This window comes from Neofelis nebulosa, chromosome X, assembly GCF_028018385.1.
Source record: "Neofelis nebulosa isolate mNeoNeb1 chromosome X, mNeoNeb1.pri, whole genome shotgun sequence".
NCBI lineage: Eukaryota > Metazoa > Chordata > Mammalia > Carnivora > Felidae > Neofelis > Neofelis nebulosa.
In genome coordinates, this window is record NC_080800.1 from 116,170,159 (window position 1) to 116,242,247 (window position 72,089).

General features: G+C 43.3%; 1 protein-coding gene and 1 pseudogene across 5 annotated transcripts; one reads left to right on the top strand and one right to left on the bottom strand.

The window, feature by feature from the left end:
* Positions 1–20,780: 20,780 nt before the first annotated feature.
* Positions 20,781–24,294, bottom strand: LOC131502680 (serine/arginine repetitive matrix protein 1-like; annotated as a pseudogene).
* Positions 24,295–62,545: 38,251 nt separating this feature from the next.
* Positions 62,546–68,219, top strand: LOC131502707 (melanoma-associated antigen 10-like). Of its 5 annotated transcripts, none has more exons than XM_058713617.1 (6): positions 62,546–62,688; positions 64,614–64,689; positions 65,027–65,103; positions 65,461–65,564; positions 66,784–66,872; positions 66,949–68,219. In XM_058713617.1, the coding sequence occupies exon 6, from the start codon at positions 67,016–67,018 to the stop codon at positions 68,054–68,056; it is 1,041 nt and encodes a 346-aa protein (XP_058569600.1). In that variant the 5' UTR covers positions 62,546–62,688; positions 64,614–64,689; positions 65,027–65,103; positions 65,461–65,564; positions 66,784–66,872; positions 66,949–67,015; the 3' UTR covers positions 68,057–68,219. The 5 variants fall into 5 exon arrangements, with proteins under 5 accessions (XP_058569600.1, XP_058569599.1, XP_058569601.1 ...); XM_058713616.1 differs by having other exon boundaries at positions 65,027–65,098; XM_058713618.1 differs by lacking the exon at positions 66,784–66,872 and having other exon boundaries at positions 65,027–65,098.
* Positions 68,220–72,089: the final 3,870 nt, after the last annotated feature.

Here is a 72,089-nt window from a genome sequence, read left to right on the forward strand (position 1 = left end):
CCCACTTATTTTATCATAGTCTTCTATTTCTAGCCTTTTCTGCTTTGCAAATTTGAAATTCTTTTTCAGTGCATTAAATTTCATGATTATCTTCATTGGATTGTGTTAGTTCACAACATAAAGGTACCTTCTTTGACCCATTTGATGCTTTTTGCCGTGATGTTTCTTTGCCACCTTTACTTGATTTTTGTTAGCACTTGTCCGGTGTAACTTTATCCATTTCAGTATCTGCAGTTTTTCTGCACTGTTTTGTTTTAGGTGTGTCTTTATCTTTTCCAAACGGTACATGATGATTTTTTCTTTTACTCCATCTGGAATGTTTGCCTTTTAATTCATAATTAAAATTTTCACATTTATTACAATGATGTAACCTTTATTTATAATTCTGTCATTATTTTAATTTGTTTCTCTTTTTGCTAAGCTTGTCAAGGCGCATATCCTCCTTTCCTATAGTGGCTTAGGAGTTAGAAATATCACTTCTAATAGTGGTTGCATATGTACATGTATGTGCGTATACGTATTCTTTTTACCTGGTGTACTTTTGTATCATTAAAACTTCTAAAGTGAGCACATAATACCTTTGTAATGAAAAAATAAAACAACACTGCTTTTAAGTGTGCCTAGAATATATTTGTTCATTCTTTACCAGTCTCCCGTCCCTTGCTCAGGCTGTCATCATCGAGATTATATATATCCTTCCACTGACCTCACGACCCCTCATTGCTCCTGTCCATCCTGTTAATTGCTGCCAGATTATTGACTTAAAATACCATTTCCTTCCTAGAACTCAATTCCTAATGAAAGCTGAACCTCTGCGCCATGACTCCCCCATGGAGCCATTCCCGTTCTCCACTTGCCCGTGGACCTACTACAGCCACACTGCTTCCCTCGCCCCCTCATTTGTCAGCACTGGTTCCTTCTTTTGCTTTTGGTTATTTTGTCCTCGACTTTCCCTCTATATTTTCAGAGTCCTGCCCAACCACAAAGAGTCTAGATAACCTGTCTCAGAAGATAGGTTATTCTTCTGTCCTAATAGTTTTCCATTATGGGAAGACATGCCTCTTCAGGGAGCAGGAATATTCTGGTCACAGAACTGTGGGAAAAGACTTCATTTTTGACCATGAAGCCTTAAAGCATTTGATGTTTATTGAAAAGGGACATTTGGACCATGTCCTAAAAAGACTTAACTTTGAGACTGATATTAACCCCTCACCCCAAACCAAAGGTTTCTTTACGCGGTTTCCTCAATGACGATGCCGGTTAACATCACCTCGATTCAAACCTTTCCCCGGTTTCTGAATCCTCTCTAGAAGAGGATAGTCAATCTTCTATTTCCTTGAGAATTGTTTGGGGCCTATCAGAATTTAGTCGGTGACTTGAGCTTCTCTGGAAGTTTCCACGAACTGCTCTGGGCCTGATGCCTCAGCAGAACCTGTGCTTGCATTTCAGTCAGTGCGGCCCTTCCTACCCTAGAGTGGAAGCTAAGAATGGGATGTAAGAACTCTAGGCACTGAGGAAGTATGTTTTCGCCTCAATGCCAAAAAAATAATCAGTTCTCTATTGCACTCCTACCCCAACAAGACAAGGTCATTAGCATACTTTTTACTTTTATTTCCCCTACCATTTCTTCCAGATAACTCTGCCCCCAGAGTGCCTAGAAGGGAGTACAGCTGCAAGCAATATTTGCCTCATGAGATAAAGAGTTCCGTTGGATCAACAAAGCTGAATTCTTGACGAACCACTGCCCCTTGTCTAGGCTTCAAAATATTTTTGGTTGCTTACACTATGCCTATATTTCTATTTTTAGGACATAAGCACGTTACCAGTAATTATGGAGACGATATGTTTTTCTGGTTTCACGGCACCAAGTCTTCTCCTTTCCTGTATGCATTTCTTATTTTTACTGAATAAAACATGTTTTCTCCCCCTAAAATGAGGAATAAAGTTCTTTTCCATATCTCAGCACAGCTTCTCTTGCATATGTAGGGTCCTTGGGAACACGTAACTGCAAAAATCCACTACAGGATGGGGTCCTGGCGCATCTGAACTCATGGTACCACCAGGAGTACCACGGCACCATATTTAGATATGGGTGTTGCGTCATTCCGGAGAGACTCACCAACACACGTGCCTCTCTTTTGAGCCAAACTCAGCCTCAAAACGCTCCTGTCCTCGTCAGCAAGGGTGAAACCAGATGCTCATGCAATATTTGCCCCCAAGTTCCTAGGTGGGAAAACTCACAGATCTAACACCCAGACTCAGGTGGTCCTGCTCCAGAGTTTGTCTCAGGATGGGAGTCACGCGTGCGTTTTACACAACTTGTATCTTGCTCACTTCGTGTTGTCCCTCGGAGCATCATCACAGACATTTGGCCTTTCATAGACTCTACCGGTTCTAGGGAACCATAATCACTTTTTTTGTTAACTTAAAATAGTTTTATTGAGGTAAAAGTGACACACAATTGCACATACTGAAGGTGTACAATTTTGATATGTTTTGATGTAATCACTTTTTTAATGTTCCAATTTTCACGGACCGTTAGGAATGATTTTATGCCAACTCTTACGTCACAACCCAGGCGGCTTCCTCCCAAAAACAGAAGGTTCCAGGCTGATTTTAAAGTATGCTACTCTGTAAGGACCCCAATTTCTTTTTGGTGAAAAGTTGAGAGAGCCATCCCAGGAAGCTGCAAGTGGAAATGATTTCACATGAGTGCTTGAGGTGAAGCAGGTTAACACGGTGGTTGCTATCCACTTTCATGAAGAATCAAAAGGATTCCTCTTTTCAAAACATACTGCAAGTTCACATTATTGCTTTTAAGTCACTGTCTCTTTTTACCTGGTTTAATGAGGGCTTTATTAAGCCAATTTTTCTTCTGTGTCTTTGTGCAGCCAATTTCTTCTCCTTTTCTAATGACTTTATTAAACCATGTTATGTGTTATGAAACCATATCCTAGTCTCCCAATTGAGCAGCCTTTGTTTTTCTATTAGCGTACATTTCTTAAAATGGCTGCAAATTGTATAGCTCCAATCTCCATCACTATTCCTCCAAGCCCGGCTATCTGCAAAGAAAACTCTCCATCCACGGAATTCAAAAGTGCAGGACATAAGTAGTTCGAATAGAATATTGGGAAGTTATCTCAAAATTACCATTAATGCTTTATTGTTATGGGAGCTAGTGTTTTTTTCCTACTGTTGAGGACAACTTTAATGTTGAATCCCAGTTTACTAAAGACCTTTACATAAATGTGGATATTTATTATCTTAGTACTATGCCAGTTTACCTTTGGAAATAGCAATTAAGAATATCAGAAAGTGTAGCCAGTGTCAAAAATCGTCAGACTTAAATTTTTATTCAGGAAGTTCAGTGGGTTTAGTTCTGTACACATGTATAATTAATATTTTGTTTACCATAGGCACCAACACAAAACACCAGAAAACTAAGGTAACAAACTTCAATTGCAATTTTATGTTCAAGTTACACTTATTTGCTGTTCTTTTTCTCACCCTCCTTCCTGTTCTCCCACTCTCATCCAGGGGCTGACATTATTCGCCTGTTTTCTTATTTAAGAAAGCCATTTAAAATTTTAAGTCAAAGATCAACATGGATTAAGATGTCCCATCTCTGGAAGACCAATTTTGAACTTCATGGTAATTTAACGCCTGCCCAGAAAAGATACACAAAAGTCACTTCCTTCCAGGTTACTTTGTTGATAGGGCCTGTGCTGCTTCCCTATTGTGCTATATCAAACTGCTTCAAAATTCACTGGTCTAAGTCAATAACCATTCATTTTTGTGAGCCTATGAGTTAGCTGCACATTTCTTCTCATTTTTTGCTAGACTCCCTTATGTGTCTATGGTCAGCGGTGGGTAAATTAGAAAGCTCTGTTGATCTTGGCAGGGCTCTCTCACATATTTGGGGGTTTGCTGGGATAAGCTGGCTCCCAATCACATGGCCTTTCATCTTCCATCAGACTAGCCCAGGCACGTTCTCACTGCATGGCAGAGTTCCGAGAGGGAGAGTAGAAGTGTGCAAAGCCACTCAAGGCCTATCGATGGTGGATTCAAGACGTGGGGGGGGGGGAACCCTTCATCTTTTAATGGGAAGAGCTACAAAGGTACATTGCACAGGTATGGAGATAGGGCATCCATTAATGGTGGCCATCAGTTGTGGGTCACGCACATAACTGTGCTGCTCTTGACTGTGATCTCTCACATATTTGGGGGACACTAGCACGATGCTGCCCTTGGACAGCCCCAGCTGGGACAAGTGGGGTCTGTTCCACATGTTCTCTTGCTTCCCAGCAGCCTTATTCTTCCCACACAGCAGGAATTGAAGAGAAGATTTAGAAAGGACCATGATCTTGCGGCCTAGAGACGGAGCTGGCACATCATCACTTCCGCCACATTCTGTTGGCCAAAGTTATAGCGTGTAAGGAATGAAACTTTCCCCCAAAAGTCCTATGTTGAAACCAGATCCCCAGTGTGAGGGTATTCGGAGGTGGGGCATTTAGGAAGTGATTAGGTCATGAGGGTGGAGCCCTCATGAATGACTGTTTCCATTCCTTCTATTTTCAATAGTCTCTGAGTTAAGGATAATTGTCTCTATTCTCACGTTATCAAGAAGGCAAACTAGGAAGTCCCAATGCTCATCTCTCCCACAAAACCAACAAAAACAATGAATAAACATCTATATGGCAATAAGACTAGCTCTAAGAGAGCTCCAGTGTACAATAGAGAAGTGCAATAAAGAAGCTGAAAAAGAGGAAGAAAACAACTACAAGACAAACAAAGCAGTGAACAAAATGGCAGCAGTAAATTCTCACTTCTCACGGATTACTTTGAATGTAAACACATTAAACTTACCAATTAAAAGGCATAGAATGGATAAATAAACATGCTCTAGTGATATGTTATCTGCAAGAGAGACTGTATTTCTTTTTATTTTTTATTTTTAGAGGGCTAGGGAGCGCGAGTGTGGGACAGGGTCAGAGGGAGAGAGAGACAGAGTCCCAAATAGGCTCCGTGCTCAGCACAGAGCCCGACATGGAGCTCGATCCCATGACTCTGGGACCATGACCTGAGCCCAAACCAAGAGTCAGATGCCCAAATGACTGAGCCACCCAGGTACCCCCGACAAATTTTTAAAATATCCATTTGGGGGCACCTGGGTGGCTCAGTCAGTTAAGCCTCTGACTTTGGCTCAGGTCATGATCTCATGGTTCATGAGTTTGAGCCCCGCATCGGACTCGGTGCTGACAGCTCAGAGCCTGGAGCCTGCTACGGATTCTGTGTCTCCCTCTCTCTCTGCTCTCTCTGCTCCTCCCCTCCTCGCACACACTCTCTCACTCTCTCTCAAAAATAAATAAACAATAAAAAAATAAATAAAATATCCATTTGAGTCTTTTAAAAAAGCAACAACATAAATATACACGTTTAAATACACATGTTTTCAAACTTTTTTTATAACTAGTAAGTATAAATTCCAAGACAAAAAAAATAGAGTGGCATTGTCTCACATTTTTGTGAACGTATTTGTAAAAAGTTTCAACTAAGAGAGACTCACTTTAGAATTAAACATACATAGGCTAAGGGAACAAGTCCTTTCATGCAAATGGTAACCATGAGAAAGCAGAGGTGGCTAGATTTATATTATACAAAATAGACTTTAAGTCCCAAACGGTCGGTCTCTAGAGACAAAGAAGGTCATTATATAATGATAAAAGTGTCAATTCAAAAGGAAGATGTAACAATTATAAATATATAAACACCCAACATCAGAGCACCTGAATTAATTAATTAGTTAATTATCCATATAAATATGCAAAACAGAGCTGAAGGCAGAAATTGACAGCAATAAATAATAGTAAAGGGCTTCAATACCCGCACTTAGAAAACCCAGACAGAAAGCCAATAGAGAAACAGCTGGCTTGGACAACACTGTATACCACACGGCGGGGGGGAGGGGGTGGCTAGGTGTTGTGTTGATGATGAGTGTGACGGGTCTCAATCCAGCAGAATAACCTGGACCTGCATGGCAGTCAGGGGTTTCAGGAATAGCAAGAGAGCAAGCCTTGATGTGCAAGTGCTTTTCAAGCCTCTGCTAATATTTGCTGACGTCCCATTGGTCAAAGCAAACAACATGGCCGACCCGGATGCAAGGAGTGGAAGGACAGAGTCCCCTTCTTGATGGGAGGGTCTGTGGTATCGCACTGCAAGAGCAAGCATGCAGAAAGGGAAATGAGATGTGGTCACATTTGTACAATCGCCACACTCCTCCTCTCATTTCATCCCCTATCCCTCTCCCTTCATCGCTTACTCTACTCCAGACAAACCAACCTCTTCCCCTTTCCTCAGAAATGGCAGACATGCTCTCACCTCAGGACCTTTGCATATGCTGATCTTACCCAAAATATCCTTCCATCAGATATCCATATAGCTAGTTCCTTTGGCTCCTTCAGGCTACTGGGTTGGCAATTTGGCCTGGACCCAGCCGGGCAATTTTTCTGTTCTTGGCTGAGATCCCTCATGTGTCTGTGATGATCTGGTAGGTCAGCAGGGTGCTAGGAAGGCTTCAGCTCTAATGGCCTGGGTCTGCTCTGCATTACTTCTCACCCACCAGCAAACAAGACTGGGCTTGTTCACATATTAATCATAGGGTTGGTCCCATGACAGTGTAGAAGCACCGTCAGGGCCTCTAGAGACTTAGCTTGGAACTAACACAATGTTACTTCCATCGCATTCTGTTGGCCAAAGCAAGTCAGAAGGCCGCATTATCAGACTCAAGAGGTGAGGAAATAGATTCCACTCCTTAACGGGAGGAGCTTCCAAGTCACATTGCAAAGGGGCAGGAATACAGGGAGGGGAATGAATGTAGCCATTCTGGCAAGCAATGCACCATAATGTGCCATTTTCTGTATTTTTCTTCAAAACAGTAGTCTCCAGCTTAAAGGAGTGTATCTTTCATTACTCCCGCAATTATGTTTGCCCGTGTCTCCTTTCTCTTCTCTGTCATTTGGAAGTTCTATCAGACAGACATTGACTCGCCTTTATGTGTTCTCCATACCTCACAACGTTTCTTTTGTAGCTTTGCTCTCTCTCCCAACACCCATCCCCAGTACGTTCTGAAAGTGTACTTTGTCATCTGCCAGACCTCTAATTTGCTTTCCTGCTGTGTTCCTTCTGCTACTTAGACTTTCGTTTGAGGGAATATTTTCTTTTTTAATCTGGCAATTATATTTATAATGTTCACAAACTGTTTCCTTTCCAATATACTTTTTTTTTTCATGGTCGCTTGTTCTATTCCTTTACGGATACAAATCCCCCCCTCCACTTTTTTTTTTTAGTTTCGAAGTTTGTATTTAAATTCCAGTTTGTTAACATACAGTGTAATATCAGTTTCAGGTGTAGAATTTAGTGATTCACCACTTATGTACAACAGCCGGTGCTCATCACAAGTGCCCTTCCTAGTACCCATCAGCCGTACAGCCCATCCCTTGCCCCCCTCCCCTGCAGCAACGCTCAGTTTGTTCTCTACAGTTATGAGTGTGTTTTATGATTTGCCTCTCTCTTTTTCCCCCTATGTTCATTTGTTTTCTTTTTTTAATGTTTATTTATTTTTGAGAGAGACAGAGAGAGAGAGAGCAGGGGAAGGGCAGAGAGAGAGGGAGATACTGAATACGAAGGAGGCTCCAGGCTCCGAGCTGTCAGCACGGAGCCCGATGCAGGGCTCAAACCCACAAAGTACAAGATCTTGACCTGAGCCAAAGTTGGACGCTTAACTGACTGAGCCAGCCGGGGGCCCCACATTTGTTTTGTTTCTTAAATTCCACATATGAGTGAAATCATACAGTATTTGTCTTTCTCTGACTTATTTTGCTTAGCATAATACACTCTAGCTCCATCCATGCCATTGCAAATAGCAAGATTTCATTCTTTTTGGTGGCTGAATACTATTCCATCACATATATATATATATGAATACCACATCTTTATCCATTCATCAGCCGATGAACATTTGGGCTCTTTATTTAGCTATTGTTGATAATGCTGCTATATAGGTGCATGTATCCCTTGGAATCAGTATGTTTGTATCCTTTGGGTAAACACCTAATAGTGCAATTGCTGGATCACAGGGTAGATTTTGTTTGTTTGTTTGTTTTTGTTTTTTTACCTTTTTTTGAGGAACCTCCATACTGTTTTCCAGAGTGGCTGCACCAATTTGCATTCCCACCAACAGTGTAAGTAAGAGGGTTCTCCTTTCTCCGTATCCTGGCCAGTATCTGTTGTTTCCTGTGTTGTTCATTTTCAAAATCCTCTTGAATCTGTCTCTTGAGGACATTTTCCAAAGTTTTCTTCTGTTTCCTGTGTTCAGCCTCTGGAGTCAGTTCCTCTGTTCAGCCTTGCATCACTTTTTCATGCTGTTCATCATCTTCAGGTAATGGGCAATTATTTTTCAGCTGCCCTCTTCTGAGCTGTTCAAGTTAATTATTAATGATCCTAATGTGAATACTGTCTCTGTTGTTACTCTGGATCACATAATGTTGAGTTATCTATTAGAGAAACAATTCAGTAGAAAATCCGTTACTGTAATTTGGAGTATCTGCTCTTGCGACTTTCAGAAAGGGGTTTCTGCTCAAAGCGCTGTGTGATTTGTGTCTCCTTGGCATCTTAATGCATATGGGAGGGCTTTCCTGATTAGCAGTCTTAAAGGGCTCTCACTGAACCCCTGCTACAGCTGCTTTGAAGCAGATTTTTGTGAAGGTTTCCCTCCTGGTCCCCAAAGTGAAGCTCCTGTATTTCAAAAAGACCACTTTTTTTTTTTTTTTTTTTTTTGAGCCAGACTATTGTAAACACACCTTACAAATTCGGTGAAAATTCATTCAGCCATTTTCATGTGATAGTGATATGTGTTGATAAATACTCAGCACTGCATTGGTTATAATTGCAAGTAATTGAAAACCTATTTGAAAATCATTTGGCTATATGGTGCACCATTACACTGTTTGAATTTTCTAACCATGTATAAGGTTTTAAAAAATGTCATCTGGAGTTAACCAGTAGTAGGTTTACATGGAATTTTTGTTTCCTTCCTTCTACATTTAAAAAAATTTTTTTAATGTTTATTTATTTTTGACAGAGAGAGAGAGAGAGAGCATGAGGGGGGAAGGGCAGAGAGAGAGGGAGACACAGAATCTGAAGCAGGCTCCAGGATTCCAGCTGTCAACACAGACCTCCTTCCTTATATATTTTAAACTAAGAGGAAAAAATTACTTAAAAAGCAAATTATGCAATATTAGCTCAACAATGTAAAAATGCATAGAAAAAAATAGCAGAAAAGAATGCCAAAATGTTAATGGTGGTTATCCTGAGGTTATGGATGGTTTTTATAAAGTATTTTCTGTATTCTTCAAATTTCTTTACTGAATATGTAGTGTTTCTTAAGCAGAAAACAGTTGAACAAAAGTAAATTTCACAAGATGAACAAACACATAGGATTTATGTATTATGCTTACACAGCGTAAGTCATGAGTTTTTACCACTATAATGTTGGTGCCTAAAATCATTTAAATAAGGAATGGCTGGTATATTTCTGGAATCGTTAGGGAAGACAACTGTGGCTTTGCTAAAACATATTGAGGATTCAATGGAGACAATATATAGGTCCACACTCTGGCCCCAGGTCTCTCTTCTGAACTCTCGGAAGGTTTATTGAGCATATTACTCACTATGCACATGTCCTTTACTTCAGTATTCCCACGTAAGTGGTTTCCTGAAAGAAGGTTCATGTCTTAAAAGTCACTGTATTGTCTAGAATGCCTAGCACAAAGCTGTCCTTAAGTAAGTGTTTACTGATATACACTATGTCAAACAGCTTGACAGATTCAGCAGGTAAAAAAACAATTAGCCCAGACAGATGTGAACAGTGTATTACTTACATAGACAGCAAAAGCAAGATCTTTATCCTGTCAGCTCCCCATGTCACTTGTCCCACAGGGGGACCCTGAAATAAAAAGGGCCAGATAACACACAATATGAGTAGTGGGGTACCTTGTTGCTGAGAGGCCAACACAACACCATAGCCAGGACGTGTTTATAGCCTGCGGCTAATCTCTACTCTCTAGATAAAACCTGGTGAGTGGGCGAGTCAAGCTCATTAGAGTAAGTGGGAGATGTAAGCGAAGAAATAGCAACAACTTCAGGTTTAGCTGGTAAGGCTAAGAGGCAAAATGCCCTGATGATGTGGGTGAGGAGTTTGGTCTCAGTTTATGGAGCATCATGTAAAGTTTTAAGGAAGCATTATGTCAGAATAGCTGTTGAGCCCAAATCAGAGAAAAAAGTTTAAATGGTTATTATAGGATTATATTATCTGCTTATATTATCTGGTTTAGGAGGATATATTGTAGCAATGGGCTTCTATGAAGTCACTAAAAAGACCCACGCCTTTATTGCTTTGAAATTCCATTTCGAGATGATTTCTCCATTTACCTAGTTTCTTAGTTTGCCTAAAATAAATTAACTGGTCCAATTATCTTTAGAACGCAAGAGTGAGTCTATAGATAATTTCTTAATATATAATATTGTAATATAAATCTAAGAAGCCACATGTGAAAAATTAAGTTTATAAATCATGGAAAATGCCTATCACGTGGAAGTTCTCCCTGATCGTATTTTTCTTGCAAATATGAATGTCATGGCTGAAGACCTAACATAAGTTAATATTCATAAGTGGGAAATTCTTGCAATGAAACCTGGTTAGATTATGATTTGCTTCAGAGAAAAGCCTTGGAATTAACCGACCTCAAACAGGGACAGTATATACTGAAGTGCCTTTGCGCGCGTGCCCACACACACACACACACACACACGCGCAAAATCCTAACCTTAGAAGAGTACTAGACAAGGATCCAGAAGCCTCCTGACTCTAAGACTAACTCACTGACCTGAACCATTTCCTTGCCTTTGTGGGGGTTTAACTACTCGGTTTGTAACACATTTTCCAATTCTGACACACTGAATCTAAGACTTTCATAATGTACCATGGTTCATTAACTTGTTTTTTTCTAATAATTCTTTAGAATAGTAACATATTCATTACATAATGTCCTACTGATATCTCCTTGTTGAACTGTAGTTGTTTATTGTTCTAATAGTGTCAAATATTGAGGATTACGAGACCCATAGAAGGAAATGCACAATTTGTGCAATTCACACGCTTGGGTAAATCTCAGTCACTGCTTCCTAGGAAGCAATAATGGCTGTGACAAACTAATAGGACTTTAGTCCAAACAGAGAATCACGGTCTGTAATGAAATTATGAAAAGACTCCAATTAATGAGTTTGTTATTAAACATTTCATGTTTACAGATGTTAGCTCCCTGGGTTTTTATCAGTGATAAATATAAAAGTAAATGTGAATTTGAAAAGTGCTAGGTTTTCACTTTAGGAGGCATCTCCAAATCTCTGCTTTGCTTTTCAACAAATGAGTCTTGTAAGAGCTCTCTGGGTATTAGGAATACAGTATATGGATTCAAAATCCTGACTTTTAAGAAATGTCTTTTTACAAACTGTAAGGCCAAGCTCTTCACTTATTTTTTTTTTTAATTGACAAAGGAATTAAGAAGCAATTTCTGGTTTTATACTTAATTGCCTCTGAGCTGGCTTTCCTGTTTAATTCCTGTGCTGTATACATTCTTAATAATTTAATATTTGAAGTATAATAAAGCTAAAAAGATGCAGACATCCTGATATGGGAAATCAGAATTGCAATTAAACTATCGTCTGAGTCACTCATTAGGGAGAGATCTTTTGAGGTGTTATTGTAAGTAATAAAATTGCCTTAGGGGTTTTCTTGCAACAGGTTCGGTTTATTTGACTACAAAGGCATTGGTTTTGAATGTGTAATTGCTTTTAACTGAATATTTGTGTCCCCTCAAAGCTCCCATGTTGAAACCTAATCCCCTATGTGAAGGTATTTGGAGGTGGGGTCTTTGGGAGGTGATGAGGTCGTGAGGGTGTAGCCCTCCTGCATGGTAATAATGCTCTTATAAAAGAGGCCCCAGAGAGCTCCCCTGCCTCTTCTGCCATGTGAGGACACCTTGAAAAGATCGCAGTCCACGAACCAGGAAGCGAGTGACCCTGAATCTGCTGGTACCCTGACCTTGGACCTCTGGGCCTCCAAAACTGTGAGAAATCAATGTCTGTTGTTTGTAAGTTACCTAGTCTATGGCATTTCGTTACAGCGGCCTGAACGGATTAAGGCAGTAACAGAAGGAAACATTAATCTTGGTACTTAATTTAGTCACATGACAGAGAGAACCATATTGGGAAAAGATTTGTGAAATAAGCAGTATCAATGACGCTGAGAACCACAGTCTCACACATAACGTGTGACCCTTGTATGGCAAGCACACAATTTATTTTGGGTGTTAGTGCAAATACCAACTTTACTAGTATTATTATTATTATTATTTTGATCAATAATAAGTATCTCTCACAAGATCTATTTGAAACTCAACGTTAGGAAGGCAGAGAGGCAGCTGGTAAGAACAGCAGTGACTTGGCTTCCATTTCTAACTCTGCCACATTTTCAGAATTGTTCCTTTGGTCAAATGCTATCGCTGCCGTGGTCCTTCGTTACCTCATTTGTAACATGAGTAGGTTAGACTGGAGCCCCTTAAAGGATTCTCAAAATATGGTCCCAGACTTACTGCTGGGCAATAAGTTTTCACCTGATGGGTTATAAATGAATCTAAAAGTATGAGTCCTTTCCCTGCGTATTGCTGGCAATAGGCACATGGTTCCAGAGACTACCATTTTATGTTCAGTGAGAACTTTCTTGTTTAACACTCACAGAGCTTCCTCTGTATCTGGCACTGCCCTAAGACATTTTTTAAAATTTATTTTTGAGAGAGAGAGAGAGACAGAGAGAGAACACATGAGTGGGGAGGGGCAGAGAGAGAGGGAGACAGAATTCCAAGCAGGCTCCTTGCTGACACAGCTCAGAGCCCGACACGGGTCTGGAACCCACGAACTGTGAGATCATGACCTGAGCTGAAATCAAGAGTCAGATCCTCAACCGACTGAACCACGCAGGTGCCCCTGTTTTAAGAAATGTTTAAATACTGGTTAAGCGTGTTTAATCCTCATAACAACACTGTGGGTTGATGATGCTTTTATTGTCCCCAATTTATGGGTGGAAAACTGAGGTGCAAAAAAGTTGGGTAATTTGCTCAAGGACATGCTGCTAATAAGTTGCAGGGTTGGGATTCAAATCTGGACAATCTGGCTCCAGAGTCCATGCTCTCGAACATTATCATGTACCACTAACTCATGAAGAGAGTGATTAAAGGTTTGTAAAGCTTGATATTCATAAGCCAAAATCAGCACACTGCTTAAGTTAATGAAAACTCAAATTTAGGATTCTAAGTCTCCCACAGTGCATGCTCACACAACAGCTTGCTGCTGGAGTCCTTTTGGTTGCTGGAAGGATATTTAAACAGCAGCCCATTTTCAAAGCTGTCTTGAGTGGTTTGTATTTACCAGGGCCGTTTGTTTGCATTTTAATTTTAAATTACCATCGGTGTTTTGCGGTAAATATTTTCATAAGGAGTGTGCCTTCCTCCGTTCTTAGCTTTCATATTATTCCTCTTTAGGCTTTACCAACAGGAAGAAAGAGGCCCACTACTGAGCCATATAGGTCTTGATGACCTCTCTCTCAGCTATCGAAGACTGTTAAAGCTTTGAGGTTACTCGCTTCTTGTAAGGGCTCAGTTTAGTGCTCTCATTCCCGTGAGGTCCTGTATTGGCAGAGTTAGGAGGATGGGGGAGGTATAATTTTTCCAGCTTCAATTTATTCCTCCAGTGACTTGTAGGCAATTTTAGGAAGACCCCGTGGAGCGTAAGGTAGGCTGAGGAGGTAAACTACTATACGGTGCCATATTTTTACTGCTCAAGAAACAGTGCGGGTTGCTATTTGAAAATTCAGGTTCTCATTTTAGTGATAGAAAAAGAAATATGGTTCAGTTTATGCTTTTGGGGTTTCTAGCCATTATAAAGGTCTTCACCAAATCTATGACTTTCTACAACAAAATTTGTAGCTCCTATGAAGCCACATGTCTTAGATTTAGGGACATGTGGCAGGTACAGAAATGAAATATTGATGTATCTAGTAAGTCTCAAATTAGAACAATTGCCATGACAACTTATTCAGTCTTCTTTAATAAAACATTTGCACAGTTCAAATACAGAATCAACATTCTGTTGTTTGGCTCCCAGTGTATTATTTTGTGTATGAGATGTCATATGTTTCAATTATGGTATCGCATGCTGGTATTTTTAGATATAACGAAACACTGCTATTGCTTGACCATAAAATAACTGTTGCGTGCCCGTCTCAGCCTATTGGTAACCAGTGTCGTGGCTGGACCGGCCCTTGTGACTTGTATGACTGCAAGACATCCTCAGCAATAACCATTATGAAACTTTGAAGAAAAAAGACTAATTACAAGTCCTAGAAATTACATGGCACAGTTGGGGCCACATGATGAGCCTGAGGGGTGTTGAGAATTGGGGAGTGGAATTCTACTTTATCGGGGTTGAGGGTGGGGCCTAGGATTTTGCTGTTTCATTCTTTACCGGTGAATTTAAAACATAAGAGCAGGAATTTAAATTTGGGAAGAGAAAGCACAAGAGACCCAAATGGTCAGCCACTGAAATAACCAAGTTCTCTAAAACAAAGGAGCCTGTGGGGAAATGGGAGGACTGGCTCTTCATCTAGTCCTGTGGCTGGCAATGTGTTTTATTCAGGACAGTCATCTTGTTATTTATTTATTTATTTGAATCCAAGTTAGTTAACACACAGTTTAGTATTGGTTTCAGTAGTAGAACCGAGTGATTCATCACTTGCACATAATACCCAGTACTCATCCCAACAACTGCCCTCCTTGATGCCCATCACCCATTTAGCCCATCCCCCCACCCACGTCCCCTCTAGCAACCCCCTAGTCTGTTCTCTGTATTTAAGAGTCTCTTATGGTTTGCCTCCCTCTCTGTTTTTATCTTATTTTTCCTTCCCTTCCCCTATGTTCATCTGTGGTGTTTCTTAAATTCCACACATGAGTGAAATCATATGATATTTGTCTTTCTCTGACTAATTTCACTTAGCATAACACCCTCTAGTTCCATCCACATTGCTGCAAATGGCAAGATTTCATTCTTTTTGATTGCCGAGTAGTATTCTATTGTATATGTGTACACACACACACACACACACACACCACATCTTCTTTACCCTTTAATTAGTGCTTGGATGGGAGATAGCCATCTTTGAAGTGGATGCCTCGGCAATTAAGCTTAAGTCAGGCACTTGCATTACAAAAAAGAAAAACACAATTGTCAGGGCTTACACTCTAGCAACTCATAAGGAAATTAGGTCATTGGTCTCATCATTAACAAAAATATACCCATAGATTAATTTGCTTATGTATGCCCCTACTGTAGGCAGTCATACCTACAGTATGCCATATCAGCCCTTGAGGGCCAAGGAGGTGCCATCCAGTTGGGAAAAGAGCATATATATATGAAGCAAGTCCGAGATACCAGGGGTCCAGAGCAGTGACGCAAGCAGTAAGTGATAAAGGAATTCAGAGGAGTGACTGGTTGTTGGGGATGGGGTGCTTGACAATGACCATGAGGAGGAGGTAACCCTTGAACCAGATGCAGAATTTTTCCTGCTCCTCCTACCTAAACCTATGGAAAGTGCCATATTAGGGTAGGAGTTCTGCTAGTAGGATCCCCAGACCAACACTGGGCCATAAGGATCCTTCTCATAGGATCTGAATGAATTCTCATTACAAATCCTCCCTTTGGTTGCTATAGACAAATGATAGCAAATTCCAAAACTTTCATTTTATGTATACCCAGAGGCAACCTATGCTAACTTCCTAAGTGAGATGTTAAAAGATTATCAAAGCTTGGTATTCATAAACTAAAATGAGTGCATGGCTGATGTGTCCTGAGGACTTAACTTTGGGATTCTACCAAGAAATCTGGTAGGTGTTGAGCAACACTGTAAAGCCCCCACTGGGCATGCTCACAAGAAGATAGATGTTGGAGTGCCCTTGGCTCTCAGGAGTATGCCTGGTCGGCAAACCATCTGCATTTTCATTATTGTCTGAGTTGATTCTAGTTTTCTATGGTTGTTTTCTTGCTTTTTAATTTTAAAATGCTATTGGTTTAGCCCCATTATTATCTATTTAATTTGTTGTGCATGTTTTTGTTCATCTTTGAAGTGTTAATGGTACATGGTTGCATTAAGTGTTTGTGCCAACGTTTTGCAATAACTAGGCTTTAAAATATGCATGTGATACAATCCAAATATGATTACTCATACTCTAAGGGTTATAGTAGGTATGTACGTAACTTCCTCCCAAATGTGTTTATATAATAAAGCTTCATTATTAAAATATTTACTCTTTCAATCTGTAAATATTTATTGAAACCCTACTATTGATCCCCTCACCACAAATGCACCCCAACAAGGCTTTTCATCCTACAAAATGACTTCACAATCTACTCAATTGCTCAGGCTAAAAACTTAGGAATCAGCCTTGAATTCCCCTTTTCTCCTTATATGTCACATTCAACCCATCTATATAAGTCTTGTGACTTCTCTCTATCTGCAAAATATATTCTAAATTCAATTGCTTCTCATTATCTTCACTCTTACTCCCATAGTCCAAGCCATCAAGTCTTTTGCCTGAGTTATTGCAATAGCCTCAAAATTAGCGTCCTTGTCTCCTCACATGACCTTCCCTCCCATGAAGTTCATCCTACACATAGCAAAATGAATGTCTTAAAACATAAATCAGATATACCACTCTACCACTTAAAATCTTTTAAGCACATCTCATTCACAACCAAAGGAGTGTCCATTCTCTCTTTCTGGCCTTTCTTCCAAAGGATTTCCATGGTCTGACCTCTGCCTAACATGCTCACCTCATCTTCTGCTGCCCCCCCCCCCACCCGCCACTTACTTTGTTCCAGCCACACTAGCTTTCTCCTTCACTGTCCAACATGCTAATATTTCCACCTCAGGGCCTTTCAACTTGCTGTTCTTTCTACTTGGTATGCATTATTCTTCATTTTTTCATATGGGTGACTCCTTCTCATCATTCACGTCTCAAGACAAGCATTTCCCCCTCCTTAGACAAGCCTTCCCTGACCACGTAAGTTAAAGCAGCCCTTCCAGTCACTCTCCACAGCACCCCATTTTTGTTTTCCTCAGAGCATGCATCAATACCCGAATTTGTCTAATCTCTTCATGTACACATGTGTATTCCTGTCTCTCCTCAATGGAGTCTAAGCAGTAACTGTCCTTTTCACGGCTCTATAAGTTAGGAGGCTTTTAAATCAAGCAACAGAAGGCCTGATTCAAACTACCTTAAACCATAAGGAGATATATTTTTTTAATAATTTTTTTAATGTTTATTTATTTTTGAGACAGAGAGAGAGAGAGAGAGAGAGAGAGAGAGAAACAGAGCACAAGCAGGCGAGGGGCAGAGAGAGAGGGAGACACAGAATCTGAAGCAGGCTCCAGGCTCTGAGCCACCAGCACAGAGCCTGAAGCGAGGCTCGAACTCATGAACTGCAAGATCATGACCTGAGCCGAAGTTGGATGCTTAACCGACTGAGCCACCCAGGCACCCCATAAGGAGATTTCTTATTGCATATTACACAGAGTCCAGAAGCAGAGTGGTTACAGCATTGGTTAAATCAGTGATTTAGCAATACTGTCAAGGACCCGGGTTCTTTCCACCTATGTACATTTGACCATCGTCAGCCTCAGACTTACCTTCTCATGGTGGAAAGGTGGCTTCAGTGGCTCTACAAAAAGCAGCCTCACAAGGCACTACCCAAAAGTCTGAGGAGACAACTTCCCTTTCTTGTGTCTCTTTTCAAGGGTGAGGAAGTCTTTCTCAGAAGCCTCCCAGTACCTTTCCCCTCGCATTTCACTGGCCAGTGAACTTATTGACTGACCTACTCTGCTAGATACACATAGCTGAGAAAACAAGCAAAATCCTTAGTCTTATGTAGTGGTGTTTACTGGAATTACTGAGGAGACACCCTTCTTCCCAACCAGGTTTGGAACAATTCGAGAAAGCAAAGAAATGACATGTGGACTCAGATCATCATCTTTTGAACCTTTAGAGGCCAACTTGGAGCATGTGGCCTTAGGTCTGTTAGCTAACTGGGCTTGCTAATACAGAACCCTGAAGTAGGCAAGTCTGCTCACCCAGTCGCAGCCGCACTAAGCTGGGAAAGCTCCCCTAAGCCTCTCATAGAGGCAGACTTCCTGGAGTAGCAGACAGAAGATAGAAGCAAAGAGAAGGAGGCCAGAGCTAAGCTTGATCTCTCCAAATTGACCAATTGGATAAATCACTCCTCCTCTCCAAGGTAGACTGAGCAAAGGAATGGAGAGAGACCAGGTGACCAGGAATGTACTTAGGGAAAATCCTTCCACACTGAAATCAGAAGTGGGGAAAAAGTATTCCCCATTTAACAGAGCTTGCTTAATTATTATTGAATTTGTCTTCCATTGGAAAAGCGGAATAAGTAAGGTAGGCAGGCCACGGTGTTCTTTGTTCATCCTAAGAAGGCTTTGGAAAATAATGTTTTGGAATTGCTTTCTAGAAAACGTTCTTTGTTACATAAAGCCATACTGTAATAGAGTGTGAGCCAATGCATGATACAAGTGTACTTTGTTTGCACAAATGTATGCATGTTACATACAAATTGTCCACTTTTTCTTGGCCCTCAGTGTTTGTTGTCTCTCCCACGTTTCACTTGCGGGGCTTCCACATGTGACGGTTTGGGCCAAGATAAACCAGGTTGGTACCCAGAGCTTCTGAAGTAGAAGCAGAGGGTATAGCCAAATCATACCTGAGAAAAGCACAACCAAGTCTTCAGTGTTGGAAAAACGGTATGAAGTTTTAGGTCCAAGATGTGAGGTGAGGCTGTAAATAGCATAACAAGTCATAAGGGTCAATGTCAGGATGAAAAGGATTGCTTAGGACACTGAATAAAAGGTAGGTTGTGAAGCAGATCAGAACAGAGATTGTAGGTAAAAGTAAGGGTGCCCCTACATTGTGGGTGAAGGTGGAGGTGGCCTGAATCCATGCTGTGGATGTGATTTTCAAAGGAGCTTTGCAGGGCTAGATGTCAACTGTATTCAACGCATGCTCTATGAAATCTTGGGAAGGATTGGATCCATCATCCTTCCACACTCCCTTGTATTGTCTGTTTAAGCCAGGTGTGTGTAGAGTTGGGTAGGAAATGGATTGCTTACATGCTACAGTGGTTAGAGCAAACTTGTAAGCAGCTTTCACAACCACGTTGGGAGCTATGGAACAGTAGTGTTGCCCTGGAGGTTCCTAGGTTAACTATGTTAGCATCTTGTTCAGACTGGGCTCTAGCATTATGGGGTAAGGTGTAAGGGGATCCTGTCAGTTTCTCTTCATGATGAGGGCTTGGAAATAAGGCTCATGCGTTTTTTTAAATGTTTATTATTATCATTATTATTTATTTTTGAGAGAGAAACAGAGTATGGGGGACAGATTTACGTGCAACTACATACAGGAATGTTTACTCCCCTCCAAATGTTTCTGTTGAAGTCTCCAATAAGAATTACCTTTCAGAAATGTCACGCAATAAGTTTTTGATTAAGATTGTGATTTTCTTTAGGTGCAATCAAATAAATTTGTTATTTAGAACTGGCCATCCAAAGGGACATTTTTTGATCAAAAGTTTGATAGATAGCTGAGTTGGGAGAGTTAAACGGTTAAGACGTACATGTGTTTCACTTCCTGCAAATTTTATTTTTTATTTTCATTGATGAGAAATTAGGCAAAATTATTGAAGTGCTAGCACTTCAATTTTAATTCCTCTGTTAAATAAATAATACATTAGCTATCCTGCCCCGCGGGGAAGAATATAATTGAAATACCGAACTCATTTCTTTGGTACAGAAATAGTAAGAGGTAATGGCATACATACTCTGACACTTTAGCCACTTTTTGGAATCCCTGGGAGACTGGGTGGGTTGATGTAACAATGTCACGTTTTTGGTAGAAACAAACAGCTTCCTCCAGTTGTTTCTGTACCAAAATCTATTCATTTCCACGGTAGTTTGTTTCAGAAGTTTCTATATTTAGCTAATGTAAGAGTATCTTTGAAGTCTCTTATGAAGCTTTGTATTACGTATGGAGATTTAAAACTTAATATTATATCTTACATATGGAGATTTAAAAACTAATATTATATCATACTTTGCTTTAGAAAGCGATGTGGCCCTCTAATGAAACTGAACACTTTGAGAGTCTAGGAGTGGTTCATTGAGGAGTCATTCAGGACAGGAATGGATAGACACAAAATAGAACAATCTTAGTTATGAGATGGTGATGTCAATGGTGTATCTACAACATGGCCCCACTAATTCCTTACTAAATATAGTAGTGACAACTGCTATTATGGGGCCATTCGTCCATGTATCACACTGTTCTGTAATTATTTATGTGTCTACTTCCCTCTCTGCAGTGTGAGTTTTTCAGGGCCACAGTCCATGTCTCATTCATTTCTCTATTCCCTGCAGTGTTCAACTCTATGCCAGGCCAAACACAGTTGCTCTGTTGCTTGCTGTTTGCTTTGTAAAAGAAAATAGAACTGTATCGATTTTTCTTGTTTTGTTTAATTTAGAAATTTGCTCTGCTTAATCCACAAGCTTTATATAGCTTTAGTTTAAAAGCAACAACAACAACAAAACAAAACAAAACAAAACAGAAACAGTGAAAACAGCACACTGTTTCAAAGTCCGGGTCCTTCCAGCCTTCCAAATATGAGAGCTCTGAAAGTTGTATATACCAGGTGGAAGAACAAGACAAAATTACGAATGGAGCTGTGACATTTCATAAAACAAACTTTTGTGTAACCGAAGGATCCTTCCTGGGACTAGTTAATTGCCTTTACAAAAAAAAAACCCACAGCAGAATAGAATGAAATTGCAGTGTTCCAAACCAACTTGTAACACATCCATATAAACCCACAGTGTCCTGGCAAACAACACGCTTTCATTTTCTGTCTCATCCTAGAGCTCAAATCCGGATTCATTTCACCGGGGGCTCCACAGGCAACAGGAAAGATTGTGGCATTAAAATAGTTTGTACTTCTGTGGTAGTTGAACAGTGGTCTGGGCTAGCCTGCAAACCATATAAGGCTGGAAGCATTATAACTTAAATGGGTGCTAAGATTCAAATAAGAAAAAATGAAGAAAAAAAATGAAAAGAAAGAAAAACCTCTGGGAATAGCCAAGGCCTTTAACCATAGGATGCCAACAATATTTAAACCCCATTTATAAAAAAGGGGATTTTTTTTTTGGCTAAAATATTTCACTGTAAATGAATTTATGTCAGCTGTCCAACAAAAGAATGTCACTAACACTGTGGACACTATTCACAGTGCAAATCTGTGCCCTTTTTTCATACAGTGAACTTCAATCTAGCAATTATTACAACAAATGTATATAGTTTAAAGCTCAAACACACTCTAGCAATTTTGAAACTGAATTGCATACAAACCGAATAAAATGTACATCGTGACACACATTCCCACCTAAGACTGTGGGGACACTTGAGCCTTCCGCATCGACCCAGCACCTTTTCGCGCAGGCGGTTTTCTAAGTCGTTGAGGTTGTCTTTGGGCTCACTTTTGGTCTCCTTCTTAGGCTCAGGCTCTGCCTCTGATTCCTGCTGTGCTGTTGTGGTTGCGGGAGCAGCAATGGCTGCAGGGGTTACAGCAGCCGCAGCCGCAGTGGCTGAGGCCACGGCCTTTTCCTTCCTGTGTTTTGTGCTTCTTGTGCTTATCCTTCTTGTGTTTCTTGTCCCTCTTTTTCTTTCCACCTCCTTCGGGGTCCGAGTTCCTCGCCAGAGATTGGCTTCGTGTTGGGCTTTTAGCCTTTTTGACCGGTACTGCTGGTGACCAGTTGGTAGAGGGTGACTGAGACTGGACAGGAGACTGAGGTGCTGGGGTTTTTTAACTGCTGGCTCAGGAGATCTTGAGACAAATCAGGAGGGTGAGACCTCCCTTACAGACTGAGGACTTGGTGAGGGAGCCTTTTTTGTCTTTTTGGTTTTTCAGAGTTCTGGAGACGCTAATGGGCCTCATATGTGGAGACGGGGACTGCCTTCTTTGGGCTGATGATGATGCTCCTCTTTGAATGGGTGGAGGACTTGAGGAAGTCTGAGGAGCTCGAGGCCATGGTGAGGACGAATGCCGTTTGTTTGGTTGTGGTGACTGGGGCTCCGAGGTAGATTAGCTCAGGGAAGACACTTTCCTATGCTTTTATGATAATGAAGGCGACTGTCTCTTGGTGACTGGGGAGCTTCTTCGGGAGGTGGAGGATGGGAGACCTGACAGTTTGGTGGTGAAGATGGCAATTTCCTGCATTTAGGAGGGGAGGGGGAGAAGCCATTTTTCCCTTTGGAGGCAGAGAAGGAGAGTATCTCTGCTGTACTGGAGGAGAGTATCTTCTTGGGGAAGGTGAGTGCCGATGGTGTGGGGGTGGGTGGAGAAAAGGAGTCCTTCGCCGAGGTGGCAGCGTGGGAGACCTGCGCCTATGAAGAGGAGGGGCAGGAGAAGGAGAACGGAGCCTCCTGGTGGATGGTGGGAAGGGGCTCCCCCTCCATCTACCACGAGGAGAAGTCTCTTTCTGGTGCTTTCAAGGTGATGGAGAGGTACTCCCAGAAGGGGAATGTCTCCACCACCTGCCTACCTCACTATTCTTCACGTGGGCCCTCTTGGGTCACTCATCTTCTGAGGAAGAAGAGGAACGAGAATCAGATGAATACTGCTGGTTCTGTCATCTGTACTGATGTTTCTGCTGCACAGAATCTGCTACAGCTATTTTGCCACCTTTATTTTCTTCCAATTCAGGTAACTCTACTTTTCTAGGCTTAGGTGCTGCTGAAGGGGAGTCTTTTTTCTTGGTACCTTTGTGTTTTGTCGCTGAAGTTCTCCCTGGAGAGACAGAACCAGGACTTTTTCTTGTACGGTTTGACGGCTGAGGTGTTTGGGAATGATGAGTTTTAGGCGGTGGAGTTGCTGGAGGTGATGGCCTATGCCTTCCCCTCAGAGGACTTGCTGAAGGAGATAGCCTACCACTTTTTTGAGGGGGGGGCTGGATGTCGTCTCAGGAGGATTCTTTGGCGGTGACCAGAAACCAGATGAAGGGTATGATGAACTACTTCCAGACAAGGATGCTGATGAACGAACGCCTTCGCCTCACTGGAGGTCTACTCCTCCTGTACCTGGGTGGAGGCGGCATTCCTCTTGGTGGAGTTCTTCTTCGAGGAGATGGCCACCTTCGAGGTGAGTTTGATCCTGATGGGGATCTATGACACCGTCTAGGTTGAGTATGAGAAGGAGAGCAGACGGTGTCTGGGATCTTGATTTTGAATGTGACTGAGATCTTGGTCAGGTTTCTCCTTCTCTTTCTTTTTTGGAGTTTTTCTCCAGAGAAGATTCTTTAGACTCTGGTACAGGTTCAGGTTTGGGAACTTTCAGGATGTCACTAGTAGAAATGGCCTCTTGTACTGAAGGTCCTTTTAATTTCACTGATGGTTCTGGGAGCTCTGGAGTTTTTTCCTTCTTTTCTGGAGCAGGGGAAGGACTCTGGCTCTTGGTTCTGTGGTGGGGACACTGAGAATAACTGCGCTTTCTCTCTCTCTCCTGACAGGGGAAACTCATCTTCTAGGGGAAGGAGACCTGAATTTGCATCTTCTTGGGCTTCCAGACCTCTCCCTTTTTTTCTCTGCTGCTTTCTTTTTCTTCCTTAACCCTCTTATCCTTGTATTCATCTTGCTTTTTCAAAGATGCCAACTTTTCTTCTTTAATTTGTCTCTGTTTTATTTCTTCTTTCTTCAGTTCTAGAGAAGCAGAAGGGATTCCAGCACTGTTTTCTCGTGCACTTAAGAGCTGGGGCCACAGTCCTCCCATAAATTCTCTGGCATTTTTTCCATTCAAAAGCCCAGTCAGGTTGATTTGCATTATTTTTGAGACTGGATTCTTCACTTCCAGCTCATTGAATATAAACTCAATCACAACATCATCCTCAAACCCACGGATTTCTATTACTCGTTTTGTTACCCAAGGCTTATAACCTCCAAATTTACTTTGCTCATATCCACCTTTTTTTCCAGGCATGCTGCAAATTTCAGCTGCTTCAGTAGCTTCTTCTGTTTGTTGCTGAACCGACTGTCCTTTTCTGCACTTGTTCCAGAATCCTGTGTCCATCTTGCTGCCTCTGTATTGATTTTTCTTATTGTGATGTCAGAGTTTTCATACCCCAAGCTCCAAACTAAGAGTGAGGTATTAAAAATTTGTACTGTCTTCTTTCCCCCATGCCTATTTTCTTTTTCTAGTAGATGCATACCCTCGATCTCAGCTATTGGATCCACCCTAATGTAAACTTTATGTAGTCAGGGTAGAGGTGCATGCTTGTATATGTTTTTAACTTGTGTATATATTGGGCTGATATTTGAAGGCCATAATAAGATGGGTCATGTTTAGATCTTCTAGGTCCTCCATGGGAAAGACCGGCGAAAGCAACCAGCTGTCAGCTCCTCAAATTCTTCCCACTCCTTCTGGCCCTCAGAGCACAAGGCGGCTGGTTTGCTGAGGCTTATGCTCTATGCTTGCTAAAAATGATTTCCAGCCTAAATCCCATTTTGTTAATTAGTGAATCAAATGTCAGTTGTGCTTTCTATGAAGTTTTTCTGTATTTTGAAATACAAGTATATGTGATGGGGGTGGGAACGGGGTGATATTTTATGTGTTCCAATAGCATAAGTATAACAGTTTTCCGAATGTCTGGTTTTGGCAATTTCATAACTAACAGAGGCTACTCGATATAGAACCTGGTGTGAGGCTCTTTGCCTTGAATACTTTGCTATTCTTCTTCTGGCATCACTGCCAGTACCCAGCACCAGGGGAGCCCCTCTCATCTTCAGAGCCTTCATGAGTTATCTACAAATAGTAGTGCAATCGACAATTCAAGATACATGACGCCCAGAAAATAAACATAGCAGAACTTAGACATATACAAATATTCACTTCATCCTAAAGATCCTGCCATTGCTCAAAATATGTCCAGAATTCTTTTTGCTTGTAGAGGCAGTCATCCAGCTAAATGAAGACGTTTTTCTTATAACTTTACTTTAAAATAGGGGCGCCTGGGTGGCTCAGTCGGTTAAGCGTCCAACTGTGGCTCAGGTCATGATCTTGTGGTCTGTGAGTTTGAGCCCCACATCAAGCTCTGTGCTGACAGCTCAGAGCCTGGAGCCTGCTTCAGATTCTGTGTCTCGCGCTCTCTGCCCCTCCCCCACTCACACTCTGTCTCTCTCTCTCTCCTTCAAAAATAAATAAACATTAAAAAAATAAAAAATAAATAAAATAAAAAATATCTCGGGCTGAGGACATTATTACCTACCTGAGTCAGTGGTTTGGTTGGGTCACTTTTAAATATACCCCCAAATCAAAAATGGGTTCGCAGAATAAAGAGTGCCCACCATTGAGGAGAAACAAATGAACTAACCGACAAACCCTGTGAAAGTTCATCCAAATGAGTGGCAATCCACTGGAAGCATCACTGGGATCACTGTATGGCCTCCTAGGAGACAGACAGATTTAGAGGTAACAGCAATCACATCCCAAACTGGATACTAGGGGAGAACGAAGCTCTGACACCAGGAAAACTGTGGTATGAGATTTATATAACTAGCTTATTAACCAGGCTGGACTCAGTGGGGTGAAATTATGAAATTAATTTGTCGCAATTGACTTTCTTTCTTCTTATTTTTCAGAGAGAGAGAGAGAACATACAGGCAGGGGAGAGGGGCAGAGGGAGAGAGAGAGAGAGAATATTAAGCAGGGGCTTGATCCCACGACCCTGGGATCATGACTTGAGCCGAAATCAAGAATCGGTGGCTCAACTGACTGAACCCCCCGGGCGCCCCTGTCACAAGTGACTTTCAAATCCATTCCATAAGTTCTCCCTTCTTGCTCTTGTACAGAATCTCTGGCAGATTCCATCACTTTTTCAGTCATGTATAGTTTTTAATGAACAATCTCAATCTTAGGGATTAAAAAGCTCAGTCGGATAAAAATCAGAACTTGAGTCTCTTTCAATTTGAAGCTGCTCTCTGGCCTCAGAAGCTTCCCAATAGCGAAGTTGGAGCTGTTGCAGGTTGTGTTCCTGAGAAGCAGAGTCTGCGAGGGTGCTCTTGGGATCAGCACCTGTGGATAGGAAAGGAGGGGAGAGATGCAGGATTGGGTAGGGGAAAAAGTTGAGCTGCAATGCATTGCAGTGGTTTTGGCCAACGTTCTGGGGAGCTCTGAAGCGGAGATGACCCTTCAGAGTTGTCCTGAGTTGGGTGAGGGGACCAGGCCTTTATACCCTGCCTTGATCAGCCATCGCACGGGGGCCACCCTTGAAAGAGCACGTGACCTGAGGCAAGGTGGCTTTTTTTCAGCTGAGGCACTCCCCTCAAGGGGCTGAGAGCTGAGGGCTGTCAAGCGGCGGCACTGCAGGGGTAGGGGAGTGGGTCCTGCATTCCCGCATGAGGAGATGGGCAGCATGTCATGGAGTCCACCAAGGGGGCACAGTCTTTCTTCCATGCCTTTCAGCTCTTGCCCTCCTACTCTTCCACCCACGGTGCTGTTTCTGGCTTCACTTGGGCCTCTAGATCTGATGGATGGAAGGAAATGGATGAGATCCTACTTGAGTGGTGCAGTGTGAATCCTGCATTGGCACGCAGGTCTGGGTCTGGGTCTGGTGCATGCTCCAGTGCCGCCTCTTTTGCTTGTGAAGTGCTTTTAAGGACTCTCTGGAGTTACCCGCCACGGTGACATTGCACTGCACCATCTTTACCTGGGTGACACATCCTCAGAATTGACTACTTTTGACTCCTCCCACCACTCTCCTTCTGCTTCCGGCAGTACACCCAATGCTCATTTTCCTTGGAGATATCCCTGCCTTGGTAGCCAGATCTCTTGGGTTGGGTTGTTTCAAGGTGGCTCACACCCATCGACCTTGCCCAGTGTTTCTTGTTCACTGTGGAAAACACCGTTTCCCATTAAACTCTGGCCATGCCAGCAGATCCCCCTAGAGCCCACGCTACCCTGTCTTTCATCTTTAGACTTCCAGGTGACAGGAGGAACCAGCTCCTATGTTCTCCGGGAGATATACGTCACGACCTCCAGGTGCTTTTCTTGAAGTCTTTGTACTTGGCTCGTGACTACTATGTCCTTGGTTCTGGTCACTGTGCTTGGAGTAACGTAGGGTGACATGGGGCTTCTTTTTGAGTAGTTAATGCATTAAAATCCCGATGAGCTTTCAATTCGGCAAAATCCCCAAGTTCTGAGGGAACGTGTAACCTCTAGTGCATTCCTTAAATAATTGAGCACCATCGCCACTGGAGGTACCTCCTATGCAGGCCGGGCCTCGTGTATGCTAGGGACGGCGATAAGGCTGGAGGCTTCGCGTGTCACAAAGAGGGCACTTGTACTCTGCCATCCATTTCCAATTGGGAGTCTAGGAAGGCCTGGCTTCGTATGTGTATGAAGTAGAGGCTGCCTGTACTGTGTGATCTCACCATCTCTTAAAGGCACTTGTAGGGAGCTGGAGTGGCTACAGCTTGTCAGTTCCATAATCAGTGGTGTCTTGAGCGGTGAGGAGGAGTGGGCAGTTAGAGCTTAGGGATATATGTCTTAACTGTGGCAGTCCAGAAGGTTTCAGAAACTCTGATACAGTCAAATGAACATGCTTTTCACTGTCAGAAGATTTGGGTTTAAGCTCTAACTAATGGTATGCTTTGGGCGAAATTGCACGACCTCCCTGAAAAGGGTTTTCTTCATCTGTAAAGCTGAATAAATAATAGCAATTCTATGAAGCTTCGCAGGATGTTTTGAGGACCAAATGCAATGACACACGTGCAAGTAATACAGCAGAGATAGAAAAATATTATAATTTAAAGTGTTTAAAGGTTGAACCTGCTCTGCACAAAGGATGAGAAAGAAGCCTCTTATCTATTGTTATACTTTTTTCATGTTATTCTGGCTAAAATGTAGAAACTCAGACGGTTCCGTACTTACGCACTCTGACCACACTGACAACACTCTTTACATAGAAACGGGGTAATTTTTCAGGAAGGTGTAGAAAATGCAACCAGTTTGGCAACCCGTGGCACGATTCGCAACTAATAAGACCCTGCATGATCTTAAAAAGTTACTTATTTGGAACAGTGCTCCGGGAAATCTAATTTGAGATCATTTAAATGTCAGTAAATTAAGGGGCCCAGATGATTAAATATAGTGTACAGATATTAAAAGCTGCAGGGATGAAGCGTAAGAACATTATTCTCCCTCTGATTAAGAACTGCTACAGACAGTTCTTTTTCTAGTGTAGTAGTTATTAAAAGCTATACCTTTTATTATACATTTCTGGAAACTCAAGAGTGGATTTGGAAATGTGGAGAGAAAGGAGAATGATGCATTTTGAAATCCTTGAGACCTCTGAGTGCTTTCCCTTGTCTTCAAAGTAAAATTCACTGAAAGCAAACCTGTAGAAGGTGTTGTGGAACTCTTGAAAATTGCAGCCATGGCTTCCGTTCCAAGATGCCCTGGTGCCCACATTAAATTAGGTTTAAAACCTTTACTGAAGGATTCCTATATCATGGGCAACAGACATGAAGGGAGAACGAATCCACAGAAGAGTGAGGCGTGATTCTTTTGGAGGGGTGTCTCAGTCTTGGGCAAATGTTCCAGAACTTTATATTAGGCCTAAGAATTGCCTGGAGCGCTTGTGAAAATGCAGATTTTTGGCACTCAATGGCAGAGCTTCTGATTCCACAGGGTTGAAGTGGAGCCCCGGAGTCTGAATTGCGACCAAGAACTCCAGGTGGTGCTGATCTACACTCTAAAAAGCAGTGGTCTGGAAGGAACAGCAGGTGTGTACAGAGAACTGTGGTAAAATAGAATACAGAGCCCAGTGGGAGTATAGGGGATGGGTAGATGGCACGTGACTGGTAAAATCTAGGGAAGTCTGCAAAGGGAAGTGTGATTTGAGCTGGGCAATGAGGAACGGGCAGGACTGCTACAGGTGGATATAGTGAGGTGGGGGCGGGGAGAATCAGGAGGTGAGAGGAGGCATTCCAGGTGGAAGGTTAGGGAGCAAAAAGGTAGGCATGTGAAAGCGCGTGGGGAATGGCACAGTCTGATAAAGCTGGATTGTAAGATGCCTGTAGGATTGAGGTGCAGGGTACAATAAAGAGGGCCGAGTATAGACTGTGGAGTTCTTTGAAGGAGTCTGACTTCATTTTATTTATTTATGACAAATGTTTAAAAATTTCTTTTTAAGTAAGCTCCACTGGCAACGTGGGGCTCGAGACCACGACCCTGAGATCAAGAGTTCTATGTTCTACTGACTGAGCCTGGCAGAAACGCCAAAGGAGCCCGACTCCATTTTAAAGGTAATGGGAGCCTTTGAGGTCCTTGATGGCAGAGCATCGCATTGTTACCTTTGCTTTCACTAGTAACTCCTTCCTTCCTCACAACCTTTTAAGAATGAGAGGGGCGCCTGGGCGGCTCAGTCGGTTGGGCGGCCGACTTCGGCTCAGGTCACGATCTCGCGGTCCGTGAGTTCGAGCCCCGCGTCGGGCTCTGGGCTGACCGCTCAGAGCCTGGAGCCTGTTTCCGATTCTGTGTCTCCCTCTCTCTGACCCTCCCCCGTTCATGCTCTGTCTGTCTCTGTCTCAAAAATAAATAAACATTAAAAAAAAAAAATTAAAAAAAAAAGAATGATAGTATTACCTGCATTTGACAGGTGAGGAAACGGAGGCTCAGAGAGTTGTTTTGAGGTCCTAATCTTGTAGCTGGTGCCTGACAGTCAGAATTCGAACTCAAGTTCCTAAGCGAGGTCATTAGGTGGTTCTTTCAGTGGTAGAGGTAACAGGCGATGTCAGGTGCTGCTCGCTCGCTACAGTGGGAAACACGTCCATCATTCATCCGGTAGTAAAAGGTTGTTGCGTACAGTGTTAGGTGCTCCCGTTTGTTTCATAATTTTTTTTTTAATATTAGAGAGAGAGTAAGTGGGGGAGAGGGGCGGAAGGAGAGAGAGAATTTTAAGCAGGCTCTATACTCAGCACAGAGCCCAACGTGGAGCTCGGTCCCATGACCCTGGGATCATCACCTGAGCCAAAATCGAGAGTCCCAGGCTCAACTGACTGAGCCACCCACACGCCCCCATAAATTTTTTTTTTAGAAATCAGATCACACAGTTTAAAAAGGTAAATTGTGTTACATGTCTTGACAAGGACAACGGGAGTCCCCTACCCTCAACCTTACTCCAGTCCTGTTCTCCAGAAGCAACCACATGAACCTTTTTCAGCTTTTTTCTTGGTCTTGGAGTATGGAATATTTCCACATTGCTTAGTAATATGCTTCTACAGTTATTACTTGTTTTTGACATTTTACGCATCATCCGTTAAGTTGCAACTTATGGAACTTGATTTATTTGTTCCATAAGTTGCAACTTAACGGATGATGCGTAAAATGTGTTAAATGGAAACAGTCTCCCTCTCTCTGCCCCTCCCCTGTTCACACTCGGTCTCTCTTTCTCAAAAATAAATAAATGTTGAAAAAATAATGGATTAAAAATCAGTATTATCTGTGCAAACATTATTTGGATTATGTAAATACGGTACAGAGCTGCCAGTTTACTCTCCATAGAATAACAATTCCCTTGTTTGCTGTTTCTTTGTTTTATTTATATACTGCTCCCCACAATCTCCTTAGACCGCAAACACCGCTCGTTACAATCACACACATCAGGTGTTCTTCCATCCCTTCCTCCCTTCCTTCGCTCTTCCCCCCACCTCTTCCGGTCCTTCACCCCGACCTTCCCCACTCCAGTCTGGACTGCTTGCCCTCTAAGCCAGTTCCGCAGCTGCCATCCTGGGGGCTCTCCTTCACCATTGCCTGGGCGAATCTTCTTCCCTTCTTTCTTCTGTCGATCCCCAGTTTCCTGGGCTCCATCTTATTCATTCTTGGTTTACTTTTTTGTTTTGCAGACCAACTGCAAAGAGCTTGCTAAAAAGGTGTGATATTGCGACGTATAATACGAAATGTGTATTTGGTCTGGTCCCAAGCACGGAACTCCTAGAACCCTTGTAATTTCCTAAGTGATGAGAGCAACAAAGGTGTCTTTTGTTATGTTAATGATGTAACTTTTGGAAGAGCCCCTAGGTAATGTAACTTTGGGGGCTGGTAGCCAGGGGAACCAACCCAGCAAACCCAGGGTTGGAATTTTCAGTCCCACCCCCTGACCTCCGGGGAGGGGAAAGGGGCTGAAGATTGAGTTCAATCACCTATGGCCAATGATTTAATCAATCACGACTGTGTAACGAAGCCTCCCTAAAAACCCAAAAGGACAGTTCCGTAGCGTTTCTGGGTAACTGAACCAGGATGCATCCACGTGCCGCCCAGTGGGGCCCCAACCTCCACAGGGACAGAAGCTCCTTTGTTCAGGACCTCGCCCAATGTATGTCTTCATTTGGCTGTTGATGCATATCTTCTAATGTCCTTTGTAATAAAGCAGTAATCTAGTAAGTAAAATGTTTCTCTGAGTTCTGTGAGCCCCTGTAGCAAGTTAATTCAACCCCTGGTCGTTGGGACCTCTGAGCTATAGCTAGGCAGCCAGAGGCACAGGTGACAACCTGGACTTGGAAACTGGCATCTGAAGTAGGGGATGGAGGGCAGTGTTGGGGGACTGAGCCACTAACCTGCAGGGTCTGACGCTACCTCGGGTGGATAGTATCAGAATTGGGTTGAATTGTAGGACACCCCGCCCACGTAGGAGAATTGCTTGGTGGTGTGGGGAAAACGCACACATGTGGCTTCCAAAGTGTTGTGAGTGTGGCAGTAGTGGGAGAGTAAACCAGAAACACAGGAGGGAAGAGACTGAGGTTCTCCAACCTGGGAGGATTCCTGGGCGATAGGTGTTTGCAATACCCTGAATCTCTGAAAAGTCTTTTATTCTGCTTTAACACTTGGTAATGATGCTTTGTGCTGAGCACGAGTGTGCCCTCTTAATATGCAAACATACCCTTCTGTTTCAGGAAGTTTTCTTGTTTTATTTCTTTGATTTTCTACCCCTTTGCTTTCCTTGTTCTCTATTTCTGAAACCTCTCCTATTTGGGCATGGGTTCTCCTCAATTGAGTCTTTGATTTTCTTACATTTAATCACTTTATTCTCTTTGTCTTTAGCTCTACTTTTGGGAAATAGCCTCAACTTTATCCCCTACCACCTCTGATGGATTTTAAAATTTGGCCAGTATGCTTTAAATTTTCAAGAGCTCTTTCTTATTCTAAATATGATTGTTTTTCTTTTGAAAAATATCCTCGATTTAATATTTTCGTAGGTTTGACATTTCTAATCTTAAAACAACTAATTATAAATATTTTGAAGTTTTTCTACTTTATGGGTTGTCTAGTTCCACTGAGTTGTTTCATTTTGGTTTTTTCTTTCATGTTGGAGGCTTTCTTTAGATTTGCTCTCCATTGTATTTAATGGCCATGCACAAACAAACCGATAAGCTTCTGTTTATGAGTAGTGTTTTTCATTGGTAGCCTTGGAGGGCAATTAATAAGGGACTAGCTGTCAGTATCTCTCTCTCTTACTCTGGAGAGAAATGCTCCATTCTTCCTGGGTGATAGGAACTTGGCTAACAGCATTTTGGGAGCCAAGCAGGGAAAGGGGACTACTGAGGCTCCTTGCCATTCGGCATTTAGACTTTCATGTACGTCCTTTGTTTTCAGCCTGGTGTCCCTAAGTTGACTTCCTCAAAAGTATAAATATAAACTTCCCTTGTGTCTACAACAGAGGGAAGAGAGCCTGGATTTGCAAGGAGGGAAGGGAGATCTGTGAGCGTAGGTGCTTATGCAGGTTTTCAGCCCCAAAGTGCACCTCCTGAAGAAGAACGGGATCTGTCTTTGCTGACCTCTGCCTCTTGTTTCCACACGTGTTTACTGAGTGGCTGGTATGTTACAGATGCCACCACCCACCTAGAATAAAATGATGAATAAAGACAAATGTAGTCTTTGCCCTTGTGGAGCTTATAAACAAAGTGACCCTAATTATAACTAAGACAAGTGCCAAGAAAGAAAAGGAAGAGGTAAAAAATCCAGCAATAATAACCATAACCACTAATAGCCTCTTAGTCCCTATACTGCCGAGCATGTACTGAGATTTGACCTACTTAGGGAGTTCTGAAGTTATGGCTGAGACCTGAAGGGAGAGGAGTTAATCAGGGGCCAGTGGGGTGGGAGTCTAGATGGCCTCAAGGAAGAAGGAACAACTTGGGGCAAACACCTGTGGTGGGAAGCAGCCTAGAGAGGCCTGGAAAAAGTCTAGAGTGACTGGGGTGTGGTGAGGGTGAAGCTGCATTTCAGTTGTGATCACATTAATGTTCACTAATCAGAGCTCTAAACTGAAAATCAAATTTGTCTTTAAGCCTTTAAGTTCAACATTCTAGACATAAATCTAGTATTTCTGTACAAAAATGTAAAAAATCACTTCACTTGTTCTCTGAGTAACTCTCAATAGATTTTGCCTGAATGTCTACCCTAAATACATTTAGAAATTGAATAAATTCGATTCCCATAAACCTTCCCAATGCTTGACAGGGTAATCTTACATACCTCATAAGCAAAATGTTTCTAAGTCCTATAATAATGCTTACAAATTTAATTAGTCACAATTATAATGGTAATAAGTCACATTCTGCTAAGCTTTCTCGAGTTTTGTATACATATGTAACAAAATCTTACCCTTTCAATAGTTTAATGATAATTAAACATTTCAAATTAAAGCTATCATTTTAGAATCTTTAACAGGTCCATTTCTATCAAACGTTTCAAATACAGTACCTTAAATTACAAACACATACACAGATTATCATAACAAAATGTATTCCTAAAATAAGTTATTTACTGAGCGTTTGATTTGCTTCAATACTTACATATACTTACTGCTAGATTTTACTACCTGGGTCGCCAGATTTAGCTGATAAAACATAAGATACCTAGTTAAGTTTGAATTTCAGATGAACAACGAATAACATTTTAGAAACTGAAATTCAACTGGGCACCCTGTATTCGATCTGGCAACTCTCCTGAGTTTGCAAAATCACTTATCCAACTAGGAGAGCTGAGTCACCATCTTTGATGGGCTCTACTTGTTTGCTCAAAGATTTGTGGCCATAATATTGTTAGAGGGTCAAAGACTTGTGACCACAGTATGGTTACAGATTAGGGATCTTCGTCAAAAGTTAGAGAACTGGGCGCTACTATGGATGATTCTACCTAAGTCACAGCTTAACATGCTAATTAACTCTAATTACCTCAGTTTGACCTGCTAGGTCACTGGTGGCCCCAAGCCCATGCATTTTACCTGGGATATAGTTCTGCATCCCTGGATATCATGGATTATTTGGATACCTTCTAGGTTTTGTCATTACCTAATTTTTATTGTACCTGGGTCAAACATGTAATATCATTTGAGTTGATGGAATTGTATGATTTGAAGCGATGGAATTCTGTACTACTCAGACACACTCTGTCCCAGAGACCTTAAGACCTTAGAAGCCATTGGAATAATTTGGCTCTTCCCCCCCCCCCCACCCCCCCACTAAGAGCAATGGGGAGCCATCAAGAAGTTTAAGCAACAGGGTGACATGGCCAGATTTTTGTCTTTGGGGGGAAAAATCAGTCTGGTTGCTGCACAGAGAATAAATAGGAAAGGTTTGAAGTGAATGACAGAGACCACTTAGGAGGCTTTTGCAGTAAAGGAACTGAGAGATGATGATAAACTTGGCTGATGCTGATGGAGAAACAGGTCAAACTTAATCTATTTTGTAGGCAGAATCAATCGGACATGATGGACTGAATACAGGCAGTGAGAGGGAGGTGTTAAGCATGGCTCGCAGGTGTCTGGTGGGAGTGACTGGATGAACACGGACACCATTCTTAGATAAGAAAATGAGGAGGAGAAGAGTAGTTTGCTTTAAGTTTTTGTTTGTTTTGCTTTTTTTGTTTTTGGCAAGGTAGGGAAGAAGCAATGAGTCTAATCTGGGCATACTGAATCGAAGATACATATGGGGCACACGGTGGATATGGTCAACAAACAGCTGGAAATGCATTTCTCGATCATCCAACTATGGCTGTAGAATCCAGAACTTCCCATGGCAACACAGTTACAACCTGTGCTTTTGGAGGCTTTCTACTATGGCCATATTTCACAAAGGAAACCTGTAATGTGCAATGTGTCCAAAATAAATTTCAGCATTAGAGCTGCTATTCTGACCTTGGACATTCTGCTCTCTTGTTGGTTGGTGATGGTATTTAAAAAAATGTTACTTCATCAATAGATTCAGGGTAGTACCCATATTTTGGGAATCAAGTGTATTTGAACCAGTATCCAGGAGGACACTATTTATATGACTTAATTTAGTCTTGAGTTTTTTGCCTTGTTACTCTGTTTAAAGATGCTAAACTATTTAGAAGAAGTAGGTAAATAATAAATCTCTAAGCTTGAATGGCCTGTTTACAGTCAATTAACTTCTACCTTCAGGAGATGGGAAATTAATGAACTTTGTCCTTTCTGTGACAACAGATTTTACTCAGTTATTTTCAAATTGTTGTGAGCAATTCTTGTACCTTTTTCAATTAGCCAGGACTTCCTGACTATGTTTTCAGCACCAGGTAGTGGATTCCTGCTCTTCAGGACATGGGTCTGTAGTTTGTCCACTTTGCTGGTGTTTTGTTTTTAAAGTTTTTATTTATTTTGAGAGAGAGACAGAGAGACAGAGAGAGAGAGAGAGAGAGAGAGAGAGAGAGAGAGAGAGAGAGAATGAACAAGTGGAGGAGGGCCAGAGAGAAAGGAAGAGAGAGAAAGTTCCAAGCAGGGTCCGCAATGACAGCACGGAGCTCGATGTGGGGCTCGAACTCACGAACTGGGTGAGATCATGACCTGAGCCAAAACCAAGAGTTGGACGCTTAACTGACTGAGCCACCCAGGCGCCCTTTGCTGGTGTGTTTTATGTGGACGACATTTTGGTCTGTTTCTCACTTTGTTTTTCCAAGTCCAAGCATCTTTCATTCTTATTCAGAATAAGTCACTGGAGCTGTTCATGGCAGTTTTCCTTCTTTCTTCTTTTATTTATTTTGTGTAGGGTATCTTAGGATATTTGCAAGGATAGAGTCCTAAAAATAGCTTGTCTCTAAAGTGAACTTTTATGATACTATGCTAATTATTTTGATTTTTATTCAGCTGTGGGAAACCACTCATCTGTTCTATTCACACTATTTTTCAGATTACTGAAAATGAGGATATAATTATTATTTATTAACTACCACCAGTACTTTTTCTGGAATACAAAGTATTGCTATTTCTATACAACTTTTGACTAATTAATTAGAATGTATGCTCATATTATCAAGAATGTTTATCTCTATATTTGGAAAGAGAACAAGAACACTTTTAGACTTCTTAACATAGAAATTCTTTGCAGGCTTGGTTCCATAGTTAGTCTGGGACCTTAACAAATCGTCTTGAGAGTAAATTGCTCACTGATAATAGATGTGGAATAAGTATTCAGTGTCCGGAAACCTGAGTTCTCTTCCTAAATGATGAGTGGTTAGCAGAAAATGAAAGATAATCCATGATATCATTAAACAGTTTATCAAATGAGTTGTGATATAGTTTTCAGGAACCAGGAGAGTATAGCAAGGAGCCTTTCCAACCTTGTGGTTCAATTTTAGAGTACACTGTTGGTTACAGCAGGATCAGGGGTAAGAGGATTCCAATCAAGTTTCAATGATCTACAAAGAATCAAGCCAGGAAGGGGTGAGAGTTGGGATCAGAGACAGAAGAAAAATGAAAAACAACAACAACAACAACAAAAACCAGGTCTTGAGAATAGCAATCCAGTGGGAGGCTAAAATCCAGTGGCAGAGGCAACTAATACCAGATGTAAATAATAACAGAGAGGTCTCAGGAAGAAGGGGGGCAGGTCTAAGAGAAGTTGTTATACTGTAAGAGACCACTTTGGGGCCAGCACGTGCATCTTGGGCTTAAATTTTCCCTTTATTCACCTGGTCACAGAAACATCCCCATGAGATCATAGGTGTAGGTTGAGGGAAACCTAGCAGTATGATAGGAGGGAGATCAAAACCATTACCACTCTGGGGCGCCTGGGCAGCTCATTCAGTTAAGTATCCAGCTCTTGGTTTCGGCTCAGGTCATGATCTTGTGGTTCATGGGACTGAGCCCCCGTGAGCCTGCTTGGGATTCTGTGTCTCCGTCTCTCTCTCTGCCCCTCCCCTGCTCGTGCTCACTCAAAATAAATAAATAAACATTCAAAAATAAGACTGTTACCACTCTGCTCATGCAACTTGTGCCTTCAGTGGCTGGAGGTTGACACCTGGGAATTTGGGGCCCACTAGGCAACCAGTGGGACAAAAAATTAGGCTACTTTGGGGGGGATGATTGACCTTATATAGGAGAATAAGGGAGCTGCAACATGGTGGGACAGAGAAGCTCTCCTACCATAAGCCGATGGCAGACATCACTAATCAATTATGACATGCTTTCCCATCCAGCTAGACTGGCTACACACTCCTCAACACAGTGCTCCACAGATGTAGACTGTTTGCCTTAGAACTTGAGATGAAACCTATGTGATGTCTTGGGTCTACAGTATCAGGACAAAGAATCAGAAACAACTATAGGAAGGCCTGATCACCCGCTCACGGGTTTCTTTGTACGCTGACAGTTAAAAGTATAAGGACAAACAGTCGTGTCTATATAGTCTGATGCTGGGAGACCAAAGAAAAACCTGTGGAGTCAGAGCAATAGAGAGCGAAATCAGCCATTAACTAAATGAAGACCCAGTATTAGGAAGGATTGCTTAAAAAGCAACCGTGATGTTAAATCATAGCTTATTACTCATTTGATATCGGCGACCAATTAAAAAGTACTAGGACCTGTATGGACACTCATCACCCAGAGAAGAGGTAGGGCGATTATAAGCATAAAAGAAAACCTACTAAAGCATACTTAGGAAGTAGTTCAAGTATACTATGGGATTATAATACAAACAACTAATAATAAAAATACACTATTAAGAATACTAGAAGCCAAAAGAAAAACAGCTCAACAATCTCCTTTAATGTCAACCCTAACTAAACTTTCTTCTCCCCTTACTAAACTACAGCAATGATGGCACTAACCACCAGTGGCCATGGAATCAAGACCCTTCAGACCCAGGTGTCTTTTCCAGCTCCACCAGACTTAACAGCCCACGCTTTCTGAAGGGAGAAAACTCTCTATACTGACATCTGATAGGAATCAAGAGCTGAATTTGGCTAGACTATGTAAATTCAGTGGATGTCATTGTCTTGGCAATGTTGCAAAGGGTGAATGCGGTGCTTCAAACAAATCCGAACCCTTAACTTCAAAAATGTTCCATTAGAAAACCACATACCAATTTAAACTTTGCAGCAGGCAGATGAAATGTTTTTGGAACCCCTTCCCGAGAACGGCGTCGTAACAGGCCCAGGAGCCAAAGAATTAAGCGTGATCTCGTAAGGTCAACATTTATTTTTCAATGTAAAATGATAATGTCCAATTTGTTCACCTCCTGTTTTGACTATCCTTGGCTCTGAGAGACTTCTGGTAGTCTCCAAAAGGTAAATTCATCCTTAAGGACAAAGACCGTCAGACCACGCCCCTAGTATCTGAAGACAATCCTAGTTAAGATCTCCCCCAAAATGTGTTTTTTCATTTTTCTCCCCACCCCCAAATATTTTGTGCAATGGCTGCTTCCCTGATGTGTGCAGCTTCCTCGTGTAAGAAATTTGCAGTATTTATTTATTCATCCACTTAGTCATTTGAGAAAAGCGTATACCGACCCCTACTCTCCAGGTAGGTCCCACATAGAGGCTGGGGGTGTAGGAGTAAGCCAAAAGAAAAAAAGCTTCTGCCTTCATGTAACTGACAGCCAAGAGAGCAGAGACAGACAATAAGCAATAAACATAACAAGTCAATAATATAGAATATGTCAGAAGGTGATATGTGCTTCAAACAAAGCAAAAGAAAGGCAAGGGTAGGGGAACGGGGGTGGGGTGGGGTGGAAAGTTGTAATGAAAAGGTGACCTGTGAGCCGAGATTTAAAGTAGGGAGAGTATGCCATCTCCATATCTGGGGTAACTGCTACAAGCGGGGTGTGGGGAGAGGTGGGGGAAGCAGAGAAATGCCTGATAAAGCAAAGGAATGACAAGATGAGTGAGGATGAAATGGGGTGAATAAAGGGGAGAGTAAATGGAAATGGAGGCAGAGTAGCAATAGGCCAGATGACAGAGCGTTATGTGAGTCCCTTGGCTTTTATTGGGAATGATATGGGGAGCTTTTGCATGGTTTTGAGTAGAGGTGTTTCTTGACCTGATTTGCATTTAAAAGAATCACCTTGGGGGGGCGGGGCGGGTGCCTGGGTGGCTCAGGGTGTTAAGCCTACGATTTCATGACGCGGGGCGAGATTCCCATTCTCTGAAATCCACAGGGTGAGGAGGGAGAAGACCTGTGACGGCTGGAGAGGGTGGGGAAACAGAAGTCCAGGCTTTGGCAGCACCGTGGCCAGAAACTCAGAGGCACAAATAAGCCTGGTGTTTCCCGGGAAATGAAGGGAGGCCAAATGTGGAATATAGCAGTGGGGGAGGGGGCAAATTGATAGTAAAACAATAAATGCCCTGAATATTTATTATGCACCATCTCTACAGAGAGCTAAAGAAAAAGCATTGGAGTCGATCTCTATCTTCAAGGAGCTTGTATCGGGGAGACAAAACTGCTAATGTCAACGAAACAACCAAACTTCAACCTGAGACGGCCTGCAGTTGGCCAATGCTTTGAATTTCCGAATCACGTCTGCATGAATCTTCTGACTTGACCCTCGTGGTAGCCTGATGGCATCTCCCCGATGGCAGAGAGAATTACTGCTGCTGTGCTCAATCAACCTGTTTATTCTCTCTCTTCCCTCTGATGATAAGCCTCATGAGGGCAGGGGCCATGCCTGTTCTACCATTGTACCCCCACACCAGGCACAGCTCTGAGTTAAGAGAAGTGCTCGGTTAAGAGAAATGCGTGCATTTCACAGATTGGAGACTCAAGGCCTTGAGGGGGAAGGACTTAAATGTTCAAGGGCACACAGCATGTCCGAGAAAGAATCAACTAGAATTCATGGCTCTAGTTTCCAGGCCAGTGTTATAACGTGGCCAGTGATGTCCAAATCTCCCTTCTTCCTCTTCTTTCTCTCCTCCTTTCCTCTTCTTCTTTTCCTCTTTTCCTTCCTTCCTTTTTCCTTCAAGTAGCAGAACCCTACGTTCTTAAAATTTCATTCATGATGTGAAAAACAGACAAAAACCCGTTATAAATGCATTATGTATATTTTTATAAATTCAATGTCCTAACATTTATTACATCCCTCACTGAGAATGATGAAAGTTGTTTTGATGGACACAGAAATTAGGTAGCTAGGCATCTGGATGACCGCGGCATTCATATAAAAGTCTTATTGTCTACTTATATTAATGGATTTTGTGTTGAATGCCCACATGAAAATCCAGATGAATCATAGGAAGTGTAGTAGTTGCAAATGGTAACAGGTGTTAAATAGCATGCCAACAATCTCAGGACACTTAAACTTGACTGATCCCGAAACACAAAAGAGGATTAGGAGAGAACATCTTTATTTTGAATCTGAATCCCTAACAAACTCTGTTAACTCCCATGCCGCATCGTTAATGGGGTCTGACAAGAAGCCCCTACAGAAAGCCTGCTGAAATACTTTAGAGTGTGATAATATCCTCATAATGCCACATATTATATGTACCTTTGTAATCCTACAACTGACTATCATGCAGAAATTAGGCAGAAGTGGTGATCATGTGATGACTGTGCCTTATCTTGCATTTCACTGGGCCCAATATTTGTATTCTGTGACCCTCTTCTCGTGCACAATTTTATAGGAGTGGACCAGTACGGGCCTAAATCAAAAACGTGAGTGAAAACCTAGAATTCCTCCAGTCAGTGACGTATGTCCAAGAAGTTCAAATCCATATTGGATCTGACAGGAAGAGCTATATTTTGAGATCTGCCCCAAACCTGTTCTGCACTACATAAAGAAATACACCTATGGCTTTCATTGTGCTCACACATGGTGCATTTGTGTGAGCATATTACGTTTACTATAGTTTTAGCAAAGAGTTTAGAGTGTTTTTCTAAAATTAAATTCAATCCAATATATTTGCACCCTTGAAGCACTTCAAGGTGGCCCAGGAGTTCTAGAGAACTCTGTAATCCAGGCCCGATAGCAGTATTCTTTAAGCTGCTGCAAACTTCGTTAGGCTGACTTTGTGGTGGATAGGAAGATATGGTCAGGCTAGCACTAGCAATGGGGTGTTCATGGGAAGTTTCCCGTGGTGTTTAAGGCACGGATGTGCATTTGGCCTACTGTCTCAAGCACAGCCCCCTAGAAACAAAGCAATAGCCTTTTGTTCTCCAGTTGAAATAGAATTGCTCTGTGTATAAAAATTTAGTTGGGGGAACTGAAGGAATATTTGAATTTTTATAGTGTTGTTACTATTTCCCTTTCTAGTCAGTTTATCATCGATCTGTAAAGAGAGATATTCTGGGATTTCAGAGTTGAAGGCTATGGGATCAAATGAGGTCATTTGGTTTCATTAACTTAATGTTGCATACATAATTTCTCAGAAAGATTTGTCACTAATGCTTATTCGCCTTTATAGTAACGTTTTTTCAATAAAATAAAGCTGTTTCTACTGTTGTGGAACGTACAAGTTCAGGTTTACAAGTAAAGACAGTCACACCTATTTCGTGGGGAAGGGTGAATGTGTGAGGGAGATAGACACACAAAGGAGCGGAACTGTAATTAGGTGGCTTGCCTCTTCCTGCTTCAACAGACCTGAGGTACAACACTTCCCTCAGTAAGGGTGGTTCACACTGCAGTGATTCCCAGAGTGGGAACGGGGCCAGAGCAAATTCTGAAGGGCCTTCTGTGTGTAGCTCCAAAAGCCCCCGCCCCACACCTCCCCAGGGAATTTTAATATGAATGTTCTCTCATTGTTTCTCAGCCTTCTGGAATCCTACCTCGCTTTCTGGAGAGTGTGCCTCCATAAAGATTTCTCTGACCTTTCTCATTCTTCTATTTTTAATTTTTTTTAATGTTTATTATTTTTGAGAGAGAGAGAGAGAGCAGAGGAGGGGCAGAGAGAGAGAGAGAGAGGGAGACACAGAATCCGAAGCAGGCTCCAGGCTCTGAGCTGTCAGCACAGAGCCCAACGCAGGGCTCGAACCCACGAACCATGAGATCATGACCTGAGCCCAAGTCGGACGCTTAACTGACTGAGCCACCCAGGTGCCCCTGACCCTTCTCATTCCTTTTCATCGACCATTCATCCCTTCTCTGAACTTCTACAGAACTTCTGAGCCCATACCATTTAACATAGCTGAGTGAGTAGACCAAATAGTATGATAAAGAAAGTGTCCTTTATTAAGTGTTAGAAGACACAGATTTTGGTTTGTGTCCATCTGCCCCCATTGGGCAAATAACTCAGTTATTCTGATTCCCATCTGTTAGATGAGCATAGTACTAATAATTCTACCTGCCTCATCAGGCCATCGTGAGGGACAAATAGGATTCTTACAAACATTTTGGAAACTCTAGTGTTGAAGTTTAGTTTTTTTATTGACATTAGCAGTTTTATCTGTCTGACATGATTGTAAGCACCTTGAGGATAGAGATCAACTTTAATGTTTTTCTTTATGTCTTTATAGTGCTGTACATATAACAAATGTTTAGAGCATTTGTTTTTACAGTTATCACATACACATAAATAGTGCTTCCCAGTTGCCAAAGCATTTTCACATACATTATAACCTATGGTGTACCTCCATTTTTATGTGTCAGAAGACTGAGATTTCGGAAGTCACAGTGACTTCCCAAGGCCACACAGTTAGAGTTCCTGGAACTGTCACACAGGTCTGCAGATTTGTAGTCTGTGGCTCTTTTCACTGTAGGACTAGACCTTTTGTACCTGGCTACTACCAAAGAGGTACTTTATTCTAGGTAGCTCATGAAGCTCTCGTTATGGAAGGAACTTGACTTTGTAAACCATGTAAATCCTCTGGGAGTGACACTGATTCTCTACAGCTGGCTGCACCAGTGCCTTTGAGCTTTATTTTCTTTCATTATAACAGCAAGGGTAGTTAGTGCATGGCACATGAACAGAGTGATGCATGGTTTGGGGCTTCTCCATTTCAACGCAGCCAATTCTTAATTTTTGAGACTGTGGATTTTCCAAGGCCTCTACTGGGCTGTTTTTTTCTTCTGCTGCCCACTGTTTGTACAGTGTGAGCTTCAATTCCAATCAGAAGGTAACCAAGTAAGGATGAGAGAGGGTGACTGATTTCAGTCCAAAATGTGATCTTTTTCCACCACCCTACACAAAATTTTTTAAAGAAGAAATTACTGGGGGCTCCTGGGCAGCTTAGTCAATTAAGCATCTGACTTCAGCTTAGGTCATGATCTCATGGTTTGTGAGTTCAAGCCCTGTGTCAGACTCTATGCTGACAGCTCACGGCCTGGAGCCTGCTTCAGATTCTGTGTCTCCCTCTCTCTCTGCCCTCCCCTGCTCGTGCTCTATCTCTCTCAAAAATAAACATTAAAAACATTTTTTTAAAATAAGAAGTTAAAACAAATTTTTTTAAAAGAAGAAGTTGGGGGTGCCCGCCTGGGTGGCTCAGTTGGTTAAGCATCCGACTTTGGCTCAGGTCATGATCTTGTGGTTTGTGAGTTCAAGCCCCACGTTGGGCTCTGTGCTGACAGCTGGGAGCCTGGAGGCTGCTTTGGATTCTGTGTCTCCCCCTATCCCCCACTTGCTCTCTCTCTCCCTCTCTCTCTCTCAAAAATAAACATACATTTAAAAAAATTTTTTTAAGTTATCAGACAAGAATGCATCTTTATTTATTTTCTTAAGAAATTTTTTTATTGGGGCACCTGGGTGACTCGGTCTGTTAAGCAACCGACTTCAGTTCAGGTCATGATCTCACTCACAGTCTATGAGTTCGAGCCCCGCGTCGGGCTCTATGCTGACACCTCGGAGCCTGGAGCCTGCTTCAGATTCTGCGTCTCCCTCCCTCTCTGCCCCTCCCCCTGCTCGCATTCTATCTCTCTCTCGAAATAAAATAAAGACATAAAAAACTTAAAAAAATCTTTTTATTAAGCTTATTTAATTATTTTGAAAGAAAGAGCAAGCTGGGTAGGGGCCGAGAGAGAGCGGGGAGAGAGAATCCCAAGCAGGTTCTGCCTGTCAGCACAGAGCCTGATTTGGGGCTCAAACTCATGAACTGTGAGATCATATCCTGAGCCAAAATCAAGAGTCAGACACTTAAGGGACTGAGCCTCCTAGGTGTCCCAAGAATGCATTTTTAAATTATCTGGAAATTTTTTCCCTACACATTTGCCTGGTCCTAATTTAGTACTGACTGTGCCATCCAAATTAATCCCAAACAAAAGTAAACAGTCATTAGAAAACACTGTATCCTAATTATTATGATTAGAATCTGAATTTAGGTCAAAATCTGCTCCTTAAATCACCCTGGAGTTTGACTAGGGATGAGCACAGTAGTGATCCAATAGGCTACTGACAAGTCCTTCACACAATTCTCATCAATTTCTGTAATGATTTTGACATTTCATCAAAGCTCAGGAGGAAATTGAGCAATTATTTATTTGACTTTAAAAATCACAGAGTGTCAGAATGTACTGAAGTGACTACAAATGAAATGCCTTGACAAAGGAGAACTGCAGTGGGTGCATCACAACTGAAATGAGAGCAACTGTCAACATGTCAGCTGCAAAGTGACAGGTCTTACACAAGGTACTTAAGGTTAATGAGTGATATTTCATTTTGCTGGAGTAACCAGGAAACTGCAAAGATGTGAGCTCACCTTAGAAAAGAGCTAGTTAAAACAGGAGTCTAGAAGGAAGCTGATATAGTTTAAAAAGCAGCCAAATTTTATCACAATGGTGTCAAGTCATAATAAAGCAACGGCCATTTATTTCGTGCATACCATGTGCCAGGCACTTTCCTCTAAAGTCTGACCTGTATTATCACATTTGTCCTCAGCTCAACCTTGTGAGGTTGCTCCGTTGACTACTGAGCAAACAAAGGCTCAGGGAGTGAAAAGCTGGGATTATCTGAACCCATGGCTATTACGCTCCAGAGCCCAGTTTTCTAACTCTTCGCCGACCACATGACTCTTCAGGCAGATCTAACATTTTCTGCTGTGTGACCCTGGAGAAGATACCTCCCCTCTCTGAGAATTTCTCCATCTGTAAAATGAGGGGACTTGACTGTGGGTTTTCCTATCTCTATCTAAAGTCTTTTAAGAAAAAATAGGTAGGTAGACTCTCGAATGGGGTAAAGTGTTGTGGAGAAATGGGGGAGCTGGTGTGAAAAGGGTGTGCAGGCTACACAGGAACTTAGAAGGTGGACGGGCACTCTTACTCTGTGATGGGAGCCCCTCCTCTACTTTGAGTCAGTCTGTACCTTTCTCACTAGGCTTCTTTGTCCTGGGCTTTAGAAAGCCCTAAAGGAAGGGAGAAGGGTATCTGGACATGAGGAGAGAAGGCTCTGCTTTGGCTTTTCCTCTTATTAGCACAGTAGCCTCTGCAGGTGAGCATATCCTAATGGTCTGGATCTGAAGGAATGAAGACCAGGAGAAAGCCCTACGCTGAGAGCCAAGAAACTGGTAGTTGAGAAATGCTGACGTGGAGGCAAAGAAAATACTTCCTTTCTTCCTTTTTCTCCAGGAATTGACAAATTTTCAACGTAATTTAAATGTAATATATAACGTGTCTTTCATTTTGTAGAAAAATCATATATGTAAAAGACAAAAAATAAAAACATCCACAATCCCAGTACTTAGACAACAATTCTCAATATTTTTGTGTGTATTGTTCCAGACTTTTTCAATGTCCAGATTAAAAAAAAAAAACACAATTAGGCTATCGCTACAGCATTTTATACTCTGCTTTTCCCATTTGAGGAAACCTTCCTGATCATCTTTATAACCGTACCCGAGGGCCTTGAGTGCCATAGGGATACATACTACACCTACGTCCTTGATATTACAGTCTAGAATACTTGTTATTTACACAAATAACAAACTGTACTATGGAAATTCCTATGGTGGGTTCCAAAGAAATGTATGTGACCTATTCTGAGGCATTTTCCTTTCTCATTCAAGTATTTCCAGAATGCTTTTCTATTTCTCAGCACCTTTGGGCAAGAGTGGGGTGGGGTGGGATACCCAATCCCATTTTTTCAGATTGCTCTTTTATATGGTGATTGTTTGAGATTAGTCATCCAGACTGAAAATGGAAAAAATAATATGGATAATTCTATATCATTAGTCTCTGACCTATGACTGGCAGCTCACTGTTTACTCACAAATTGTCTCATTGATAATACCTTCAAATCACTTAGTGACTGATTATGCAGTTTCTCATCACATCTATGAAAAGAAAATTCTTCAAGAAGCTCCTCCAAGTTTTATTCTTCTTCTTCTTTTTTTTTTTTTTAATCTCAATTTGCCTTCTCTCCTGAGAGATTTTTAAAGGAGTAATTGGTGTTATTTTGTGTAGTCCTTGTTCTCTAAGGTGGGTCTCTTTAAGTTTTAAGGATGCCTTTGGTCTTTTCGAGGTCAGGCCAGTTTTAAAATACAGTTTTCCTGCATAATATATTTTAGTGTTCTGAGAGAGGCAAGGATTCACACTCCTGAGGGGCAAAGATTTCTGAAGACTCTTTTGATGGAAACTATGGTTCACAATGATCAAAGTCTCCTCCCAATCTGTTACTTTCTTTGAAAAGTTAAAAGCTCGTTGTTCCTCCTGAGCGTATCCCCTAGAGAAACTATTGCACGTCTGCACAGAAGACGTGTACCAGAATGTTCATTTTAGCATTATTAGCAATAGCAAAAAAAAAAAAAAAATTTTAAGCATCTTAAATGATCTCTCAATGGGAGAACAGATACATAAATGACATATATTTGTATATGTGATGAACTACAGCTACGTCCATCAGCATTGGTAAATTTCAAAACTGTCCAGCAAAAAACTGTTGAACGATAAATATGATAGGATACCATTTCTACAAAGTTTAAAAGCATGCAAAACGTATTTGGATAAGCTAGGTTATGGTGCTTTAACAAACATTTCCAAATCTCCATGGCTTATAGCCATCATATGTCTAGCACAGCTTATCTGGGGCCTCTGTTCATGAGTAACTCAGAGTCCCAGGCTGATATAAGCTTCATCTTATCAATGCTTCACCGATCACTTCACGGATGGGAAGCAAATAACGTGCCTTGCGTGGTAGTTCTTAAAGGTCCTGTCTGTAAACGATACATTTCATTTTCACTCATCTTTCATTGCCCAAAGTAAGTCACATAGCCTCGTTGAACTTTAAAGGGACTGGGAAGTCTAATCTTACCATGTGATTTGAGGAGAAAATCACCCCAAATATTTGGTGAATAACTCTAATAACTACCAAACTAAATAATACTCTATAATGCATATGGATATATGCAAGTATAGTAAAAGTATACAGGTTTGAATGGCAGTATTGAACACCACATGTAGATTAGTGATACCTCCATGGGAGGAAGGGAGGAGGGAAGTGGGATGGGATGAGAAAGCTGGGTAACTGGTGTGCGCCACCCCAGTTAACTCTCTACCCTCCTTGACTCTGCTCTCCGCCTGGAGGGGCTGACCTATATGAACTGCATCAATGGATTCTCCAAGTTCTCTGGCGTCAGGTTGGGTTTAGACAGTGGGAAAGCCAATAGGAGATCAGAAAGAGGGAGGAGAGTAATCTCCTGGCTCCTTTCTCTTTCTGTGAGGTCACCTCATACTGTGTCCTTGACCAGAGGTTTCTGCTACTCTCAAAAGTGGCCAATTTTATGCGATTATTCTTTGGATTCTAGGTACCTCTCCCTTCCTTATCCCTTTGGGCCTGGGGGTAGTAACAGCCTAGGGGTGGTAACAGCTTGGTTGCTACCAGATCCAGCTTTCTATACTGTCCACTGTGCTTCTCTTACTACCCACACCTTTGTAAATAGTCCCCTCTCCATCGAACTCTCCTGGAATGATCTTATAGTGAGTGTTATCACCGTGTTTCTTGTTGGGACCCAGATGGACACATAAGGATAAAGAGGAGGTTTCACTTATATCTGTAATATATATTTCCTACGGCGTATACAGCACATATTAATATGCTAACTTATAGGTACATAGATGTTCATTATAATAGTCTCTGCTTTTTGTACGTATAAAATATTTCATAATTAAAAACAAACCAGAAATTATGTCAAAACACTTTAAACACCGCAACCCCCCCAAACCCTTTAAAATGCCTCTTTTATTAAGATAAAGATTGTTCTATTGACAGTTTCTGCAGCATAGTGATCAAATTTGATTTTTGTTCATTTTTCCTTTGTGATTTTTCTCAGTTTCATAAAAAAATCTACAGCACAAGTTCTATTAGGTAGCCTCTGCGAGGCTTCTGGTTACTCTATGAAACATGTAATACTTGTAGCACATGTACAGCTCATGGCTGATAGGCATATCCCTGTGTATCTAAATGGCCCTTTTCCTACCAGTTGAGTTGTATGCTTACCAAGAATCATTTGTATGTGTTCACAAATCCTTTTATATGTTAATTAACCTTTATATCGTCATTGTTTAATTAAATATCATGAAAACCAATGAGATATACCTGTAAAAAGAAAGGTTTTTTTGTTTTTTTTTTTTTTCTCATAGGAAGTCTCAGATAAAAGCCTTGGACAGACACAATAAAGGTGAGCCTTTAAAATCAATCTGTATTAATTAAGTGTGAGCAAGATAACGAATAGATTTGGAAAAAAAATTATAAACAATAGAAGCCTTCTCACAGATTGCTTGGCAAGTAATTTTCCAAGTTACTGCTCCAATTCAAATAAAATGTAACTAGAAATTACAGTGTATTTGCTATGAGCATGCATTTCACAAGAAAAAATGAACAGAACTCCAATCACTGGTTGCATCTCAAAGAGAAGACCTTGGCTTCACATCAAAGGACTGATAAAAGAATGTACACTTTCATGTTTTATGTTAAAAATATGAAGACAGCTATAAAACTCTGATGAAAAAATTTTAAAAAGATCTAAATGGAGCTATTTCATGTGCATGAATAAGAAAACTCCATATTGTCAAGATGTCAGTTCTTTCCAATTTCATCTATAGAGTCAATGCAGTCCCAACTAAAATCCCAGGGGGTTATTTTGTAGACATCAGCAAAGTCATTGTAAAGTTTACATGGAAAGTCAAAAACCCAGAATACTAACACAATACTGAAAGAGAAGAACAAAATTGGAGTTCTGCCACTACCCAATTTCAAGACGTACTATAAAGCTACAGGAATTAAGACAGCATGGTATTGGTAAGTGGGTAGAAAATTTATCAGTGGAACAAAATAAAGAGCCCAGAAACAGACTCCATTAGAGTCAACTGATCTTTGACAAAGGAGCAAAGGTCATATGATGGAGAAAAGTTCCAACAAAGTGATACATGCACCTCGATGTTTATAGCAGCATTATCAACAATAAATTATGGAAAGAGCCCAAATGTCCATCGACTGATGAATGGATAAAGAAGAGGTGGTATATACAATGGAATATTACTCGGCCACGAAAAAGAATGAAATCTTACCATTTGCGATGACGTAGACAGAGCTAGAGAATGTTATGCTAAGTGAAATAAGTCAGAGAAAGACAAATACCAGGTGATTTCACTCATATGTAGAATTTAAGAAATAAAACAAATGATCACAGGGGAAAAAAAGAGAGAGGAAAACCAAGAAACAGTCTCTTAACTATAGAGAACAAATTGATAGCTACCCGAGGGGAGGTGTGTGGGGTGATGGGCTAAATAAGTGATGGGGATTAAGGAGTGCATTTGTCATGTGGACCACCAGGTGTTTTGTGGAAGTGTGGAATGAGTATATTATATACCTGAAAATAATATTACACTATATATGATAAACTAACGAATTTAAATAAAAACTAAGAAAAAAGTGATGGAACAACTGGCATCCACATGTAAAAAAATGAATCTAGATAATAGATCTTACACAAAAAGTAACTCAAAATGGATCACAGACCTAAATATAATATGCAAAACTATAAAGTTTAGAAGATAACATAGGAGAAATCCCAGATGACTTTGGGTATGGCAGTAACTTTTTAGATATAACAACAAAGGCATGATCCATAAAAGAAATAACTGATAACCTGGATTGCATTAAAATTATAAACTTCTGTAAAAGATGCTGTCAAGAGAATGAGAAGGCAAACCAGACTGGCAGGAAATATTTGCAAAAGGTGTATCTGATAAGGAACTATAATCCAAAATATGCCACAACTCTTAAAACTCAATAAGAAGAAAACAATAACCCAATTTAAAAAAATGGATAAAAGATCTAAACAGACACCTCATGGGAAAAGGTACATATGGCAAATAAATAAACATATGAAAAGATGCTCAACACCATATATCACTAGGGAATTTCAAGTTAAAGCAATGAGACAGAACTGCACAAGTATTAGCCAAAATCCAGAACGCTGACAACACCAAATGTTGATAAGGATGTGGAACAACAGGAATGTTCATTCACTGCTGGTGGGAACACAAAATGGTACAGCCACATTGGAAGATGGTTTGGCAGTTTCTTACACAACTAAATAGACCCTCATCCTATGATCCAGGAATCATGCTCCTTGGTATTTACCCAATAGAGTTGAAAATTTATGTCCACACAAAAACTGCACATGGATGTTTATAGCAGCTCTATTCATAATTGTCAAAACTTGGGATTAACCAAGATGTCCCTCAGGAAGTGAATGGACAGGTAGATAAACTGTGATACTTCCAGACAATGGACTATTATGTAGAGCTAAAAAGAAATGAGCTCTCAAGCCAGGAAACGTTATGGAGGAATCTTAAGTGCATATTACTAAGTGAAAGAAGCCAATTTGAAAAGGCTACCTACTATATGCTCTAAAAAATAAAGCCTACTAAAAATATTTAGTATAATTTTTGATTCTTGTTTTAACTGACTCTTTAGACTGTTTACATTAAATAAGGTCTTCTATATTTACATTGAATAAAAGACTGAGAGGAAATATATCGGTATTTTCACATTTTATTTATTTATTTATTTATTTATTTATTTATTTATTTAAGAGAGAGTGCAGGGGAGAAGGGTTGAGGGAGGCAGGGAGGGAGGGGGAGAGAAAGAGAGAGGGAGAGAGAGAGACACACACAGAGAGAGAATCTCAAACAGGCTCCATGTTCAGCACGGAGCCCGACCTGGGGTCTGATCCCACGACCCTGGGATCATGACCTGAGCCGAAATCAAGAGTTGGATGCTTAATTGACTGAACCACCCAGGTGCCCCAAAATATATCAGTATTTTCAAGACCCTTATCCCTGAGTGGTATATTATAGGTGAATTTTTATTTTTTCATTTTTTCATTACATCTTTTTTCATGTTTCATATTTCCTATAAATATTTGTAACTAGAAGGTTATCTTAAAAATATTGAAAATGACGTGGAAGAGTAAAAGTAGCCTCGACTACAGGGTTATTCTTTAGCATTGACCTCAAGAATCTTTCTATTATTCTAACAGTTCTAACACTTAAGCTATATTTGAAATTAATGTCCTGTCCTGGTGTAACTACTTTGATATCCCAGCAGGTCTTTGGTTTGTTGACTTGTCCTTTTGCCATGAGGAAATAGCTGCCTGGAGTTCCTTTCTGATGTCCATGTGATGTGTTATGGATTCTAGAAAATTTTATGTCTTCTTGTAAGTACGGCAAAAATTGCCTGCTTGTTGTAAATAGCAGTTTGTTGGGAGATATTCATAATGTTGGGTTTATGCACTGTCTGTAAATCTACTCCTTCCTCTTTTGCCTGAAGATACACTTGGAAATAGAGTGTTTCATCACTTAAGTGATTTTCCACAAAATATCAGAAATAAATAAGAGGAGAAAGGAATACACTCAAGTGAAATGTACTGAGCATAATTATGTAAGTGTACTACAGAAACTGAACTTGGGAGAGAAAAGAGCGGATTTTTCACAAGATTCTCCAAGGGAACCAGAAAACGTTCCTTTTTAGTATATAGAGAAAACCTGGCGTCGAGTGTTCAAAAGCTGTAACAACCAACGGGTGCACCTTCTACGAATCTACTTGTTTCAACTAAAATACCAGTTAGTGCCAGACTGGAGCTAGGATGCAGTCTTTCCCAAGTTGCCTTGTCCTCAGTTGGCTTGGCCTAGCCAGCTACCAGAGGTAGTCACCTTTGGCTACCACCATGCAATTCAGACTTCTAGCACAATGATTCCTTTGGCAAGAAGAGGCATGGGTATTCTGATGCTGAAAGCAATCTTCGGTGCCCCCATCACAGTTTATTTCTACCCCGGACTAGTTATGTGTCAACCTGTGCACTTGATTCTGGAATTCTAGAAGGGAAGACTCACATCTACAAAATCGTGCCAAACCCAGGCAAACTGTGATTGGCAACAGAAGGCAAAGTACTGCCGGCACATGTGGGTAAAGAGAGAATACCGTTTGGAGAATTGAGGGTAGTGGTGGCATCTGAGCTGATCATCCTTCAAGGATGAGAGTCACTCAGGGTCTGGTGACAATCCTATTTCATTTGGCATTTTGGCTTCCTGAGGCTTGATCATCTCACCAGAGCAGGAAGTTTGATTTTTGAGACACAGAGCTGCTAAGAGCTATGCTTTAAGATGAATGCTCCGCTCTTGAAGGTGAAGTACACTGGGGAAAGGGTAAGACTGGAGAAATCTTTTTCTGTTAACCCTCCAATCCTATCATACCCACTATCCCAATATGCCTCCATTTGGCTTACTTTCTGGACAAGTAAAAAAATCATAGCACTTAAACTCTGTTCCAATTAGCATCTGATTTTTGATTAGATGCTCACATTAGAATATTCTTCACATTCTCATTTACCTGGATCCTGTGAGTCCAAGAGGAAAGATACAATCGTGTAATATTAAAAAAAGTATCAGGAAGATCAAAGTTCCTGGTTCTAGACTTCATCTTCCTCTTCTATAAATACATTAACAATGTACAAAAGAATTATTGAAAATACAGTTCATGTAGATTTTCTGGGTGTGGAGTTCCTACTGTTTTTTGTTTGTGCTTTATTTGGATATTTTTTGGCATCTGTGGTTTGCTCTTTGTTATTAGATTTAATGGAGGTGAACAAAGGGTGGACAACCCAAAGAGATAATTACAGACATCTGTTATTCTGATTTGGAGAATCATTCTTGACATATCCCTTCCTCATATCAGAAGAAAAGCCTGAGCACAGGAAAAGCAAGATGTAAATTTGGCTTCTTCCCCCTAGGAGGAATAAAGTACTGCCCTCTAGCCTCCATTTCTATTTATAAAACATTGGAAAAAGTGTGACATTTGTTTAGAGACTGTTTCTGCAGTTTCTATTGCCTGGTTCATTGTCTCAGCATCTCTTTCCTTCTCGGGAACATCTCCATCTTCTTGGAAGGAAACTGCTTCTTCTTCCCAGTCAAACCCAATAGTCCTAGTAGAGCATCCAAGTGTCCTTGGTCACAGAGGTAGGCACACAAGAGAGAACAGGGACATTAGGACAGTCAGGAGGCAGTTGAGGTCTCAGTTCCAGCTGTTCTGACACCAGACATACCCTCTCATTTGGTTATGTGAACCACTGACTTTCCCGTTTTGTATAATGTTAGACTTGAGTTTGTTATTTATACGAAGAATCTCACTCTCAGAAGAAGAAAACACTCTTAATCTGTTCACTCCTTTCCATTCCTACTGCCCAGTTAATATTCCCACGACCTCGTGTTTCTACTGTTAAAATAGTTTCCTGCCAAGCCTCCCCATGTTCACTGAAAAAGTGAATATTTAATTGTATTTCATTTTATTGCAGGTTTATCTTCATGGATGTGTGTCCCGTACAGATGCATAAAGCCCCATTCTTAGAAGGGCCTTGTTCTTGGTTTAATGCTCTGCTGTTGATATCTTAAAATTCTTAATTTTATCTTTGATCTTGTTTTCTGTACGTGGAGGGTGATGGGGCAATGAAGCTCGTGCATGAGGAAGGGAAATGTGCTAGGCGTGAGCTCAGAACTACAGGCTCAGTGGGTGGTAGGCAGCGTGCACGCCAAGCAGTTGGCATGGCCGCCTAGTGCAGTCCAGGGTGTCATGGATCCTCAGCAGGGTGACAGCTGGAACCTGAGCTCCTACTGGGGGCAGTGATGGTGGCGGCGGCGGCAGAAGCAGTAACGGCGATGGCAGCAGATGTGAATCAGGGAGAGAGGTATTCTACAGGGGTGAAGTGTGGGGACCAGAGGTGGGAGCTCAATTTGCCTATCTGTCCTCATAACCTGTCACTGTAGCATGTGCACAGATATTAACTCTCTGGCCTGAATGCCAGGACAGGGGTTGCCTGTGCTTAAGTAGCACATGTGAATAAATTATCATAGAATAAAAGCAGTTAGATATGTATTGTAATAACCATTTCAGGAACGTATTAGAATTCTTCAAGGAGTTTAGAATTTCTGGTTTTGAAAACTGCAACACTGGAAGGCAAATATCCACAGGCTTGGAAATAGAAATCAAATTTATAGAACATATTTCACAGAAAAGAATATTTCCTTATGAGGACTTGGATCTTAATGTTTCGGTTTCTCTGGCTGAACAGTGAGGAATACAGTGATCTAGGGCGAAAATCCACAAAGTGTAAGTGTTTCCAGAGGGAAGATACTAAGATAACAAAAGGCCTAGACCAGTGCTGAAGAACAGTACTTTTTGCAAAGATGATGATGATGGAAATGTTCTCTTTATCAGTGCTTTCCAGTACAGTAGCTACTAGCCAAGTGTGGCTATCGAGCACTTGAAATGTGGCTAATGTGACGGATGAAGTAAATATTTTAAATTTCAATTTCAATAGCTACAGGTGGCTAGTGGCTAATGTAATGGACAGTAAAGGTCTAGACACCATGATATATGGGAATCTCCTGAAAAAAAATAAATGTCTACTTTGGATAAGAAAGACTGGAGGAGAACATGTTGACTATTTGCAAACATCTGAAGGTTTGTCATGTGGTTGCTTGGGCAGCCTCATTGTGATTTCACAAAGCAGAAATAGAACTCATGAATAAATGGTTACACAGGGACCAGTTACTGACATTATATAAAGAACTTTCTAACAACCAGTGTGTCTAAAAACTTTAATGGGTGACTAGACTAGATGCCCCCTTCAAGGTCCCTTTCCTATGCTGTGAATCGATGATTATAAGATCTAAAGGTTGGGAATGATGTATTATGGAGAGAATGTCTTTCCAGCCAGATATCCATGTAATACTAAGGTCATTTAGGACACCCAGACTAGGTGGCCTTGTCTATTTTTCTATTAAATTCTGGGTGAAATATATTCTGTCAATCTCTGAGATTAATAGTTCTATTTTCTACTCACTGTTTTTGAGAAAATTCCATTACTAAAGTAATTTGTGGGGAAAAAGAACTAACTTTTCAAGACCTTTTCCTTGAGGCTATCAACATATACATTCCATGATTCCTTAACTTCCTAGTCTTCATAGGTATCTAAGATTATGTCTCTAAAACATTGACAGGTAAACATTAAGAACGATGCAATTCCTAGGTTAGATAATAGTTGATGCGAATTACTTGAAGTAAGAGTGTAATCTGACTAGATGGAAGCAGTTACCATAATCAATTTCTATGTTTACGTTTGTACAATCATATCTTTTGTGGGATACTCAACTTAGGAAAAATTATAAAGTAAAATAATTACACATTTTATTTAACAATTAAAAGGCATCAACAAATCAAATGATTCAACAAGAAATATTTTACAGTGCATACTCTGATCCAAGCAATGGCAGACACTGGATATAGTGGGAGACGTGGCATGGTCTTTACACTCATAGAGCTTATAGTCCAGTGGAGGAGACAGATGAGTAAACTATCAATTACAGCTTGGAAATCAATGCTAGGATGAGAGGGGGGCACGAAAGGGGTACGGGAGCATAGAGATGGGTGCCTAAACTAGCCTGGACTTGAGAAGGTGTGGGATGGGGACAGGATATGTTATTGAATGCTTTTCCGTATCGGTTTGGGTATGATTTTTCTCATTTAATCTGTCAATGCGGCATGCTTGTTCTAGACTTATCTGCCCTTACACCCATCCCTCACTTGTCCTCTGCCTTATAGTACACACAGGCTGAATCCTTGGGCTGGTCAACAAATGCCATCTGGGTTCTGCCAAAAGGCAGACCAACAGAAGATTAGAAGCTAGGAGGATGGAGCAGCCGGAGTTTTCTCCTCCTTCCTCTGCATCAGCTGGTTTCCTCTTTAATGGTTACATATTTTCCATGGCTCCAGCCCCGTCAGGAGCCCCATGGCTCCAGATCCTGTTGAACCCAACACCAAGGCTCCAGAAACACTATCTCCTCTTTTCATTGTTCTTCCAGCCTAGAAGTGGGAATGACTTCTTTATGTTGCTGGTTATTGGATTCCTTGGATTGCCCCTGTTTAGCTTCGTCATCACTTATGTAACTAATTCCCTGAATTAAATCATTTCTGTGTTAAATGTCTACTATGGTTTCTGTTTTCCTGGATGATTCTTGACTGTTACATGTGTGGCCAATTATAATGATAGATTTTCTAGTATTAAACTTCATCACATTCCTGGGACAAGGTCAATTCTTTTACCTGCCATTAAATAGGTTTCAGTTTCTCCTATAATTAATAACTAAAAGAAAACAAAACCCAAAATACCCTTGGATATTGAAACCTGCTCTAAATACCATTCTATGTCTCTCATCCTTTTCAAATCCTACTCAAAAAAGTTTTTACACTGCCTACTTTTTGTATATATTGAAAAAATTCCAATAATGCAATAGGGTGATATATTTAACTTACCTGTGTGATGCAGCCCGAGTGATCCTCAGAGGGAAATATTATAGCATGAAATAAATGTCTTAGAAAACAAATATTTAAAACATGTAAACCATTCAAGAAGCTAGGGAATCAATAGCATTAAAGCTAAAGAAATAAAGGGTAGGAAATAGTGAAGATAAATGCATAAATAACAGAATAGAAAATAGAGCCCCCAAACAAAGCCAGTTCTTTGGAAACACTTATAAAATTAGACAAGTTTTGTAAATATCAGTTACTGAAGAGAAAGGCAGAAATAAACAATAGAACTTAAATTGTACAAAATACAGATGCAGAGGAGATTTAAATATTATAAAAGAACACAGCAAATATCTTTCCCTCAGGATAACCAAATGGTGGACAAGGGACAGTTTCTACATATAGAGATATTTCAGTTAATAAGCTATGAAAGAATGAGAGAATGATCATTTTTCAACCCCTAAGGATTAATGGATAAACACGATGACCATTGATGACCCAGCATCAGCACAAGGACAAACAGTATTATGTACCTCCTAATGGAAGTGAACAGCATCATCTATGGAGTAGTCTTGCAAAACAAAAGACAAAAACTCAAAAAACATCTGCTCAAGCTTCTACTTCTAATTAGCAATGTAAAGAAATACAGGGCGCAGAGGAACACAGTCTCAAAGGACACCGAAGTGTTAGAGTCTGCCAAATCCAGACTACGGGAACCAGGACAAAACAGAAGACCTGTATTGTTACTGTATAACAATAAAAATTGCAGCAAAAAAGAGGTGATGTGTAGGTGATATTTAGACCTATAGACTAAAATGATTTAGGGGAAAAGTGATCCTATTGGGGCACCAATTCAAGGAAACAGATTTTTAAAAAAGTATGTAAGGTCTTCAGTTAAGTGTGAGAAATAACTGGGTATTTGATATCAATGACTTGTTTAATTTTGGGGTATTGTATTGGGTTTATATTTTATAAAAGAGTCCTTGTCTTTTAAAAATGCATCCTGAAATACTTAGAGAAGGAATGGTATGATGTCTTGGATTCGCTTCACATTATTCTAGCAACAGAGATTGGGGGTGGGGGTGGGAGTAGGTGGGGGTATAATTTAGAACCAGATTGGCCATGCATTGGTGACTGTCGATGTTGAGTATCTGGCATATTGGGCACAGTATACTATTCTCTTTACTGACGTGTAGGTTTTAGGACTTCTGCAAGAAAGGTTTTATTATAAATACGCCATTCAATTTGAAACCTTAGTGAAATAGACTGCTTTTTAGGGAAACAATGGCCAAATTGGTTCACAAATAAACAGAGAATTCTAACGAGTGCTACAGACTGAAACTGTATTCAAAGATCAGGCAACCGTTACATACTCCAGGTCAGGCAGTCTTGAAGGCCAGTTCTAGCAAACGGTCAGGGAGAAGTAATTCACTATCTCATGCAATCTCTTCTAAAGCATCCAAAATGATGGGCAATTATTCAACTACTTCTCCCAGGCTAGCTCTCCTTGATTCAAAAGCCAGATGAGGGCTCCCCATGAACATAACACGCCAGCTAAGCTCGCTCACGTAGCAGTAAATATCTTAAACAGATTAATAGCATATTCAGCATAGCAGTGAATTAAATGAATAAACTGTGTCTTAGGAGCGAAAACATGATTTAACATGAGAAAATACTTTCCATTGTAATTCCCTACATTAGCAAATTAAAGGAGTATATTCGTTTGCTAGGGCTGTCATAACAAATTACCACAGGCTGGGTGGCTTAAACAATAGGACTTCATTTCCTTATAATTCTGGAGCCTAAAAGTCCAAGATCAATGTGATGGCAGGGTTGGTTGCTTCTGAGGCCTCTTTTCTTGGCTTGCAGTTGGCTGTTTTCTCCCTGTGTCTTCAAATGATCTTTCCTTTATGTGTCATCTAAAGGATGACCTAACTTCTTCTCATGAGGACACCAGTCATGCTGGATTTGGGCCCACCCATATGACCTTGTTTTTACCTTAATTACCTCTTTAAAGGCAAGATCTCCAAATTCAGTCAAATGCTGAGTTACTAGGATTTAGGAACTCAACATACGAATTTTGGGGTACGTAATTCAGTCCATAACAGGAGAAAAGAAAACATTATTACATCAGTGGGTACAGAAATAAAAAACTTAGAAATTCAGCACAAGTTCATGGGAATTTTTTTTTAAATCTTTTAGCAAGCTAAGATTACAAGGGAATTTCCCTTTCCTAAAATCTACAGCAAACATGCTTTCGTGTGAAATGTTAGAAGCATTTCCAGTAAGGTCTGAGAAAAGATAGAGGTATATGCTATCACCTCTACTGTTCAAAACTACACTGAAATGCAAAACCATAGCTGTGGATATATAAGTAAGGAGTATGAATACTGAAAAGAAAGATACTATTTGGTGATATGATCACTTATGTAGAAAATTCTAAGGAATAAGCATGTGGAATATTCAAATGAATACGAAACCTCAGAAAGATAGTATAAGTTCACTCTAACAAACAGCCAGAGGCTTGTCACACAAAAACAGTAACTAATTAGAACACGTGATAGAAGACATCCCAACAGCCACAGGATCCAAAAATTACCTTAAACGAATCATCACAAAAACGTATGAGATCTTTACGGAAACAACTATAAAAGTTTACCGATAGACTCCAGTAAAATAAGTCCCAAACAAACAGAGCAGTATAGCATATTCATTGGTGGAATACACATCATAGTAAAGATGTCAATTCGTATTTACAGACTTAACGTCTTACCTGTAGATGTCAAGATGACTACAGAGCTTGGGCTGCTGTCTTCTCCCAGAATGAAGCCCAGAAAACTACGGAAGGGAGGATAAAAACAAATATCAACAATAAAATCGAAACAACCAAACATGAGAAACCCCTGGGGGAGACTGAGGACTGTGCTGAATAGGTACTTATGTTTGGGGTGAGGAAGTTCTGGGCCTAAGCTGGGGAGACTTCGTAGCTTGTAATAACAGAAGGCAGAGGGCAGGACAGGGAGGAGCAAACCTTTTCAACTTCTGCTCCTGCTTCATTGCAGAAATCTGAGACCGTGCCTCAGGGCACAAATGCCAGTGGCCCCCCCGGGGGGGGGGCAATGTCAAAACGGCAGGGAAGATGGGGTTCACTGAGGCACTATGACTCCAGTCTCCTAATAATCATCTGAAACCATGCTAATGAGTAAGGACTCCTCTTCAAAAAAATTAGTTTAGCAGAATATAAAGTATGAACTAAAAACGGAATAGTCAGTATCACAATGAATCACCCATAGTAAGGATAAGTATTTTTTCATGAAAAAAATATTACATAAACACTTTGGATAGATGCACAATGTATAGTATATTTCTCGCTATGAGTGACAGTTATAAAAAAAGAAAATCACTGCACTGGACACTGCAATAGTCTGGAACCTGAAACCATTCTCAAAGAGTTGCTGGCAGGCAGGGACGATTTCTAATTTCCCTCATGGTATTTAACTGAGAAGCCAGGACACAAGGTGAGGACCCTTAAGAGAGAACTAAGGGGCCCACCCATTCCAGAACAGAGGTTATCCCACAGAATCCTGCTTTACTGCTGATGTGAGTCCTGGGAGACTCCGAGCAGGGGTCCCAGGCTGAGCAGCCCCCTCATTTCCAGCTTGAGGGTCTCGGGAAGGTGGAGGCCTTGGTCTGAGGGTGGCAGACAGAGGTCAGCGAAGGGAGGAGTCCAGATCTCGCCAGGTGACAAGGTGAGGTCCTGAAGGAGGATTTGAGGGCCAGAAGAAGCCTGCCCTGTCTCTGTGGTTAGCCCTGGGACGCTCCAGGGCATGGTCACTGGATGTGCTCAGAAGGGAGGAGCTGGTCTCCGCCAGACATCAGAGTGAGGACCCTGAAGGAGGACTATATAGCTTGGCCCCAAATAGAGGAAGCACCACAGAATCTAGTCCTTGACCTGCTTTCAGCCCTGGGAGGCCCTAGAGCTTGGTGGCCAAACGCGGTGTCCCCTGATGCCCCTACTAGGGCATCAGGGAAAAGTGAGAACCTCGATGTGAGGGTCCCAGCTTCATGTCAGGAGAAGGGAGGGGACCCAGGTTCTGCTAGGCATCCCGAGGATCTGGAGGGAGGACTGAGAAGACTACGTCCCCAGACCCAGGGCGACGCACAGAGAGCCGCCCATGGTATCAGAATGGGAGGTCCCAGGCAGGTCGGGCAGGCAGAAGCGCTGCCTCCCTGACTTCCTCTTCCGAGAGAGGGAGTCTCAGGCAAATGGCCTTGGACTGAAGGCCGCATCAGGTCCGCAAAAGGGCTGACAGGCAAGCCCTATCAGTAGTAAATGTCAATACCTTGGACATGGCCCAGGGTGTGCCCAGAGCCTCAGATGGGAGGGTGGTGGCAGGGAGCTTACCCTACGCCCGGCGTCAACCCTCCGTCGCCCTGGAGCAGATGGCCATCCGTGCTTCCTCACGTCCACCTTGATGTTCTCCGGAAGGGGAGGGGCTTGTGCTGCAGCCAATGAGCTCAGCTCCAGAGAGGAGAGCGGCTCAGCCAGAGCCCAGAGCCAGGGCGAGGACCTCGAGCTAGGACTGAGGGGTTTTTCACCCCAGACATCGGGTCCTGGTCTCGGACGACCTGTGCGGTCATCCCGGGGAGACCCCAGGCGGGGTCCCCGTACGTGGCGCGGCTGGCCTTCCGTCTTGGGCGCGTGAGGGGCGTGAGGCCCGGCGTGACCGGAGCCCACTCCGGTCAGAAGAGAGAGGAATCGCGGGCTGCGCCAAGCGCGGAGGTGAGGACCCTGAGGGAGAGGCGGGAGGCTTCCACCCCCCGCCCCCCGCGAAGGGAGGGGGGCCAGGCTGGGCCCCGCCGGTGCCGTTAGTTCTGGAAAGCCCCGAACACGTGTGGTGGGCAGCGGCGTTTGGCGACCTTGGTCTTGGGCGTCTGGGGGACGCGAGGCTTCGTCTGGGGGGGGCCCCGACTCAGGTTCGGGGAGGGACGAGTGCCAGCCCTTGCCAGCGATGGATACGGACCCCGCGGGAGGAGTGAGGCGAGACCCCACCACAGATCACGGGGCCCCCACTCCCATCCGGCTCTTACTGCCAACCCTGAAAAGACGGGGCAAGGTCCCGGGATGTTCTACTTCGCGACTTGTATCTGGGGAGCCTGAGGGGCGGGGCTTCAGAGCAGCTAGGCGGGAGGCGCGGAGGCACCGCCCACCCGCGCAGACGGAGCGTCTAGCCCCGCCCCGCCCCTGCGGTCATCCCGGGGAGACCCCAGGCAGGGTCCCCGTACGTGGCGCGGCTGGCCTTTCGCCTTGGGCGCGTGAGGGGCGTGAGGCCCGGCCTGACCGGAGCCCACTCCGGTCAGAAGAGAGAGGAATCGCGGGCTGCGCCAAGCTCAGAGGTGAGGACCCTGAGGGAGAGGCGGGAGGCTTCCCCACCCCCCCAACCCCGCGCAGGGACGGGGGCCAGGCTGGGCCCCGCCGGTGCCGTTAGGTCTGGAAAGCCCCGAGCACGTGTGGTGGGCAGCGGCGTTTGGCGACCTTGGTCTTGGGCGTCTGGGGGACGCGAGGCTTGGCCCGGGGGTTGTGGACTTAGGGCACAGGGGGAGGAGGCCTGGGCTCTGCGAGGCTGCAGGGTGAGGTCCCTGAGGGAGGAGGGGGACACGGCCCACGGCCCTCTGAGCCAGCCGCCCTGGGGAAGCCCCAAAGCGGGATGGGCGAATACGGCGGGCGGTGATGTGCATTTTGGGGGTGCGGGGCCCCCCGACTCAGGGGCCAGCAGAGGGCCGGCCGCCGGGCAGCGGGTGAGGACCCGGGGCGGGCGGGGGGCCCGCACCTCCCCCCGCGGGGTCTGCGCGCCGGGGGCCTGTTCGCGGGGCGGGGGGACGCGGCCCCGGCCCGACAGGCGGCGAGGGGACGACGCTCCCGCCACGGAGTGGTGCGCCGCCCCTGCCCGCAGCCCCGCGAGGCCCCGCGCGGGGCCCCGGATGTGGGCGGCTGAGGGACGGGCGGCTCTTTGTGCCGAGGTGGCTGCGGCTCGGTGGTGGGCGAAGCCCGGGCCCCTGGCGGGCTTCGAGGGGCAGACCCGGGGGCAAGTGATCGGACCGTCCAGTGCGGACGCCGGGGGAGGGGCGCAGGGGGCCCAGAACCTCCTGCGCCTCCCGTCAGCCCCGAGGAGCCGGGCTGGACCGTGGAGCCCAGGTGGCGGTCCTTCCCCCCCCCCCCCCCCCCCCCCACTGCCGTCCCTGGCATCTCTAGGGGACGGTGGTCAGGGCTGAGGGACCGTCCCCAGGTCAGCAGGAGGGAGGGGATGCGGACCCTGTCAGGAGTCAATGTGACTATTTGCAGGCTTCGTGATGGGCCCCACTCAGTCCCCGCGGAGGGAGGACTCGGGCATCGGTGGTCAGATGGGGTGTCCCCTCCCTTCTTCCAGGGCGTGGCGGGGCCTGTGTCACGGAAGCGAGGCCTTGTCTGAGGAAGCATTCTGAGTGCTTGAGGGAGCACAGAGGCGATGGCCCCCCTGCAGAGCAGAGGGGATTCGGCTCCTGCTGGGAGCCCTGGGAGACCCAGGGCAGGGGTGGCAGGATGTGGCTTCTACTTAGTTTTGCTTGGAGGTTGTCGGGGGAATGAAGGCGTAGGCCTGAAGGGGCAAGGGCAACTTCGCGGAGGGAGGAGTCCCAGGGCCCAGCGGGAGTCAGGTCAAGGACTCAGGGCACCCCCTTCCCCAGAGGGGTCCCAGACGGGACCCAGTGCTGTTCTGCCCTTGCTGGCAACACGGGAGGACCAGGGCGGTGACTACTGGATGTGGCCTCCCCTCCGTATTTTCTGGTGCGGGGTCTCAGGGAGGTCGAAGACCTTGATCTGATGGGTGTGGCCCAAGGGCAGCAGGAGGAGTACTGCCCTCTGCCAGGTATCAAGGTGAGGACTCGGAGGGAGGATTTAGAGTATCTCTCATCCTGCAGAAAGGTGTCACAGAAACTTAGCCCTGCTGTCAGCCCAGGAGGCCACACAGCAGGGTTGCCAAACACAGCGTTTCCTGATTTACACTTTGGAAGTCTGAGGGAAGTGAGGCTTTTTCTGAGGGTTGTAACATCAGGTTACTAGAGGGTACAGTCCCAGGCCTTGCCAGTCATTAAGAAGAAGACTATGAGGGAGGATGGAGAGGACCTTCCACCTCAGATAGATGGGGTCTTGGCCTGCCTTGAAAATACCCCCAGAGAGGGGAGGCCTCAGCCCTGTCCCACCCCTCGTGTCCACCCCAGGAGTCCACAGGCAAGGTTGGCCAGATGTGGCGTTTCCTTACGTTGTCTGGGGTAGTGTCTTACAGAGGTGAGGACCTTGGTCTCAGGAGGTGACACAGCAGTTCAGAAGAGGAGGATTCCCAGGCCCTGTCAGGAGTCAATGTAAGGATCCTTGGTGTGAAGCCTGAAAGCCCCTCTCCTTGAAAAGAAGGACCCACAGAATCACAGCCCTGGGAGGATCTGAGCAGGAGTAGCCAGGTGGGAGGAACTCTCACTTCTGCCACAGACCCTACCAGGAGTCAAGGGGATAGAGTGTCTTACAGAGGTGAGGTCTTGGTTGGAGGGGGAGACTTTAGGTCAGCGGAGGGTAGGACAGGCCTTGCTGGGAGTACAGATGAATACCTCGAGGGAGGATTGGGTGTATTCCCCACACTGGAATAGACCCCGGGCAGGAGTGGCTGGATTTGGTGTCTTTTTACTTTTGTTTGGAGTATCCCAGGAAGGTGAAGAGCTTGGCCTGACCTGGTGACATCAGCAGAGGGAAGAGTTCCAGGATCTGTGACGAGTCAAGGTAAGGTAAGGATCTTGAAGGAAGACTAAGAGTGCCCCCCAACCCAGACAGAAAGAGCCTCACGGAAACTCTACCTTGTCACCACTTATCCACTCTGGGAGGATCTGAGTAGGAATGCCCAGATGTGTTATACCCTCACTTCCTGCATGGGGTGGGTGGAGGGGGTCTGCGGAAAGTGAGGCCTTGGTCTGAGAGGGTGATTTCAGAGGAAGTGAGCCCAGGCCCTACCAGGAAGAAAGAACACCCTGAGGAAAGACAGAGGGAAACCCCCTGCATCTGGGGCAGATGAGGCCTCGCCCCTGATGTCAGCAAGACCTGGGAAGGTGTGGCTTGCTGTGATGTCTCTTCACTTTTGTTTTGAGGGACTTGGAACTGAGGTCCTTAGTCTGAGTGTGAAGGCCGGGGAACGGAAGAAGCCACATCAGATCAGAAGAGGGAGGAGTCCCAAGCTCTGCTAGGAGTTAAGGTAAGGGCCTTTGGTGAGGAACAAAGGTACTTCCCACCCCAGAAAGAAGAGATCCCCTACGGTCTGGCTTTCTCCTATTCTCAGCCCTAGGATGACCCAAGCAGGGTTGCCTGCATATGGCACGCCCTCACTTTCTCCAAGGTGAGGGAGGTGCCCCAGAGAGGCGAGGTCATAGTCTAAGGGAGTGATGTTAAGTCAGCAGCAGGTAGTCCGGGCCATGCCAAGAGTAGGGATGAATGCCATGAGGAAGGATTGAGGTTAGCCTTACCACAGAACAGATGGGGACCAGCCCTTGCTGTCAGCACTGGAAGGGCCTAGCAAAGGCGGCAAGAGGTGTCGCCTCTTCATTCTTGTGCAGGGCTTCTCAGGGAGGTGAGAGCGTTGCCCTGAGGAGGAGCCACGTCAGGTCAGCAGAGGGAGGTGGCCCCGTTACTGCCAGGATTTCAGATAGGGACCCTGAGTGAGGACTGAAGGCACACCCAGCCCTGCCTGCCCCTGCTGTCTGCTCTGGGAGGCTCCAGCCAGAGTGAACGGATGTGGTGTGCCGCCACTCTCTTGGTGGTCTCAGGGAGGTGAAGGCTTGTTCTGAAGGGACCAGACTCGGGACAGCAGAGGGAGGAGTCACAGGCCCTATCAGGCATCAAACTGAGGAACGAGGGTAACGCTCGCCTAGGACGGAGGGATTCCCACAGACTTTGGCCGGCCTTTGCTGTCACCCAGGGAGGCCTTGGGCTCATAAGGTCAAATGTGTTCCTCTTTCATTTCCTTCTCGTTGGTCTCCAGAAGGTGAGTTCCCGTGCAGAAAATTTTGCCTGAGGCCGGCAGAGGCAGGGAAGTCGGGGAGGGTTTGGCCAAGGTCAGGGGGCCAAGGTTGGGCAGGTCTTGTTAGGGAAAAGGTGAGAACCTTAGTGAGCACAGAGGGGATCATCCACTGCAGGGCAGTAGGGACCTCACAGAGCCTGTTCGGGGCTCCGGGTATGATGAGGTGAGGTCTTGGTGTGAGACCCATGTCCTCAGTTCAGCAGAGCAGAGGAGGCCCAGGCAGTGCTAGGAGCCAAGGTGAGGTATACATCCTGAATGTCTATCAAGGACCCGCCTGTGTCCGAACAGAAGGGACCCCCCACCAGTGCTCGACTCCACCTGCCCAGTGTTGGCTCTGGAAGCCTTGAGCTGTGCCGGCTGGCTGCACCCTCAGGAACTTTCTCACATCCTCCTACAGGTTTCCAGAGGACGAACTGTCCAGGAAGACAGGAGCCCTGTGAAGCCCGAGAGCGTCCCCCCCCCCCCCCCCCGCCGCCAAAAGAGCCTGTAAGTTGGCCTTTGTCAGAGCTGCCAAGGATGTGTTTCTCTACGGAGACTGTTGATCCTCTCCCTCTGTCTCCAGGCCTGTGGCACCCGATCTCCCACCATCCCGCTCACACTTCTACTTGTTGCTGCCAACTAGAGGCATCATGCTTCACTCTCCAAAGCGTCCGCGGCTCACATTGGAACCAGACTTTCAGGCCCAAAATGAGATACAGGACCTGGCGGTGGCCCATGTTCTCAAGGCCGAGGAGGAGGAGGAGGAGGAGACTTCCTCCTCTTGCTCTTTCAATTTCTCCTATCCCTCCACTTCCTCCTCCCTGCATTCCTCTCCTGTGATCCCGGTTTCCAAAGAGGAGAAGGAGGTGGAGGAGAAGGAGCCTGAGAAGGAGCCCGCCACAACCTTGAGTCCTCCCCACAACCCTCAGAGCCCCTGCTTCTTCTCCGTATCACGGAGCACATCAGAAGGAGGCTCCGGTAGCCAAGAAGAAGATCTATGTTTCCCGCAGACCTCAACAGACACCGAATCTTCGCCCACAGACCCACTAGATGAGAGGGTAGCTGATTTAGTGAATTTCATGATTCTTAAGTACCGATTGCAGGAGCTCGTCACAAAGGCAGAAATGCTGATGGTTATCATGAAAAGGTACAGGAAACATTTCCCTGTGATCTTTAAGAAAGCTTCTAAGTTTATGGAGGTGATCTTTGGCATTGATATGTGGGAGGTGGACATTTCTGTCCCCTCCTATGTCTTTGTCAACTCACTGGACCTCACTAGTGTTGAGGTGTCTAGTGACACCCACGGCATGCCTAAGAACGGTCTCCTGATAATCATCCTGGGTGTGATCTTCATAGAGGGCAATCGCATCCCTGAGGAGGACCTCTGGGATTTCCTGAATATTATGGGAGTGTATCCCGGGAGGGAGCATTTCATTTATGGGGAGCCCAGGAAGCTCATCACCATAGATTGGGTGTATGAGAATTACCTAGAATACCGGCGGGTGCCTGACAGCAATCCTCCACGCTATGAATTCCTGTGGGGTCCCAGGGCCCATGTTGAAATCACCAAGGTGAGAGTTCTAGAATTTTTGTTTAAGATCAAAGGGATTGACCCCCTTTCCTTCTCATTTTGGTATGAGGAGGCTTTAAAATACGAGAAAGAGGGGCGCCTGGGTGGCGCAGTCGGTTAAGCGTCTGACTTCAGCCAGGTCACGATCTCGCGGTCCGTGAGTTCGAGCCCCGCGTCAGGCTCTGGGCCGACGGCTCGGAGCCTGGAGCCTGTTTCCGATTCTGTGTCTCCCTCTCTCTCTGCCCCTCCCCGTTCATGCTCTGTCTCTCTCTGTCCCAAAAATAAATAAAAAACGTTGAAAAAAAAATACGAGAAAGAGAGGGCTTGGGCCAGAATTGGATCTGGGGAAAGTACTGCTGCTATGTTCATTGCACAGCATTGATCAGCAGCTTCCGCCCCAACTGAAGAGGGAGCCCAAATATTCACTCTCTATTTGAAGAGGGCGGTCCTGGCTCTGAGTAGAGGGTCAGGGTCAAACTGGGGAGAACACAGTGTGCAACAACTTTGTGTTCCTGTTCTACATAGATGATTTGGAAGTTTATCTTTTTTTACCTTTTGGTGTTTTTCAAATGCTGTTTCTTTTACTGGAAGGTTTTTTAGCTTTAGAATCTAAGTGTGTGAATGAATTTGTCACATATCTGTTGATGTTTCTCAGATTTAAGAATATGACTTTTGATATTTTACAAAATAAAATATCAAAATATCAAATGTCGCAATATCAAATATTGTGATCTGGGACAAGATAACAACACTGGAATGGGAATTTCCTTGGAAATGTGAAAGAAAATGGGAAAAAAATGGAATGTAAAAGGTGGCTCATTTTTGGATTCCCTTAACCACTAATTTATTGTTCTGTAAAATTAAAAGACATATACCTGGACTTGCTTGGCTTACTGAAGGAAGTAGGCATAATCTTAATAAATCTTATTAAATGAAAGATCCTGCTTACTGGCTCATTTATTTGCCAAATGTTAATTGGGTATTTTCTCCTTAGAAAGCACTGTGTTGATAGCGGAAGTCACGCCCCTAATTATAAAACGGTAGGGGCTAGGAGCAGCTATCACCAGGAAGATGGTGAGATGTCTTCCAATACATGAAGAACATGCGAAAACAAGGAGCGAGGAGGTGAAACTCCAGATGCGAGCAGTCAAGTAGAAATGCCCTGAGCCAAGGCAGTTTAGGAACCATAGTTCCTCCTGTGTGTGGTAGCAGGGGCCAGACTCTCAGGTGATGTGTTCTAGAGGTGACAGAAAAGCCTGGAATCGGAAACTGCCTAGTAGTCAGTTTTGTATCATGGAGAAGCCAGAGGGAAATCTCCATCCGGGGCAGGTATGGAAGATGGCCTGAGCTCTTGTCCCAGCACGGTTAACACAGTGCAGTGACTAGGTGTTCTATCCATCGTCTGCAATGATTTCCTGAGCATAGGGTAATAGTCCCTTGAGGTGGTACCCAGAAGCCACTCGGCTGCCACTCTTCCCTGGCCTGAGAGAACCAGAGCCTACACCATTAAAATAACATTAAAGGTAGGTTTCATTTTTTAAAAATGTATTTATGTGTTGTATTTTGGAGTGTGCACGAGCAGGGGAGAGGCTCAGAGGGAGAGGGAGAGAGAATCTTAAGCAGACTCCGCGCTCAGCATGGGGCATGACGCAGGGCTCGATCCCACAAGCGTGGGATCATGACCTGAGCTGACATCAAGACTCAGATGCCCAACTGACTGAGCCTCGCAAGTGCCCCTAAAGGTAGGTTATCTTGAGTGTAATTAAGCCAAATCTGAGCATATTTCGGTTTTGGGGGAGAGTGAAATGAAGGAAAATAGTGTTTTGGATGGATGAACAGCAAGAAGGGAAGAAAGGAGTTGGTCTTTGATTCAAAGTTTGGGAACTTGAGTTCTATCAGCTGAGAAAGGCTAACCCATAACCAAATTAATATATCCCCTAAGAGAAAAAATGTAATGAATTTTATCTGTGAAGCTGCATTTTTGCCTGATTTGATATTCTGTCTCCTCTTGAGCTGTGTATCGTCTGAGATGTCCTGTATAAACACAAAATCCCAGAGGAGGGGGCAGTAGAGTCTGGGGACAAAATAATATTAGAAATAGCTGCCATTTGTTAAAGATCCAATAAATGCCAGGCACTGTGCCAGCTACTTTCCTTCACATACATTCCAGCAGCCTTGCTTCATCGTCAAACCCATTTGACAGATGATGAATCGAAGGCTCATAGTGATCAGTAATATCCCCAAGATTATACCCAGCCCAGTGATGGAGCTGGGACCATAACTCTGGTCTGAGTTTATTTAGGGTCCACATTGTTTCCACTCCCCATAACCTGAGGCAGGTTTTCTGTCCCACGCCATTTCTCTTAGTACTTCATAATGGTTCTCAGGTGGCAAAAGAGGGACGATGTGACAAGGTACTAAAAGCAGGCCCCTAAAGAAGGAAGAGGAAATGAGAATAAAACATAATTTGGGAACTGATGGAGCTTCACTTATCTAGGGGACTCCTGCTCTGATCCCTCTGATACCTTCATAGCTGATTCTGCCCAGGTCCTGGCATTTGTGTCCAGTCCCAGCAATTCCCTGAATTACAGCACCTTCCTCTGGGTCGTCCCATGTGTCCTCCCATTCAACTCTGAACCCTGGCCTACTGCCCAGCTTTTCACTGTCTCCTCTGACGGCTGTGCTCTGCTCCCAGTGGACACCCCTGAACCATCTGCCTTGCCCCTAACATAGGACATTCCTACCCCTGCAGAAGTCCCCTGGTTGTCCCAAACCACTCTGGAGCCCTGATTGCAACAGCCCCATGGACTTCAAAGTTTGATTTTGACAAGTGTTGTTTAGATCCATCTGTAGTAAATTGCATGGTGACCGCCCCCCCGCCCCCCCTCCCCCCCGCCAAAGATATATCCAAGCCCTGATCTCCTATCGAATTCCCCCTCTATCTGAAAGTGGACCATTCCTATGATAACATGGAGGAAAGACTACCATTAATTATATGGAAAACGTTTTTAGCATCCCCAGACCCCCAAAATCACCTCTCTTAGGCTTTTCTGATACTAAAGGACACATCTTGCTAGTAGATGCACAGAATAAATCAAGGTAAAGTACAGATGCTCAAAGACAACTTCAAAGTTATGGTGGATTGAGGCTGAGACGCTGAGTGTAGTTGCTAGGGGAAGGAGCTGGGGAGCACTGCCCTCTCTGCTCAGGGTGTGTACCTCCCCTGCAAGGGCTCGCTGCAGGACAAATGCTGGCATCTAGTTTTGCTTTTCACCTTTTTTTTTTTTCTTAAAAGATTCTTTGGATTTCTTTCAGGTAGCAGAAACGGGTACTGACCTAGATCTTTCATGACAGTGAAGTGGCATAGTGTGAACTTTTGAACAACGGGGCACACCCGTATGTGTGTATGTGGCCTTATTTGGAAGTAGCGGTTTTGCAAACGTGAATGCCTTTTAGGAATCTTGAGTTGTGATTCTCTTGGACTTAGGGTGGGCCCTAAAAACAGTGAGCGGCATGATAACGGACAGGAGAGTGAGATTTAAGCACACGGAGGACACGGAGGAGGGGCTGTGAAGAGTGGAATCTGAGACTAGAGTGAAGCATCTGGAAGGAAAGAATGTCAAGGATGGCTGGCAGTTGTCAGAAGCAAGGAGAGAGCCAGGAGACAGAGTTCTTCCTCCAAGTCTGCAGAAGGAGCCCCCTTGCTGACACCTTCATCTTGGACTGTTAGCCTCCAGAACTATGAAAGAATACATTTCTGTTGTTTGAAGCCAGCCAGTTTGGGGTACTTTTTTATGACAGCCCTAGGATCATCCCCGCTGGGTGTATTTAAAAACCTGTCAAAGCGGGCGCCTGGGTGGCGCAGTCGGTTAAGCGTCCGACTTCAGCCAGGTCACGATCTCGCGGTCCGTGAGTTCGAGCCCCGCGTCGGGCTCTGGGCTGATGGCTCGGAGCCTGGAGCCTGTTTCTGATTCTGTGTCTCCCTCTCTCTCTGCCCCTCCCCCGTTCATGCTCTGTCTCTCTCTGTCCCAAAAATAAATAAAAAGCGTTGAAAAAAAAATTTTTTTAAAAATAAAATAAAATAAAAACCTGTCAAAGTGTTTTCCCAATAGGCTTGTGAGTGGAGTCTGATATGACACGTAATCTACCGGTTA

Coding starts and splice junctions, on each gene's coding strand:
- LOC131502707 (XM_058713617.1), top strand. CDS start 67,016: ATGCTTCACTCTCCAAAGCGTCCGCGGCTCACATTGGAACCAGACTTT.